Raw genomic sequence first — 68205 nt, forward strand, 5'->3', positions numbered from 1 at the left:
CGCCGGCACTTCCGGGAGCTCTAGGAAGCTCAGGGGACCCTCTCGGGGGTCCCCGCGGGGGGACTCGCCCAGGGGAGCCGCCGGGGGGAGGGCTCCAGGGGCGGAGTTCCGGGTTGAGGCTCGGGGGACCCGGAGAGCCTCAGGGCCGTGGACCTGCGCCCGGAGGCGTGCGCACGTCCCTGGAGCTGTCCGAGGTGCTGGGCTGCACCGCCGATGGGGCCTCGGAGAAGTCGGCGAGGCAGAGACCTTGGGAGGGAAAGAGCAAGGGGACCGGGCGTGTAGGGCCAGGAAGGCCGTAGGAAGGGCTCTGGGGAGGAATGACGCACTGGGGGTGTCAGAACTAAATCCGGATTCCCTGACTCCACCCCAGGCCTATTGGATCTGTCTTCCCTGGTGTGGGGCCTGGGAATCTGTGTTTTTCAGCAAACTCTGCCCCCAGGAGGAGCCTCTGATACTCTTTCCTCAGGGGTCTGGGTCTGGCATAACCCCTCCTTCAGCTCAGAGACCCCTGTCAGAGACCCCTGAAGAACAGTTTGTCTCACTTTCCCTAGTGGAGTTGGAAAAGTCCGGCCAGATCTGATTTAGCCTGCAGCCTTGGGTTTAAGAGATAAAGTCAGGGGATCTGACCATTGATACACTTGGATGACCCCAGTGACTGTTTAACCGTGCATCAGTGCACAGGCCGCCACCGCGCTGCGCACCGAGGACAGAGTTGGGTGTGACGTGCTGTGTGGAAAAGCAGCCTCCTAGATGGGGACATGCACAGCCCAGAGCAGGTGCTCAGAAAGGGTTTACTGAATGAATGGGATGGAAATAAATAAGCGTAATAAACTATCATGAGGGAGGATGTGTATTTTCCAGGTGGGAAGTGGACGTTAACTTCTGCTTCTGCCCTGTGCTCTGCTGGTTCTTCACATGATGGTCTAATTTAGCGCTCACAGAACCTCGTGATGTATCCCATAGAATCACTATCGCCAATCTACCGATGCAGCTTAGAGAGGATACGGACCTTGCCCAGGTGGCATAGAAATGAGCGGCAGAGCTGGGCTACGAAGTAGAGTGAGTGTCCTTAGAAGCTGGATGTGGGGAGAGCCTGCCTTCCTGCCCACCTGCTTGGGGCACACGGCACAGGGCAGATGAGTCCATAGACCACGTCTTGGCTTCCACCTCTGGGCCATCATTAATCTGGGGTCTCTCCAAGTCCAAAACCCTTGGGATACTGAGGTAGCCCGATATGGAATGTTGCATAGCAACTGAAAAAGACAAGCGCGTGGACAATACTGGTACTGAAAACGTGTGCAGAGGACCTTATGGTTCTGTTTGCTCATCCCAGCATCCTGCAGCCAGCCATGGGTGTGACCTTGAATCAGGCTGAATGACGATCTCTGGGCCACCTCCCTGATTACAGCCCTTGGCCCAGGGACGGACAGCAAGTGCACGAGAGCCCAGCAGGAACCAGCAGAGCCCTTCCCCGGGACGCTTCCCTTACCGTTCTAGTGGTGAAAATAGATACGAATGGGTCTGGGGCTGCTTTGAGCTCTGCTCTGCGTCACGGGGAGAGAGCACATCCGTATCAGGAGGAATGAGGCCAACCCTGTGGCATTAAGTACAGTATTATCCTTGCTTGAGACGGTTAATTCTATGCGTCAACTGGACGGGGCCACAGGGCGTCTAGATATTTGGTCAAACGTTATTCTGAGTGAGATCAACATCTGAGGCAGCAGACTGAGTAAAGCAGGTTGTTCTCCCTAACGTGGGTGGGCCCCAGCCAATCAGCTGAACGACTGAATAGGACAAAAAGACAAAGTAATACGGAACTCCTGTCTGACTGTTGAGCTGGGGCGTCAGTCTCACTCTACCTTTGGACTTGGACTGAAACACTGGCTTTCCTTGGGTCCTGGGCCTGCCGGTTTTCAGACTGGAACTATCCCATCGGCGCTCCTGGGTCTCCAGCATCCTGACTGCAGGTCTCAGAACTTCTCAGCCTCCATAATCTCGTGAGCCAATTCCTAAGAATACCTACCTACCTACCTACCTCTCCAATTGAGTCTGTTTCTCTGGAGAGCCCTAATACATCTTTTTCTTTTTCCTAATTAGAAAACAAATTTGGGGACTAATAGCTTGTCCAACCTTACACTTCAGTGTAGAGTTGGGCTTTAAGTTTCAAAGTCGATTCTCTTAACCATCATGCCACACTGCTTATATCATGTAAAAATAAAACCCCTTGTATCCAACTGAAAAGTGTCCACATTTAGGCCCAGCTTTGTCGTTATTTCCCGACTCACAGGCACACGCAGCCCGCTCTGCACCGCACAGAGCCCGAGATGGACTGTCAGCTCCTGGACCCTCTTCCCTGTGCGGGGCCCTGGGAGCTCCTCACAGGGCCACCTTTCTTTAGGGCTCAAGCTCCTATAGGGCTTTTATTTACTCTAGGGCCGAAAGGAGATACTGCCCCTACACAAGTGACCACTTCCTGGGCTCTGAAATGCACAGGGACCGCTTTCCTGGTGCCTCACTCTGTCTCCCTCAATGTTTACACTCGCCGTGGCCGGCCCTGGCCCCAGGTGGCTTTCTGCTGAGGCTGTCCATTAACAGTGTTCCTGACCTGTCCCTGGTTGTCGACAGAGCCTTTCCAGGAGCCCCTTTTATGGGTTTTTGCTGTGTGCCTGGTGGCGTGCAAAGGATTCTATGGCCATCCTCCCAATCACCCTGTGCGGTGCCAACAGACGGCTGCCCCTATTTCCAGAGGAGGAAACAGGCTCTGTGAGGGACAGTAAGTGCCTGGGCTGGCATCAGGGCAGCCTGGGCAACCCTAACCCTGGTCTCCCGGAGACCAGTGGGTCACTTCAGGGAACAGCATGAGGCTGGCTGGAGCCGAGGACACGGGCCCGGGTGGGAGGGAGTGCAGCCCATGGGGTTGGAGATAACAGGGTCAGCGGGAGGCGAGGGACAGTGGCCGCTGAGCTAGAGACACTCGCAACCAGGGCTGGATAGAGGCTCCAGAGCAGGCCGGGGCACAGAGCTGGAACCGGAGGATGACCATGGCGGGGGAGGAGGGGCGTGACGCCTGTGCCGGACACGAGGCAGGAGGACAGTGCAGAGACTCCGGGCTGTACCCACGTCCCAGGAGCGGTCAGGGGTCGAGAACCATAACGTCCTGTGCAACCAGATACTGATAAACCTGGGCAGCCACAACGGGCAGAGAAGATGCCCTGAGGAGTCCTTGTCTCGGTCCTGCCGGGCGTTCAGGGTTCCCGGGAAGTGCTGAATGCATCAGACGGAACCCTCGAGAGAGAACCGGTCCCAAGCCGGCAAATGCAAATGCCATTCAGCCCATCTCGGCGGGCCGCATGCGACAAGGGAGGACACAGAGCCTTTGCTGAGAGTTCACCTCCTGGCACCGAGGAGCTGCAGCTGGGGGCGGTTGATTCCACGCTCCCCTCCTCTGGGCAGCCTTCCTAGCTTGCACGCCTGCTGCTCAGTGGCCTGGGAGCTCCCGCCCTGTCCCTGTCCCGTCACCGAGGGTCTGCCGGGCCACCTCCAGGACAGTCTAGGACAGTGTGGAGGACCGCCAGGCTCTGCTCTGGGGCTGCCCGCTAAGTCCGGTTGTGGTGCAGGTATCCGAGTCCAGCCTTGGTGCTGAGGCTGCAGGATGACCCCTCTGGAGCACAGGCTGAGCCACCGCTCCCCGGAAAGCCCTGGGGGCTCTGCTTGCCCGCTCCGCGGCCTGGCTGCCCAAGGTGGAAGCTTCACGATACCCAATAGCCACGTGGTATTAGGGACAGGGGGCTGGGGAGAAGGCGGATGTCCCCCATCTTCCAGGGTGCCACAGTGCACCAGCAAAGACGACTCAAGGAGGTGTTCTGACCCTCGTGGGGGAGTCCAAAGCGCTTGATGGCCTCGGGGCCCTGGGAGTGTAGCCTGGAGAGGCGGGGCAGCCCAACCACAGGGCTCTCCATTGGGGTCACTGGGAAAGAGGATGTGGAGGCGAGGCGGAGTTATACCCTCGAGAGGGGCCGGGCAACTCCTCCGTGTGTGGTGCAGGCGGCAGGGGTGGGGGTCCAAAAGCTGTCCAGGAAGGAGCAGGCAGGAAGGCAGACAGAAGGCGCCCCACCCAGCTGGGCTCTCCCCTTTACCACAGGGGCTGGGGAGCTACAGGGCAGTCATGGCAGATCTGAAGCCGGCTACAGCCAATGCCCAGCTGCAGTCGCCTAGACCTGTCAAGCGGGGAACCCCCTGGGGCCCCGGCTTCCTGGGGCTGGAGGCAGCTATGAAGGCTGGGCAGGGCCACCTTCCACTGAAGCCCGCTGGCCTCAGGCAGCCACCAGTAGGTGCAGAGGCAGGGTGAGAAGGCAAACAGAGCAGATCCGAGGGCTTGCTGCAGAGAGAACATGCCACACACATTCTCCCAGATGCATGAGGAAACTAAACCGCCAGAGACTACAGCCCAGGGGGAGAGCGGGCAGCCCGGGCCCCCCCACCCCAATCTGGAAACCACCCGTCCTGGGGTGCCTGACCCCGCCCTGGCTATGGCTCTGGTAAGTCACGACGCCCGCAGGCCTCGGCCGCTAGGGCACGCGGTGGGCTCTGCCGACAGGAGCCCTCAGGGATGGGGGCAGCCACGTGGCCTTCCTCCCGCGTCCATCAAGTACACAGACTTTATTCGGGACACGCACGAGATGCCGGCTGCGCCAGCCAGGAGGCGCGAAGGCAGGAGCCCTCCGCGGGAACTCGCCTCGACCTCAGGCTGCTGACGCGCGGCCCCGCGCCCGCTACTCCCGGTAGTGCACCCTCTGGTGCTGGATGAGCTGGGAGCTCTGGCCGAAGGCTTTGCCGCAGGCGCCGCAGGCGAAGGGCTTCTCGCCCGTGTGGGTCCGCAGGTGCCGGAAGAAGTGCGAGCGGCCGCGGAAGGCCTTGCCGCAGTCGGGGCACTCGTAGGGCTTCTCGCCCGTGTGGATGCGCTGGTGCTCGATGAGCACCGAGCTCCAGATGAAGGCCTTGCCGCACTGGCTGCAGGCGTACGGCTTCTCGCCCGTGTGCAGCCGCTGGTGCCGCACCAGGTTGGAGCTCTGGCTGAAGGCCTGGCCGCACTCGCCGCACTCGTACGGCTTCTCGCCGTTGTGGATGCGCAGGTGCTGCGTGAAGTGCGAGCTGTGGCTGAAGGCGCGGCCGCACTGGCCGCACTCGTAGGGCTTCTCGCCCGTGTGGATGCGGTGGTGCTGGATGAAGCCCGACCAGCCGCGGAAGCGCTTGCCGCACTCGTGGCAGGCGTAGGGCTTCTCGCCCGTGTGGATGCGCTGGTGCTTCAGCAGCAGCGAGTTGTACTGGAAGCTCTTCCCGCAGGCCTCACACCTGTGCGGCTTCCCGCCCCGCGGGCCACTCTGCCGGGCCCCGAGGCCCGAGCCCCGGCCGAGGCTGCCCGCCAGCTCGTCGGCGCGCCCCGGGCCGCCCTCTGTCCCCGAGGCTCCCTGCAGCCCGAGGGGCCCACGCCAGGTGCCTCTCTTCTGGGGGCGGGGCCCGGCCCCCGGCGGCTGGCCTAACGGCCGCTCCAGGCTGCACTCCTGCCCCAAGCTGTCCCCACACCTGGGTCTATGGGGAAGGCTCCTCAGAAGGGTCCTGAGCACCCCCGTGTCCTGGTCCACCTCATCTTCAGGATTGTGCGGCTGGGGAGACGACGGGGCCCGCTCGCGCTCCAACTCGGGATCTGAGAAACGGGAGAGGCGGAGAGCACTCAGCCGCCCACCAGGCTGTCCGTCCGCGGGGACCCCCGCCCCGTTCCAGATGACAGCACCAGGGTGAGAACACACAGGGTGCGCACGCATGTGGAGGGGGGAAGCCTGACAGGAGATTCAGACTCAGAGCCAAGCAGAAAAGCCCCTGATCCTGAGGACGCTGCCCACACGGCCCCGGAGCTGCTCCACGGATCCCCAGAGGACACCCCAAGGGCTTCTCTAGGGGAGAGAGGCGGGGGGTGGGGTGGGGAGGGAGAGAAACGAGGAGCTGAGGGCCTGGATGAGCGAAGCCCCAGGGGAAGGGGGTGGGGACCAGAGCTCGATTTAGGGGACAAGTGGAGGTCAAGGGCAGTACACAGGGGTGCCAGGATGACTCCCCGATTGCTGGCCAGTGTTGCCAAGTCGGACACTCTAGCCGGACAGGCAGGTGGATATGGGGGTCTGCGCTGCTCTCACAGCCCAGAAAGTGTCAGCAACAAGACCGGGACTGAACGGGGGGAGGGGCTGTGGGGGACAGAAGTGAGCGCTGAGCCAGGGACAAGTGGGGCCCCGGGGCCTGGCAGCGGTGGTGGGCGCTGCACAGAGCCTGGAGTGCAGCAGCCGCAGGTAAACGCGCTTCTGGGCGGGGCCCCGCGTCAGGTTCCGCTTGCTCACCTGGCCAGCAGGTGTCTCTGCCAGCCTGGACCTCCTCCACGTCCCGGAGATCCTCCTCCTGTGGTGGCTGGGAGGGCACCTCAGGGCTGCAGCCGGGGAAGCCTGAGGGTCACAGCGGGGCTGGGGCTCATCTCTCCCTCCTCTAGAACGGGTTGTACCCCCCAACACACCTCGTTGCCCTCTGGAGGCTCGCTGAGTGGGACAGAACACATCTACCTGGGTCCTCGTCCTGGCTACCAAGAGCTGATTTGTGTCCTCGACTGTGAGAGGAGTGAGGCCAGGCCTCCTGTGGGACATGGGGCAGGGAAGGGACCCCGGACTCCCTGACGGCTGCGTGTGAGCAGGGTCCAGGGGCACCACACACCGCAGGGCTTGGACATCCTCCCCGACCAGTTGTCGGCTATTTCCACACCTGGACACCCCCAGACCCTGCCGGGGGGCGGAGCAAGGCTGATGGTTCCATCCCTGCAGGTCCCTGGGGGTCCCCACCCAAACCAGCTTGCCCAGAACTCTGGAGACCATTTTCCTGGCGTGGGATCAAAGGCTCGGAGAGGGAGATAAGGTGACTGACTCCTCTCACACAGGCCTGGCCATCGAGGCTTCTTTTTTTGCACCCCTCATCCCCTAAAGAAACATACTCCAAGGGACTGTCCTCTAGGGAGCCACTGCTCACACAGCTCGACCCCTAGCCTCAAGCACTGCTGCCCGAGTCCCGACCCAAGCACCAGGGTGCAGGAGCCCCAGCGCCCAGTGAGCTGCCTGCCCGCAGTGACGGTGCAGGGAGGCAAGTACCATGTTGATGGCCGTGGAGGTGAAGCTGGGCCTCGTGGCGGTGGCAGGCTCCAGGTGTCTCCGGTGACTCGAAAGTGACAGTGGACAGGACATGAGGGGGCTCCTGACTGTCCCCCAGGGCTGCCATCTTCCCCCAAGGCCTGCTGGAGGACTGCACACCTGGGAGCCGGGGAAACGAAAACCACGGCGACATGAGGGGGTCAGAGGGATGTGCGGGGTGGGGCCGATCAGCCACAGGTGAGCTGGAGGCTCCTCCCCCGGGGGAGGAACTAAGCGCCAGGAGGTAACCTGTGGGGCCCACCGTGCGAGGCCACCGGGGCCCCTGGTGTGTTCTACCATGTGCACAGCACCAGCGCACCCACACGAACTGAACCCAAGCTCTCCCCCCAGCAATGCCCGCAATGTCCTCCCAACCCAAGGCCTTGCCCGTGGAGAAAAGCAAAGCTGGTTCTCCCGGAAAAACTCCCCCGTCACAGCTGGGGGCCGCTGGCCCTGGGGAGCGCAAAGAACTGACTTTGCCTGCCGGAGCAGGAACGTCCTAGGTTAAATCTTAACGAGACATTTCCAGAGAGGAAAACCCCCCTCAGAGGCCGCAGGCTGGGACCCCTCACATCCCAGCCCCGCCTAGGGTGCTCCGAGCCTCCTCTGGGGTCAAAGATACTTTTCTTTAGTCTGGTTTGCCGGAATAGGTTGGTCTAAAATGAGGATTTTTCTTTCACACTTCCATGAAGTAGGAGGCCTTATCTGGGAGTGAAACGGGGCAGGGGAAGGATGAAAGGTAATGTACATCCAATAACGGCGCAGGCAGTACCTGCTTCAAGGAAGCAGGGAGGCAGACGCCACAGGGCTCCTCACCAGTGGGGGCCTCCTGGGTCAGCCCCCGACCTCAGCCCCTAAAGATGGGAAGGATCACCCACAGCCAGGTAAGTAGACACACGGTGGGTCTGCAGTGCTGACATCTGGGTATGCCACATTTTAAATATCTGGGAAAGGGCACGGTCACCCCTAGCCGGGCTCTGAGGGGAGGTGGCGGTCACGAAGGGACGCCAGTGCAAACGTCTACGCTGCTGCAACAGGCTGAAGGCAGAGGGGACACAAACGGCACCGGCCCAGGAGCAAACCCTCCTCCACCCCGCCTCCCAGCTTGGAGCCTGTGCGCCGCCGGAAAGAGCCCGAACTCGGGGCGCTTGGCAGCGGAGAGCAGGGTGCCCCGGCTGAGTCCGGCCACGGACCTCGGGCCAGGGGCAGCTCTGAGCCTCTTTTCCATCTGCAAAGTGGGCATCACCACAGCTCCCGTCCCTGGGGTTCCGGGCGCGTGGGGAGGCGCCCCGCAAACGGACACCCGCGATCGTCAGGGGCCAGTGTGCCCCCTGCACAGTGTGCCCCCTGCACACTGCGTCCCGCCATCCGCGCCCCCCACGCCCGGCCGAGGCCAAGGTCTCGGCGGCTGCGGGGACAACGCGCGAGCGCGGGCTGGGCCGAGGGTGTCCCGCAGCCGCCACCACCGCCGCCCGGCGCCCACTCACCTTCCGATCGGGAGGTGGCCGCCAGCCCGCCCACCGGCCGGAAGTGCTCCCGCGCCCCGCCCGCCCGGCCTCGCGCACTTCCGGGACGCTCTAGGTCCCCGGCGGACCGGTGCCTTGGTGACCTCGGGGGCTATGGGCGGGGCAAGAGGACACCTCGGGGTTCAGGCAGGAGGGAGACGGGGAGATGGCAGGGGAGAGGAGGGGGCTTGTGATGGAAATGCACACAACCTAATTCTCCTTGGATGTGTCCTCCCCGATGGTGGACAGCGGTGGCCGTGGGCCGGACTTTCACCCTTTCTCGTCTTCAGTCTGTCCCGCTGGTTCAGTTTCAGAGGGATGGGGGCAGCCTTCTGTTTCCCATGAGGGTGGACAGGCCTGAGGGGTTCTAATTACTCCCATGGAGACTTTTAGCCAATCACCATTTTTCTTCCCACCTCTGCCCCACTGTCAGGGTTACCCGCGACCCCATCCCCAGGCCCTGCCAGCCTTCTCAGCCTGGACGTGCACCTTGTCAAGTGTGTAGGCTTCTGCCGAAAGCTGCTTCTCCTCATTTTCCAGCTTCTGAAGCCTCCAGCCGACAGCGCTTACTCTTCTCTCTCCGGCCTCGTGAATCTTCTCTTTGGCCCTTCGCCTAAGTCACGGATCTAACTCGGGTCCCCACCCTCAGCATCCTGGGCTCTTTAGGACGCTGAACAGCTTCCCTGCCCCCCGCAACTGACAATAGTACCTCCCCTCAGTTGGGACAACCAAAAAAATGTCCCCAGGTGTTGCCAACGTCCGCTCCTGAGGGCAGAATCGCCCCTCGTGAGAACATCTGCTCTAACAGAGGCAAAGTGAGCAGGGGCACAGAGGGGAGGACTGACAGAGCGCGTCAGAGCTCAGGACCTGAACGGGGTGCTGACAGGGTCTGGGGGCAGGCAAGGTCACGTCACACTGTAGGCATGAAGCAACGACAGGGCCTAACTTTGTTTCCCAGGGAAAAATGTCCCCTGCTTTTTGAAAGTTCTCTTTACACCACTTTGCTTTTACAAGAGACCTACATTAGTACCTGTTTTCCAACAAAGCCAAACAGGATTTTAGCTTTTTTTGAATAAAGGCAAAAAGTGAAAACAGCGCTCAGCATTTGTTCTGCAGCAGCTGCAACCGAGGCAGCGAGAGCGGCCCCTGCCGAGCTCCTGTGGGACTGCACTCAGCACCAGGCTGCCGGGGCTGCGAGCCGCGTCTGGGGGCGTCTGCGCTTCGTCTCGATTTGCCCTGTGCGCCGTGAGCAACACGTGTCCTAACAAGGTAACTAAGTGCCTCTTCGCTTTATGCCATTTCGGCCTTGGAAGGTGTCACAGGAACGCTCTGCTTTTGGATAGCAGGGGAACCTGTATCCAGGCTCAGAGAGGGGTGTCTATTGAGGGACACGGTATTTTGCTGAAGCAAGGGGTCATGCCCATCCTAAGTTAGCACATTCCTTTTCTGATTTGTGTGTTGGTCTCTTACAAGTTTGGTTAAGATGAGGCGGCCCCCAAGAGACACATCCAGAGGCAGTGACCAGCTGGGCCTCTGGCTCTGCAGGCCTGGGCCAGACCTTGAGCTGGGAGATGGTCTCTCCCTTGAGGCAGTGGCACCTCCCTGGGGACTCTTGACTGTGGGGAGAGCAGCTGAATGCAGTGAACAGGTCAGAACAGATGTTAATTGTAGGAGAAAACAAGATCCAGAGGCAGCAGGACAAGGAAGCACTGACGGATGCCCAGGGCATCTGGGAAGAAACGTGGGGACCAGCGCAACAGCCGTCTGGGTTAAGAGAACACCGCGTGAAAAGCAAGCCCTGGGAAAGCGAGGAGAGAACAAAAGAGAACATCTACCCCAAAGGTAGACCACACTTGCTTTCCACGGACTGAAGGATGTGAAAATATAATCAAGTAAAAGTTCAACAAATTTGACTAGTTGGAAAGTTGCATTTCTAGGACTAAAAATAACAGTCAGAAACACTAGACTGGGGAAAGCGTCCGCCCCAGCACAGGCCCAAGGCCACCCGCTGTGCACAGGCGTTTGTAGCCCATGGCCACCTCGGTCCACCAGGGGGGCATGAGGAGAGCAGCACCCCCAGTGCTGAAGCTCTCCAGGAAACAAACACGCAGTAACACCAAGAGGCAGGACACTAAAGGCAAACGGGACCAGAATGCTGCGTGGGTGAGGCTGCAGGGACACAGGCCACGCGGGCCCACAGGGAGCTCACAGGTTGTGTCGGACGTACCTGACACCGGGGCGGCCCAGTGCCGAGATCGTGGGGCCGGGGCGCCGGGAGCTCACCCCAAGGGACGGCTGTCCTCAGGCCTTGGAAATCCCCGTCCGTGGAGTCCGCAGCGTCAGCCTCGCCCTGTGGCTGGGCCTGGATCCTGTAGGGGCTCTGGTCAAGGGGAGGACCTCCGGCTCCCGGCTTTGCTGACAGGTGGCTGGAGTTTGTGCGCAAGCAGCCAGGAGGCAGTGAACTTCGAGCTCGGGGCAGGGGTCCTTGAAGACACCGGCTGCCTCTCAGAGCACAGCCCTGACCCCAGGCAGTGGATCTCGGGTCACTCCCGCCCTGTCCCCCGCCATTTCCCTCTCTGGTCCCAACGCTGTTTCCGTGGGCCTCGAGACACCCCCTTTACCCCGCCATCTTTGCTCACTGAAAACCCCACCCTCACCGTGACCTCTGTCTGTGCTGCTCCAGAGCAAATGCCCAAGTGCCCCAGCACCAGGGGCTTCCACTGCAAGCAGGGCGACTCGGAGCCCTGGCCTTGCCCCCAGGGCCCAGGCCAGCCCAGTGTCACTCTGCAGCGCGTCTTGGTGTCTAGCTCACCGGCAGAAGAAAGGAATGATCACATCTCGGTGCCCAAAATGGGGACAGACATGAGCGGCCATTAGAAATAAAGCCCAGGTGACATGCTGGTGCCCAGAGCCTCCCCAGGGGTGCAGTGGACCTGGCGAGGGCGACCTGGGCTGAAGCCCGTCAGCCCCGCCTGCTCCGTGGCCCGCACCGCCAGCTTCCCTCAGGGCACAGGGTCTGGCACGAAGGACCACAGACGTCACGTCCCCGGGACATCCGCAGGTGTCCCCACGCCCGTTCAAGGTCCTCTGTGCCTTCGCTCTGACGCCAGGTCATGCCGTCCCAGCGCCCTCCGTGCTGGCCCCGGCAGCGGGGAGCCTGCGCGGTAACTCAGGTGCCCTGACGTGTTTCTGCGGTCGCTGCTTTAACCGTTCTCCCGTGTTCAGTGGGGAGGGGACACCCTGAAGGGCGTTTGCCGGGACAAGCTCCGAGGCCAAGGAGGTTCTGACTTGGCCTGAGCTGTTTCCTCCTGGAGCCTGTCCTACAGCACTCCTGGCTGAGGGGCAGGGGCTGAGCGCCTCAGAATCTCGAGACAGCTCCCTGCGGTTGCTTCCCCTTCTCATCTCACTGCCTTCACGCGGCCTATCAGACGGAACACTTCCCTCCACCTCCACCTGACCCGACGGCAGGCACTGCCCGAGGGTGGAGTGTCTGCTGCCCGGCCACCTGCCCTGCGGTGACAATGCCTGCCCTGTAGTGACAGCGCCCGCGCTGCAGTGACAGCCCTCCGCGCCGCGTCCCCGCACGCCCCTCCTGCAGCCTAGCATGTGCACCGCAGGGGTGTCCTTTCTTACCACGGCCTTTCTCTTCCCTTCCTTCTTGATCTCTGTTCCTCCCTGGAGCTCAGGAACGTGGAAGTTTTGCTAGTTGTGAGGTTCTTTTTCATGCATATTTCATCAGGAACTTCTTGCTTTGGGGCGGATCCGCTTTCACAGCCGAAAAAGGACAGAAATACCTTTTGAATAAATAAAGAAGCGCAATTATCACCTGGTTGATAATTGGGAAGTTATCAACAGTTGGGCAATGCCAACGGTGTGAATAAGGCCAGGCTCTGGGCACATGGACACGCGGAGGCTGGTACTTGGTGGGGATAACGGCCACAGGGGCTGGAGGAGAGCAAGGTAGGGAAGGGGGCGCGGGCTGTGGCTCAACCCATGTATCCCACCCTGGGTGGCAACAAGATTTCAAGGAAAGTGCTTCAAAACTTGGGACTTCCCTGGTGGCACAGTGGTTAAGAATCTGCCTGCCAATACAGGAAATACGGGTTCAAGCCCTGGTCCAGGAAGGTCCACGTGAATATTAATAGTGATGGCAGAAGCTCTGTACTGCTCTTTTTCAAAGAGAACGCGGTTTAACATTTAACCTTAAGGTTTAATTTGCTATAGACTGTTTTGTTCTTTGATTTTTATTTTATATTGGAGTATAGTTGATTTACAATGTTGTGTTCGTTTCAGGTGTACAGCAAAGTGATTCAGTTATACATACATATATGTGTGGGTATATATATATATTCTTTTTCAGTTTCTCTTCCCATATAGGTCATTACAGAGTATTGAGTAGAGTTCCCTGTGCTCTACAGTATGTCCTTGTCAGTTATCAATTTTCATATATAGTAGTGTGTATATGTTAATTCCAACCTCCTAATTTATCCCCCCCCCTTTCCCCTTTGGTAACCGTAAGTTTGTTTCCTAAGTCTGTGAGTCTATTTTTGTTTTGTACATAAGTTCATTTGTATCATTTTCTTTTAAGATTCCACAAATAAGTGATATTATATGATACTTGTCTTTCTCTTTCTGACTTACTTCACTTAGTATGATAATCTCTAGGTCCATCCACGTTGCTGCAAATGGCATTATTTCATTCTTTTTTATGGCTAATAGTCCATTGTATATATATATACCACATCTCCTTTACCTTTTCCTCTGTCAATGGACATTTAGGTTGCTTCCATGTCTTGGCTATTGTAAATAATGCTATAATGAATATTGGGGTGCATGTATCTTTTGAAATTATGGTTTTCTCTGGATATATGCCCCATAGTGGGATTGCTGGGTCGTATGGTAGTTCTATTTGTAGTTTTTTAAGGAGCCTCCATGCTGTTCTCCATAGTGGCTGCACCAATTTACGTTCCCACCAACAGTGCAGGAGGGTTCACTTTTCTCCACACCCTCTCCAGCATTTATTATTTGTAGACTTTTTGATCATGGCCATTCTGACCAGTGTGAGGTGAAACCTCATTGTAGTTTTCATTTGCATTTCTCTAATAATTGGTGATGTTAAGCATTTTTCATCTGCTTTTTGGCCATCTGTATGTCTTCTTTGGATAAATGGCTATTTAGGTCTTCTGTCCATTTTTTTTTTTTGTGGTATGCGGGCCTCTCACTGTTGTGGCCTCTCCCGTTGCGGAGCACAGGCTCCGGACATGCAGGCTCAGCGGCCATGGCTCACGGGCCCAGCCGCTCCACGGCATGTGGGATCTTCCCGGACTGGGGCACGAACCCGTGTCCCCTGCATTGGTAGGCGGACTCTCAACCACTGCGCCACCAGGGAAGCCCTGTCCATTTTTTTTTATTGGGTTTTTTGATATTGAGCCACATGAGCTGTTTCTATATTTTGGAGATTAATTCCTTGTCGGTTGCATCGTTTGCAAATATTTTCTCCCATTCCGTGGGTTGTCTTTTTGTTTTGTTTATGGTTTCCTTTGCTGTGCAAAAGCTTTTACGTTTGATTAGGTCCCATTTGTTTATTCTTGTTTTTATTTTCATTACTGTAGGTGGATTCAAAAACATCTTGCTGCAGTTTATGTCAAAAAGCGTTCTGCCTATGTTTTCTTCTGAGAGTTTTATAGTATCCGATCTTACATTTAGGTCTTTAATCTATTTTGAGTTTATTTTTGTATATTGTGTTAGAAAATGTTCTAATTACATTCTTTTACATGTAGCTGTCCAGTTTTCCCAGAACCACTTATTGAAGAGACTGTCTTTTCTCCATTGTATGTTCCTGCCTCCTTTGCATTGATTAATTGACCATAGGTGTGTAGGTTTATCTCTAGGCTTTCTATCTTGTTCCATTGATCTATAAGTCTGTCTTTGTGCCAGTACCATACTGTTTTGATGACTGTAGCTCTGTAGTATAGTCTGAAGTCAGGGAGCCTGATTCCTCCAGCTCTGTTTTTCTTTCTCAAGATTGCTTTGGCTATTCAGGGTCTTTTGTGTTTCCATACAAATTTTAAGGTTTTTTTGTTCTAGATCTGCAAAAAATGCCATTGGTAATTTGATAGGGATTGCCTTGAATTTGTAGATTGCCTTGGGGAGTATAGTCATTTTGACAATACTGATTCTTCCAGTCCAATAACATGGTATATCTTTCCATCTGTTTGTGTCAGTTTTGATTTCTTTCATCAGCATCTTGTAGTTTTTGGAGTACGGGTCTTTCACCTCCTTAGGTAGGTTTATTCCTAGGTATTTTATTCTTTTTGATATGTAGGCAATGGGACTGTTTCCTTAATTTCTCTTTCTGATCTTTTGTTGTTATAGAAATGCAACAGATTTCTATGTATTAATTTTTTATTGTGCAACTTTACCAAATTCATTGATGAGTTCTAGCAGTTTTCTGGTGGCATCTTTAGGATTTTCATGTATAGTATCATGTCATCTGCAGACAGTGACATTTTTACTTATTCTTTTACAATTTGGATCCCTTTTATTTCTTTTTCTTCTCTGATTGCCGTGGCTAGGACTTCCAAAACTATGTTGAATAAAAGTGGCCAGCGTGGACATCCTGTCTTGTTCCTGATCTTAGAGGCAATGCTTTCAGCTTTTCACCACTAAGTATGATGTTAGCTGTGGGTTTGTCATATATGGCCTTTATTAAGTTGAGGTATGTTCCCTCTGTGCCCACTTTCTGGAGAGTTTTCTTTTTTTTAAATCATAAATGGGTGCTGAATATTATCAAAAGCTTTTTGTGAATCTATTGAGATGACCATATGGTTTTTATTCTTCAGTTTGTTAATGTCGTGTATCACACTGATTGATTTGCGAATATTGAAAAAGCCTTGCATCCCTGGGATAAATCCTACTTGATCATGGTGTATGACCCTTTTAATGTATTGTTGGATTTGGTTTGCTAGTTATTTTGTTGAGGATTTTTGCATAGTATCAGTGATACTGCCTGTAATTTTCTTTTTTAGTGGTATCTTTGTCTTGTTTTGGTATCAGGGTAATGGTGGCCTCGTAGAACAAATTTGGGAGTGTTCTTTCCTCTGCAATTTATGTCGTCTATGCATCTCTGAATTTATGTCATCTATGAAAGCAATCTGTCTGGTTAGAGGATTCTTCAGGCTATTTCCTCGAGTTGGCTTCAGTAACTCATCTTTCTTCTATAACCCACTTCATTTGAGTTCTCACATCTCTTGGTTCGACAGTTTATCCTTCTAATCTCTGATGTATCTGCCATTATCCTCCCCTTCTCACTCCTAATGGAGCTCTCCTTCTCACTCCTAAAGGAGCTCCTTTGCTCCTTCCTTCTCTCTTTCTGGATTCCACTGCCAGGGAATGTCAATTTTCATAGTCCTGTCAGAGCACCAACTTTTATTAAAAATGCTCTCCATTCCCATTAGTCGTATTAATTTCTATAATTTATTGCCTCCATTCTACTTTGAGTTTATTCTGTTGGCCTTTTTTCACTTTTAAAGTTGGATGCTTAGCTTGTTGATTTCCAGCTCTTCTGCTGGTCACATAAGGCTACAAATTTCCGTTTGGCTTTAGTTACACCAGAATTTCTGGCAAGTTGTATTTTCATTATCATCCAGGTTTAAGTATTTTATAACTTTCATTATATTTTTTTCTTCTCTCTTTTAAAAAATTTATTTATTCTTGGCTGTGTTGGGTCTTCGTTGCTGTGTGCAGGCTTTCTCTAGCTGCAGTGAGCGGGGGCTACTCTTTGTTGTGGTGTGCGGGCTTCTCATTGTGGTGGCTTCTCTTGTTGCAGAGCACAGGGGGCTTCAGTAGTTGTGGTGCGTGGGCTCAGTAGTTGTGGCTCATGGGCTCTAGACAGAGGTTCAGCAGTTGTGGTGCACGGACTTACTGCTCCGTGGCATGTGGGATCTTCCCAGACCAGGGCTCGAACCCATGTCCCCTGCATTGGCAGGTGGATTCTTAACCACTGCGCCACCAGGGAAGCCTATGTTTTTCTTCTTTGACTCAGGCTACTTAGAAGGTTTTCTTTTTCTGGAATTTGGGTTTCATTTGAAGAGCAATAGAAAAAAAACCCAAAAAACAAGAAACCCATCAAAACAGATTTATCTGAAAGATTTGGGTTCAGTGCTTGGTGGTGATGTGATGTCATAATGGTTAACTCAGAAGAAATGGGAAATGAGCCTGTCTGTCTGAACCAAAATGACAGGAGGCAAAAAAGACGGTGGACTGATTTTAGTTTGATTGTGTGATTTATTTTCTCATGTCTCTCTTGTTTTCCTGGCTGATTTCATTCTCTTGAGAGAGGGACTGACGGCTGTCTGCTTGCACAGCCGCCTCTCATGCCTGTGGAAAAATGTCCCCTCACTAAGGACACTAACACGTGACCGGAGCTGACAGCGGCTGAACTGGGGGTCAGCACGGCACTGAGGTCACACACAGTCACTGACCAGGCTGAGCACTGTCAATGCCTCCAAGTCATCTCTGAGGAACCATAGGCACAAGGAGGTGAAGGACGGGCCCAAGGTCCCACATCTCCAAGGCACGAGGGTCGAGTCAGTAACCCCTGGCTCCAGAGACTATGCTCTTTGCCACCTGCTTCCTCTCTAGAACTCGAAGACACCAGATTAGAATGCTTCTTCTCTCCCATCAAATTGGCGAGATTAAAACCCACCTGCTACCTGTGCACTGCTGGGGCACTTATGCAGCACAACCTGGGGGAAGGTAATTTGCCAGAATGATCTCCCTGTCAGCTCATTTCTGGCAACCCGTCCTGTTGGCCCTAAATGTGGAGATGTTTACTGCCTTGTTTTTATTGACCTAAACTGGAAACAGCCTACATGCCTTTGTTAGGAGAAGGTTAAGTCAACGTTTTATTTAATGGATCATTACGCAGCCACAAAAAATGCTTCCCATTGGTATTAACGTGGAAACATAATAACATAGAAAATGAGAATTTTTCTATAGTACATGTGATGTGTTGTAATTTACGGTACATTTATACAATATTTTATATATAACAATATATCCATCATGGTATATTATAAACCATCATAAATAAAAACCAAACCAAACCGAAGCAGATGCAGACACCCCTGGAACGTGTCACATACCCTTCATCTGAAACTGGCCAAATCCGGCCCACCGCCTGCTTCTGTAAATAAAGGCTTATTGGCCGTTTCTGTGCTGTAATTGCTATGGCATGTCATGGCTGAGCTGAGTTGTGGCAGAGACCTTATGGCTACAAAGCCAAGAACAGTTATTATCTGTCCCTTAACAGAAAGTGTTTGTCAACCTGCCAATCTGCATTGTTGTTATTGCTTCTTTGCTCAGCCTTTGAGAGCAAACTGCAGATGTCATGACCCTGTGGCCCTTAAGACCTCAGCATGCATCTTTCACGACAAGGACGTTGTCTGGGATGGCTGCAGGCCATCAAACCAGGGAGCTTTGACACTGATGTGCCCCCCCACCTCCCCTGTGGACAGTCTAGACCCAACGTTTGCCAAATGTCCCAGTGACCTCCTTTATAGCAACCTTTCCCCACCCAGGATCACAGGTGTGTTTTCCCTGAGCCAGACCCTGGCACCTGTTTGAACAACTTTGCCTCATCACATCTCCAGTTCTGGGACTGTGAGAGCAGGATCACAGGTCACACCTGGGGCCTGCCTGTCGGGGTAGGAGGAGGGCCTGCCGAGCTGTGAAGCAGAGGTGCGAGCTCAGGTAGAGCTGTTATAACGTCATAGCTTTTAGAAAGAACAAGAGTACAAATCTTAACCTGGAGGGATGTTTCCACTGGGAGCACTCTCTCCTGTCTCCTGATGGAGGGGCCCCCAAGATCAAGGCCATTATTAGTTTTCTGGGTCTAAAGAGCTGAAAATGTAGGTGTCAACATTTTCCTGATAAAAAGCCCTATTACTTCCTGGATAACAGTCACCTCACCCCTCTTATACTGTGCTGGAATTCTGGGACAAACCACACCCTCGCCCAGGAGAACATGGAGCCCATCCAGACCACTCTTGGAGGGAAACCAAGGGCAGGCACAGCATGTGGATGTGAAGGGGGTAGGATGGAAGCTGGGGGCCAAGCACAGAGAAGTGGAACTAACCTGCACGGAGAGCTGGCCCTGGGGGGCAGGCCCACCGTCTCGTGTCTGAAAGGCCGCATGGCAGGCAAAGGCTGCATCCAAGCTGCCGTCAACATCCCGGGGCCTCACACGGCCAGGGCAGGAAGCGCCCACAGTGGCAGCATTTAGTGTCCTGAGTGGTCCACCTGGTAAGTCAAGGCTGCTCAGCTGGGATGATGGCTGATGTGGGAGGACACACAGAGAGCCCAGTTCCTGGGAGCAGGGGCCAAGTTCAAGGAATGGTTCTCCAGAGAGGAGGGAAGGCAGAGGACAAAGCACAGCACCGCCACCAGAGCCAGCCAGGGGGACACTGGGGTCCCCAGTGCTCGCTGCGGAAGCACTGCCATCCAGCTCAGGGCCACAGGCCTCCTGCCGGGCTGCATGGAGATGGACTTGGGACCCAGTGGGCCAAAGGTCTGCAGCACAGTCTTCAAAGGAGCCAGTGGGAGGGCCGAAGCCAGCATGGGAGTCACAGGCGGAGGTGGCAGTGGGAGGTGCTGACTGTGCTCGGGTCTGAAGCCTGTCCCCTGGACAGCAGTTTGTACACTCGCCTCCCTGGTGCCACAGCTGTGAGGAGCTGCCTTGTTATCATGATGTCTTGCCCTGGAGATTCTCTAGACCAGAAAGGTCTCTGGCCACACCGGTGTTTGCTGACCTGGCTGGGGCGGTTTTCCTGGTGACGGCAGGACCCCCAGCCCGATCAGACGCCAGGGAGGAGGAGCCCCAGGCAGGCCTGCCAGGACAGTTTTCGCGGGCACAAAGCTCTGAGTCTGGATGGCTTGCCCACACTCAGTGCTTCTTCCGTGGGTGACGTTTCCGATGGCGAATAAGACATGAGCTGTAGGCAAAGGTTTTCCCACATTCCTTACATTCGTACGGCTTCTCTCCAGTGTGGGTTTTCTGATGTTTTAGGAGATTTGAGCCACAGTTAAAGGCTTTGCCGCACTCACTGCACTTAAAGGGCTTTTCTCCGGTGTGAATCCTCCGGTGCTTGGTCACGTCGGAGCTGTGCCTGAATGTCTTCCCGCACTGGGCGCACTGGAAGGGCTTCTCTCCAGTGTGGACTCTCTGGTGGCGAACGTGATCCGTCTTGTGCTTGAAGACGCGCCCACATTCGCTGCATTCGTAGGGCTTCTTCCTCTGGAAGGGAGTGAACACAGGAACCCCCTCAAAGTCATCTTTAAATGTAGCACTGAAGGCCTCAAACATGTGTTCCTCGTCCTCACGACTCAGGCTGGGTTCCTTACTGTGCTTTTTGGCCAAAGTGGATCTCTGGTTTGGCTTCTTTTTCCTAGATGCTTTATCTTCCTTGGGAGTGTCCTTCTGAACACGTACTTCTTCCTCTGGGGTCTGTGCCTTCTTTTTTTTGCCTGTGGGCTTTTCCATCCTTCTTGTCCCCAGGAGAGAGGAAGGACCACTGGAAGCCGGCAAGGGCCAAGGAGAATGACCAGCAGCAAAATTCTCCAGCCTTACGAATTTCCTTGTAACTCCACTTCTTCAGAAAGGTCTTGCTTTAGACACAACACTGTATTTTCCCAAGCTGGTAACTGCAGTTCTGGAACAGAAACTCTGCAACAAAGAGAAGAGCACCAACAACCCTTCTGAGGCTGGAGAGAAACAAGACCACAAACATTAGATTAAACGAGTGTTTGGGAGGAACACAGCCATGAGGTCTTTGAGTGCTGAGTTATGAAGGGGCAGATGGGCAGGGAAGGGGTGGGGGAGGCATGGGAACATGGCCCCATTCCCTTCCCTGCTCACGTATCCCACCTGGACATCTAACGAGTCTCAGGCTGGACATGACCAAACAGAGCACTTATTTCCCAGAAACCCACCCCCCACAACCTCACTGTTCCCAGTTTTCCTCATCTCAGTAGATGGCATCATCGTTTACTCAGTTGCTAACTGAGGAATTCTTTTTTTCTTTAATAAATAAATTAATTAATTTTTGGCTGCGTTGGGTCTTTGTTGCTGCGTGCGGGCTTTCTCTAGTTGTGGCGAGCGGGGACTACTCTTCGTTGCGGTGCACGGGCTTCTCACTGAAGCGGCTTCTCTTGTGGTGGAGCACAGGCTCTAAGCGCGCGGGCTTCAGTAGTTTTGGAATGTAGGCTCAGTAGTTGTGGTGCATGGGCTTCATTGCTCTGCGGTATGTGGGATCTTCCCGGACCAGGGCTCGAACCCGTGTCCCCTGCATTGGCAGGCAGATTCTTAATCACTGCGCCACCAGGGAAGTCCCAACCAAGGAATTCTTATTCCTCTGCCAGGGGCCAGCATCTCCACACCTGCGTCCAGTAGGACTCATGTGTACCATGGACCAACGACTGCCGCGTGGTCCCCAAACTGGAGTTTTCCCAGCCCTTTACTTGCTCCTTCTCCACTTCTTGTATTTGGGGCCAGACAACGTGCTTTTGGAGTTACAGGCTGTGGGAGCCACATGTGACCCTCATGGAAGGTACCTCCCATCACTTGGAGCCTGGATTCTGAGCTGGATGAAACTCGCTCCCACCCTCATCCCAGCCCTCCCCTGGGTCCATCCTCCACAGAGCAGCCAGTGAACCCCCGTCACATCTCTGCCCAAATCCCCACTGGCTCCCCTCACACTGCTGCCCCTGTGTTTCCCCCCCGCCCCAGCCATCCTTAGGTTTGCCACACATTCCTTCCTGCCTCAGCACCTGGGTGCTCCTAGAAACAGGTCCTGAGAGGAGGTGTTGGTGGTGCTGGCCCCTCACTCCTTCAGAGCTCTGCTCTGAGGGCCCTTCTCAGGCAGTCCTCCCTGACCCCACTCCCTGGTTCCCTTACCTGGCTCCCATTCTCCTTGTGGCACTTAACTGGAGCCAACTCATCCACTGAAGGCCAAAACCCCAGGGAACAATCAACTACGATCTTGCTTGCATTGTCTAAAAAATCTGACATTCTCTGTCTCTAATCCCATCTAAAAGAATTCCAACTTCACCACGAGTTCAAACAGGAATCAGTCGGTTCCAGTGGTAGGTGCTTGTAGAAGCGTCACCAGCATGGCTCACGTCTCATTGGTTAAGAACCTTCATCTATTGCTTTTCTGTATTATTTCTGAGTTTTGTTGACCTGCCTCTTCCCTCAGCGCTAACTAATGCAATTCCAGGATAAAGCCTTGACAAGCTTCAGGCTCTTTAACTGCTAGCAAAAGAAATCCTCCACAAGATTAGGAGAAAACACTTTCCAAAGAAAGCAGATCGTGTTCTGAGTCCTCAAGTCATCCCTGAGAAGACCTCCCATGACCTGTGCTGGTCGCCCGATCTACTGGGAGGTCCATCTCCTGACAGGCTGTCTCACCCTAAAACGTGGTGCTCTGGGTGATAATGTCCCAAGTGACATACGTTTTGAGGTACAAATGCTTTGAATTCCCTTTAAGTTAAAGGGGGTACTTGGGCTTTCACCCACTCTCCCATGCACAGAGGCAACGCATAAAATGACTGGACAGGTTTCCCAACTTGACAAGAGTTTGAGAGTCTGGTTTCTTCTAAACGAAAATGCTTAGATACACCTGACTTGGATTCAGGTAAACGTCATTCTCTGAAGGCTCTATTGGAGGTAGCTTCTGGGAGGTAGCATCAGGTGAGAGCCAGAATTGAGGGTGATGGAAGGCCATCTAGGCTGAGGGAAGCATGCACAAATATGGGAGCATCTCTGCCGGGGAGGTAGGCGGAACCAGGGCAGAGGATCACCGCCCCAGTCAGCCAGGCTGGAGTTTGAGCTCAGGTGTAGGAAACAGATGAGAACCAAGAACCAACAGGAAAGTGCTATCAGCCCTCTGGCCCACGGCTCCCCAGGGAAGGCGCAAACTCAGCTTGGCTCTGTACTGACCCATTTGATGGAGAGGGGTGGTCCTTGAACCCACTGAGCCCGACAACTGCCGGCTGTGCTCCAAGAACTGTGCCCCCACCAGGACTCCCGTCACTCCACGTGTGGCTTGTCACTGACGTGGCAGTCTCCCGACGAGCCGAGGGCTCTTCAGGGCAAGGATCGTGTCTTTTTCATCCTTGAATCCCTAGTTACTTGGCTGTAGCCTGCACATACTGCTGCTCAGGAAACATTCTAGATAATCGTCTTGTCTGCCTAACTCAAGCTGGCAGGTGCTTAATGGCAGAGACTGGACGTACTCACTTCTCTAAGTCCCGTGCACACCAAGGAATAAAATATTTAATTATTAAAAGCGGCGTAGACCTGAGGTCATTGTCTTGGTCTTTTCGTTTCACAGGCCTGTAGGCCTGATGACTGCTACAGCCACGCAGAAAACTCAATCCACCTTGTCAGAGCAGACGAGAACCCTGGCCTAAAGGCCGGGGTGCTGGTACCTGCTGTGCGACTCCAGTGTAGCTCCTTCACTCTCTGTGCCAGGCCTCTTGTAACATGAAGCTTTGGGTATCCCCCTGCAGCAGGATACTCCGTGGTAACCTCACTTGTCCTCAGAAGCCGGGGTCTAAGGGAGAGGCTGGATTACTAGTGGTGGGAGATCCAAGGGCAAACATGCACCCAAGCAGTGTGTGGGCCCGCATTGGTGTCGAAGCCAAGGAGAGGGCGCCGCCTGACAGAGCCTCGCCAGCCTTGGGCCCGAGGACTCCACCTCGATCCGCACGGAGCTGGTCTTCGAGCCTCGCCCTCCTCCCCGCGGCGCCCAGGAGCCTAGAAAGGAGTGCCGTTGCTCTGGGCAGGGGGCCCACGCGACGCCAGAGGGACCCAGTGAATTCCTGCATGGAGGCTGGGGCGGGCGCGCCCCACGCAGGGTCCCCGGGCCAGGAGGGACGCTTCGTCCCCGAGCCCCGCCGCACCCCAGCTGCCCAGCGCCGGGAAGCTGCACAGCCGAGCAACCCCGCCCATGCGCCGGCCGGAAGGGCCCGCCCCTGGCCCGGTCCCTTCCGGCGTCGCTCTAGGAGGCGAGGGCCCGGGCCTCTCTGTGGTGCTCCCGGGAGGGCTCCGCCCCTCAGCTGGTTTCCCATTTCAGGCGATCCCCGCTGGTCCACCCGCCCGCTCGCCTTCGGTGCCCGCAGGAAGAGCCCGCTCCCAGCCGGCCGTTTCCGGTGCCGCTCTAGGTGGCGAGGCCCCAGCATCTCGGTGGTGCACCACGGTAGACTCCGCCCCCGAGCCACCTCCTTCCACTCCGCTGGGGTCCCACACGCCCCCTCACGCAGCCACCCCACCGTTAGCTGCACCTCAGTCACCTCTGCGCCCGTTCCCTTACTCTTGTGCCCCCTTCCTCCTGTACTCCATCACTCACTTCAGCCCCCCTCGCTCCCCCCGCGCCCCCTTCCTTCTTCTTGTGGCTCCCCCCACTCACCCCAGCCCCCTCCCTCACTCGTGCCCTCCCTGCCAGCCACCTGTTTGAGTTCCTTAGAGGCAGCAGGCACGCTGTGGCATGCGTTCAGTTGCACTGGCCACTCCCTCTGACTGGGACATTTGTCCCCAGCTGTCTGGTTGGCTAACTCCCACTTCCATCTACTGAGAGCTCACCTCCTAGAGGGGACCCCTGACCACTGACTACCCTGTGTGTATTAGTTTCCTGGTTATCACAAGGTTAGCAGCTTAAAACAATACGTGTTTGTTATATCACAGTTCCTGTGGGACAGGAGTCCAACGAGTCTTAGGTGGTCCTCTGCTCAGTCTGGCAAGGCTGCGGTCATGGTGTCCGCGGGCTGTGTTTTCGGCTGGAGGCGAGACTGTGGAAGGATCTGCTTCCACACTCATGTGGTTGTTAGCAGGCTTCCTTTCCTGGTGGCTGTGTGACTGAAGGCCAGCTTTTTCTGGGCTGTTGGGAGGCTGCCCACAGTTCCCTGCCATGTGGCCCTCTTCATGCTCCTTCAGGGTCAGTGGAGAGCCTCTGGCCCGGGTCTGCTGGGGTGGAGTCTCATATGACCTCACGGTAGGAGCAGCCTTCTGTCAGCTCTGCTGTAGTCTGCTGGCTAGGAGCACGTCCTGGGTGCTGCTTGCACTGTTGGGGGTCACCTTCTGTAATACCACAGCATTCTGCCTCTTTCTCCACCTTCTGGCCCTCACCCTTCTCCGCATTTTTATTCATAGCAGTTTCCACTTTCTAACATACTATGTAATTTCCTTATTATTGTGTTTATTATGTTCATCTTCCCTTCCCACGCCAGAAAATCAAGCCTTTGGGGGCGCACGGTTTTGCTTTTCCTGGTGGGGTCTCATTATGTGTGGTGCAGCGAATGGGCACTTGACCCTCATGCCACCTAGATACAGCCTTCTCCCACGTGCCTCTATTTCTAGCCCCTGTTGTCCAGCTCTCTCCGGGACTTCACCCTTGCAGGAGCTTTAGATACCATGATTTCAAAATATTCAAGACCAAACTCAACTCTGCTTCCTTCTTTGTTGCTACTGTCAACTTCAGTAATATAATAATAGCCAGGTATTTTACCAGCAAAAGCAAGTTTATGTGGGAGTAGCCAGAGGAATTGCAATTCAGGAAATGCAAGCTATGGTGGACCATAGGCAAATCTAGAAGGAAGGAGGAGGGGGGAGTTGGGAGGGGCTGGTCCCACAGCACAAGGGATGGGATGCTGGTCCCACACACGCTGGGCGTGAGAGCTCCCCCTACAGGCTTGAGAAGTCCCCTTCCCTTGGCCCTCCAGCGACCTGCTGGCCACCCTCTTGCCACCACTTGCCCTTCCATGAGACGCTAGCAAGTAGTGCACGTTTCTGCAAGGCCTGGGCTTCAGGCCCTGAGCTCCCCTGCACCTGACATACCCTCCCGCCTTCCTGCACCTGACTGACCTGTCCTCCAAGACTCTGCTCAGTTCAGCCCTCAGTGTGTGCTTCTGTCCTACCTTTGCAACTTTATGTGGAGTTGTTCTGCTTGTGCGTCTGTCTCTACACATTACATCCTACCTATGACTCGGATCAGCACCTGCCTTATTCACCTGTGTATCCCCAGGACCCCAAGCACGGCCCAGCCCAGAACTGGTGCAGAATCAATATTATTGAGGGACTGATGGCTGGACAGAGAGAATGCAACTGAGAAGAAGCAGCACAGCAGAAAGAAAGGTGTTCTCCTCTCTCTGAGGAGAGACACAAAGCTTGGCCTCCTGGTGGCCCTGGTGGCTCCCTCCAGCCCCCCTTTGGTGGCCGAGTTGGTCCACCAGGAGCTCCAGGTGATGCCAACAGCATTGGTGTGTAAGGTCTGGTCAGAGGCCATTTCCCCGGCCAGGAAGCCCTGCTGTCACCGAGACCCGTCCCCCGCGCCCCACCGGCTGCTCTATAAATATGTACAGCAACACTGGGGGACGAGTGAGGACGGGGGATCCCCTTTCCATGAGGGCAGCCTCTGTGAGGAGAGCTGGGGGACTTGGAGGCTCTTCTGGAACATCCTTTGCTCCAGGCCCCTGCCAGGTGCTCACAATGCTCACCTTCCAGAATACCGGCTTCCTTCTCGGTGGGGCGCTGTAGCCCGGGCGCCTACATGTGTTCTGATGTGGGGATCATGGGTGGGGGGCCAACAGGGAGAAGAGAATTCTAGGACACGAAATGGCACATGGGAGGCAAGCTTGGCTCAGCAGGAAAGAGCTGTGCTCACCTAGATTGAATGTTACCCTAACTTGTACTGTCGCTGATACACAATCAGGGAGATTTCCCGCCTCCTTCTCTCCCACCTCCTCACATTTTAGAAGTTACATTATTTCTACTTGGTCAGAAAATACACATAAAGTACATTCTTCCACTCACTTTTTTTTTGGCCACGCCACGCGGCTTGCGGGATCTTAGTTCCCCAATTGGGGATTGAACCCAGGCCACAGCAGTGGAAGCGTGGAGTCTTAACCAGTGGATGGCCAGGGAAGTCCCACCACTCACTTTTTTTTATGTTAGATCCAAGGTCAGGGCATTAAGTGATCACACCGTCCATCTTTTTTGCTGAAGTTCCTGTCATCTCTTGGTTGGATGAAGCTTCTGGCACATCCCTCACGTTGGGCTCAAGGTACAGGATCCCTTTGAGGTACGATCACAGTGTGAGTGGCTACACAACCCTTGGTTCACAGTTTCCTTTCTTGTCTTTTTTGAAACTTCTGCTCCATTGTCGCTTTGCTTACTGTTGTGGATTTTGAGAAATTTGATGCTGGTCTCATTCTTCTGCTCCTGGAAAGTATTTGACCTTTTTGCCTGGGAACCTTGACCTTTTCTTTATCGTCAAAATCTCATAGTTTTTCTAGGCGGTCTCAGACTTGGTCATCGTGGCTTATGTTTTTCCTGGTACCTCGTGATCCCTTTCAAGATGTAGATTTAGGTCTTCTTTTATTTCCAGAAACTTTTCTTGGATTATAGTTTTAAGTCTTAGTTCTGTTCCATTGTTTTATTTTCTTCAGGAATTCCAGTTTTCCATACATTATCTCTTCCATTTTGATCACTTTCTCTCTAACACTTCTTACTTCTTCATTTTTAAATTCTCTTTGTCTTTTCCTGCCCGCCTTATGAATTTCATTCGAATCTGTTCTTCCTTGTGCATCTTGTCATTCAGTCTTCATTTCTGATTGGTTATTGATTTTTCTTCTATGGTTTCCTGAGTTCCCTTATTTCTTCCTGCTTTTTGTTCATTTCTGTTCTGATTCAAGTTTTTTTTTCCCTTTGTTTCCATATCTCCAAATACTTGCAGATATTTGATTCAGTTTGGAGTTACAGTTTCCTTCTATTTTGCTATTGGTTATTTTGGGAATTTTCATGAGCCGAATTGTTTGATCCCCATTTGCTCTCCCTTTGTGTAGTGGTTTTAGAGAGATGGTGAGCTCACCCCTGCATTTCTGTGTACAGAGGTATGGGTTGTTTTTCAAGATTCCTAGCCCAAGAGGGACCTCTTGTGTCAATGTAAAGAAAAGCATAGTTTCGTTACCTGGTGGCTTTTGTTTGTGGAAGAGGGGCGTCAGTGGGGAAAGGATGTGTGATGTTTGATTTTTGAAAACTTTCTTTTGTCTCACAGGATCTTAAATTCCCCTTCTTGCTTCTTGTTTTACAGGTAACTCAAGGTTCGGATGTTTTCTGTCATAGTTATGCCTAGGGCATGAGTTTTCTGTCGTTTTATTTGTTCTTTATTGATATTTTGAAGGAAATGTTAGAAGATTCAGATTTATGCTGCTGCTATTACTTCAACTATGCGGAATTTCCTCAATACATATTTTTGAATGAACAATAATAGCTGATGTTTACTAAGAGTTTTTGAATGTTCTAAGCATTTTACATGTGTTATCTCATCTAATCCTCACAGCAACCCAATGATCTAGGTACTATAACATCTCCATGACACGGCTGAATAAATTGGGGAACAGAGAAGTCAGACGGTTTTCCAGAGGTCGTAGAGCTAGTGCGTGCAGAGCCAAGCTTCTGACTCCAGAGCTTGTATTCTTAATCATCATACCACACACACACACACACACACGCACACGCACACACACACACACATGCACAATGACTGTCCTCAAGATGTTGTTAAGTAAAAAGAAAGCAAGTTTTATTATAAAAGCAAACAATGGCTAGAACAAAACCTATATTCATGTATTTGTTTCTATATGTCCATATGAGAACGGAGAAATGTATGGAAGCCCACACACCAGACTAGGGGCCAGCAAACTTTTTCTGTGGAGGGCCATCTAGTAAATATTTGAGGCTTTTCAGGCCAGATGGCTTCTGTCGTAGCTGTTCAGTTTTGCCCTGGAAGTGTGAAATTAGCCATAGACAAAATGTAAACAGATAAGGTGGCTGTGTTTCACTGCATCTTCATTTACAAAAACAGGGAGCTGGCCGGACTTGGCCTGCAGGATGTAGTTTGCGTCTCTATTAACTTTGGCTACCAGATGGGGTATATGGAGATGAGGCAAAATGAGAGGGACGGTGAATGGAGAAATAAAGTTGTGCCGAAGTGGAAAAAAGACACACGATAATATTAAAATAGAGATGCAGAATTAACTGTGACTATTCAAAACTTAAGTAAGCATATGCATGCATGAAAACGTAATTTGATTAAGCAATGGGGTTGTGGACATATTTTGTGTTAGATTTCTGTTGTTATTTTAATACTGCTGTGAAATTTAATGAACAGAAACATCATTTAAAATGGAGTCAGGAGGCCAGAAGGGGGAGCTCTCACATCCTGTCACTCCACGTCAGCTGCAGACCCAGCAGGAGAAGGTTACCGCTTACTACCCAGCAGGAGGAAGGAAGATTTTCTCCCCACCGGGCAACAGCTCAGCCAATGAAAAACCACTAACCTTCAAACTCCCAGTTTCCTCCAATGGACTCTGTTTAGAACAGCCCCTTCCAACTCCCCTTCTCCTCTATAAAAGAGTTTCCTCTCTTTGTTCTCCAGACTTGCCTGTGGTTCCCCATGGATTGCAGGTCCCAAATCGCAATTCGTCGCTGTTCCCAAGTCAACTCATTTTGCTTGTAAAATAACTGGCTATTTTATTGTTTTAAGTCAACACTGCTTGTTCAGTGAGTAAATAAAAATAACTATTTGGCAACTTAAAATTTGGGATCGTTCATATAAAAATCTGGATTTCTGGGTAAATCTGTATGTTCTGATCTGAAAAAATGAATTATAAATAGTTAATATTCATAATTAATTGAAAATTTCCACAACACATTTACTATTAATTGAAAAAAACCCAAGCCACAAGGTAATATGTTTAGTAAAATTCTATTTGTGTGAAAGAAACACACACATGTATCTGTTCATATGCACATGTACACACACATATACATAGAAAATCCTTGGAAGGGTGAATGTTAAATCTGAGAGTGGTCACCTCCGGTGAGGATAGGGGCAGGACAAGGGCTTTTTACTTTTTGCTCTTATGTATTTCTCTACTGTTTGTATTTCAGTGAATGTATGTTGATTTTATACGTCAGACCCAAAACTGGAAACCTCTGTGTTGCTTTTGTAAGTAAGGTAACCCCCTCCTTTCTTCTGTTTGCTCCTATTTCAAACTGACAATATTTGGCGTGTTTCTTCTAAGCATACTTCTATATATTTTTAGCTCAGATAGTCCTTCTGAAGTCTGTAAACATGTCCAAAATGAGAGAGGGGAATGGGAATCGATTCTTTTACAGAAGAACAAAGTGGCTGCATAGTGGGGGAAACAATCGCCCCTGGGCTTTGTACCCAGGCCTTTGCATTCCTGGGTCCTCCGGGCTGGCTGTGGCCTGGGAGGGCCAGGGCAGACAGCTGTCAGGCTCAGAGGAACATAGGGACTCCCGGGTAATGAGGACAGAGCATGCTGCCTGCCCCCGTGTAGCCCCCGCATTGGCACCGGGTTTCTGTCTCTCCCTGCTTGCTCTGGGCCTGCCCTGCCCGGCCCCCTTCGCTGAGTGTTTATCCAACAAGGTGTGGACGGCCCGCTGTGGGCAGTCTCGGGCCGGCACAATCAGCCTGGCTGTAGCTAGCCCTCCTCTCGGGGAGGCGAGCACTGCTCTGTTCCTTACCTAAAACCCACCCCACCCCCTCTCCAGCCCAAGCCGTCCAGCACCAGGCCAGAGCCACAGCAGCTTCTGAGCCTCGGAGGAGTCATGGCTGGTACACACTGAGGTGGGCTGTGAGGGCAAACTCACACTCCAGATTTGGGAGAATTAATATGAAACAAAGAAAAAGCAATGTAAGATATTTCAGTACTTTAAAAATATTGATCACACGTTGAAATGATAGTATGTTGGATATATTGCGTTAAATAAAAGTAATTGTTTCTTTTTTAATGTGGCCACTGGAAAATTAAAAGTGACGTGTGGTTCACAGTTCTCGTGGAAAGTTGCTGCCCCCGCCGCGGCCTCTGCTTGACCTCTTCAGACCAGTGACCACGGTCTGAAAACCATGATATTTATTTACTTATTTCTTTATAAAAATACTTATTTATTTATTTTGGGCTGCATCGGGTCTTAGTTGCGGTACGCGGGCTTCTCTCTAGTTGTGGCACACGGTCTCCAGAACACGTGGGCTCTGTAGTTGTGGCGCACGGGCTTAGTTGCCCCATAGCATGTGGGATCTTAGTTCCCCAACCAGGGATTGAGCCCATGTCCCTTGCACTGGAAGGCGGATTCTTAACCACTGGACCACCAGGGAGGTTCTGACTGTGATATTTATTTCTTTGCTTCTTTACTCTCCCCCAGAATGAATGAACATCCCGGGGTCAGAGACAGGGGTCGGGGCGCTTTTGACCCCAGCAGGCTGACTGCCTTGGAATGGGCCCTGCTGACCGGAGTCCTGGGCAGTGGGTGCCGTCTTGGGTAAAGACAGCACAGTCTAGTAAAAGCCTTTCTCTCAAACCCCCAAATAAGCTCAGGTCTTACCTCGATCATCTCCGAAGCCCCCAGGTCTCAGGCCCAGGCCTCCTCCCTTCACTGTTGAGTCAAGGCTATAGACACAAACCTTCCACGGTCAGCTTGGCCACGGCAGCTACACGGGGCCATGCTCTTGGCTGTGAAATGTCTTCCTTTCCATCACCTCCTCTGGCCTCACTGTGCTGCTGGTGCCGAACCTGCTCTCCAGAGGAAACAACTAAGGCTCGCAGAGCTTAAGACTTGCCCAGCGTCACACCACTGGACCCAGACGCCTGCTGCACCGCCAGTCGTGGGCTGGGGATGGTCACTGGTTTCCTGCCACTCGGGGGTGAGGGCTGCGCCGCCCCTGCAGGCAGGTCGTGTGCAGGCTGCACGGGAGAATGAAGCCCTCAGCACAGCCCTGCTGGGAAAGGGAACTTGCAAGTGAAGAGCTGGGATGGGCGGGATGTGCTGGCTGGTCTGTCCCGCACCCTGGTGGTCCCGGCTCTGGGAGAGGCCACAGAAGTGATCCTTATGTGGCCTGTCCACACCGCTGCCTCACATCATGCTCTCTATCCAGTCCAAACCTTCTAGAAGCTTGAAGAATCTTTTCACTGGACGGACCCAACACCTAGTATTTAGAAGGTCAGGCTGGGGCAGAAAGTCTTCGGATCACGCTACTGGATGGGTCAGGATTCAGTCTGAGAAGCCGAGACTTGGGAGTTACATACACCCACACGTACACACACCAGTACACATACCCACCATGCACACACATACGTACACATACATACACAGGTGTGTGATTTGATTCGTTCCAGGGATGTGACCCCCATGAGACTGTGGGGCTCGCTGAGCGGCTTTTGCTTCCCGCCTGATGCTGGAGCTGAAGGACTGAGCTGATCACCTCAGCGGGGAGGGAGGGTCTGGCCGCCAACCCCACCCTGCCTGAGCCCTACAGCCTCAATTTTCTCACCTACATGGTGCAGACAGGAACTTGACCTCAGGGGTTCTCCGTGAGACCAGATGAGACCCCTGTGGGAGATGCCCGGCCGTTGGGGGGCAAGGCAGGTGCTGGTGAACACTGGTCTCTTTGTTCCTCGGTTGGCAGGACTGTTGCGTCCTTATTCGTTTTTGTCCCTCTGTGTCATTGGTTCCCAAACCTGCTCTTCCTCAGAACCCCCTCGGAATCTTTTAAAATACCTTTTTTTCCAGGTGCCCTCCAAGAGCTGGTGAAACAGTGCCATGGGGGTTAGGGTTAGCGACTCTGGTGGTCAGTCAGGCTCGAGCGGCACCAGAGGGCGAGATCCCCTCGGCGCAGCAGTGGTCACCGTGAGCTGTTCGTTGGGAACACCTGTGAGCGCAAAGAAAGCGTTCCCCCGCCCCCCCGCAGGGGTGCTAATTTGACAGTGGGGTGGGGAAGTGGGCATCTATCATTGGGATTTTTTAAAGCACCCCTGGATGATTCTAGCGGGCAGCCAGTGTCCAGAACTGCTGTTCCCGACACACAGGAGTCGAGTGGTCAGTACGATGGTTCTTCCAAACAACACTGACTTCTGACCTTTTGGCGTGTTCCTCAACTGTGTGTCACAATTTATTTAGAAAAACTAAGGTCCGCCCCCTCAGGCTTACACGTGATGGTGAGGGGTGGGTGGTAAGTACATCCATTCACAAATTACATAACCTTTCCCACCTTCATCTGCTTACAGACTTACTGGGAGATAAATCGCTAGGCATTACCTGAGCCAGGATGGGGACGGGAATGGGCAAGGGAAACCAGACCACAGCTGACATTCCCCTGTCCTTCAGCATAAATTCACCCTGGGCTGAGTCTGTGTTCCGTCTGCACAGCTTCTCTTTCATTGCAGCTGGTGGATCACAAGCCGTCTGGAGCTGAGGGCTTTCCTGCAGCCACCGCACTCGGGGGCTTCCTGCCCGAGGACGTGCTGAGGCTGGGGCTTCATGGGGCCACTCCTCTCCAGGACGCCTGCTCTGCAGGGCTGACAGCCCACGTGCCACCGCCTCTGCCACGTACCCTGGGTATTTTCTGGGAGGATTATGAGGCTGAGCAAGGGGACACCCTGAGGGGAGGTTTTTCCATGTTACTCCAGCATAGCCCCCGCCCCAATTCTCCACCTCTGGGTGCCCAGAGCCACCCTGGTCCCATGGGTGAGAGCGGCTCTGCTCTGGTCAGCATTCTTGACACTGAAACACATTTCTGCACCCCCAAGTGGGCCTCCCCGCGACCCGCTCTCAGGCAGGAGCCCTTGATGTGTGCAGGCCTGACGTCTTCGAGTGACATCGCTGTGACTCCCTTCCCTTCCGGTCAGACTGTGCGCCTAGGAGTCGGCAGTCTCGCTCAGCTCCCGCTGCTGGCCAGTCCCCGAGTCCATCGACTTCTGCAAACCCCGGTGGTCATTGGAGGGCGCCACTGGGTCTGTCCAAGGCCGAAGGCCGGGAGTCTCTGTCCTCAGGAATGTCCTGCTCTGGGGTCACTGCTTCGTCCTCACCCGGTTCTCATGGTTGCGAACAAGGACGGGAAATGCGACCACGGCCATCTGCTTCCTGTGCTAAGAGAAAGGAAGTCCCAAAGAAAACAGCACGTTAAAGGAGCTGGGGCGGGATGCCCAGGACTGCCCACTGGGACAGGACTCCCGCAGCCCCTCGTCCAGCTGGCAGCCCGGCTGAGCCCAGAGGAGAAGGGAACACAGCATTCTGCCTGAGCTGTCTGCCAGCGCCAGGGCTGGGTGGGGACACAGAAGGGGTCCCTCTGCCCACTGGGTTCATTTGTTCCCTTCTCACGGGGGCCAGGGGGTGGGACACGGGCAGGGCACCTGGAAGGGAGCAGGGCGAGTGGGTCCACCCAATGCTGGGAGGAGAGACAGAAAGCCTGCCTCCAAAGGCCAAAGGGCAGGGCCCAGAGGAGCCCTCCCAACCCAAGGGACAGCAGCTCGGAGCTCAGAGCAGCCCCCCAGGGACAGCTCCGGGGTCAGAGCAGACTCCCCAGGGACAGCTCCGGGGTCAGAGCAGTGACCATGGCGTTCACCCCTGGCGTCGGTGGTGCACCAGCGCCTGGCAGCCGGCACCCAGCCAGCCTCCACGGGGATACTAGGAGATGGGCTCCGTGCTTCTGCAGTTTCTTCTCTTCGGAAGAGAGAACTGAGCACAGAGAGGCCGAGCCTCTTGCCAAGGTCCCTCAGCCGGGAAGAGGCCAGTTCAGCCTGGAGGCCCGGCAGGCATCTCACTCCTGTGAGGCAGACTCAGGGTCACCACGGGTGCATGGCCTCTGCAGGGCGGGGCCCCATCCACGTCACACTGGAAAAGCCGGGAAGCCGCAACAGCGTCTGAGCTGCAGGGCAGAGCCCTCACCTAGGGCCACCAGGCTCCGGAAGTTTCCAGCATCAGGCTCTCCAGGAGGGCCCTCTGGGGGGCCGAGCGCCTGCACGAGCCCAGGGTGAAGGGCCTGCTCTGGGGGGTCCCGAGGCCTGAGCGCCGAGGCCCGGAGGCTGGCCCACCGCCCGGGCCCCTCACGCGCCTGCTCTTGTCCAGAAGGAGGCACCTCACAGGGCCGCTGCCGTCGCGGCCGGGTGTCTGAGGAGCTGCCGGCTCCGCGGGCGTCCTCTCCTGCCTGACCAGTGCGGCTAGAGGCCCTTCACCAGCGCTGGGCCTGTTGGAAGCCCACTTCCTGACTCCTGAGAGCGGGGAGGCGGGGCAGGAGAGGGAGTGGGGAGGGCTGGGGTGAGGGGCTCCGGCGAGGCCCCCAGACCTCCATATGGGAGGCCCTCAGCGGGGTGGGCAGGTGGGAGCCGCAGGCCGCGACAGCACAACCTCTGGAGGTGTGAGGCAGGCTCAGGGTCACCACAGGTGCATGCCCTCTGCAGGGCGGGGCCAGCCTGGGGGCGGGGTTTGCAGGGGGGCCGAGGACTGCCTCCGCCGACAGAGAAGGTCTGCACACAGGACCTGGTGCTCGGAGCTTGGCTGCCGCTGCCATGGGGCTCGTGGGGGACACAGGCACCCGAGGAGCAGACGGGCCGAGTGCTGAGGAAGCCAGCAGGAGCGGGCGACCCTGCCTGGCCACCAGCTGTGCTCACGAGGGCCGCAGGCGGGGCCCAGGGCTGGGGAGCGGAGTCTTGGAGTTGTGAGCCGTGCTCCAGCCCTCCCCTGCCCACCGCGACCCACCCTGCACCCCGTCTGCCTGCAGGTCCCCCGGCCCTCCTCCCCCACCTCCACCACCCTGGCAAACACCTCCTTTAAATTCAGTTCAGGGCTGTTGCCCCCGTCTGGGCCCCCCACAGAGCCCTGTCTCAGCCCCTTGCGATGGGCTGAATTGGTGTCCCCCAAATCCACATGCTGAAGTCCTAACCCCATGACCTCAGAACGGGACTGTGTTTGGAGATGGGGTTTTTAGAGGCGATTAAGGTACATGAGGTCACAAGAGTGGCCCCAAGCCAATCTGACTGGTGCCCTTATATGAAGAGGAGGTCAGGACACAGACACGCACAGAGGACTGATTATAGGAATTGGGTCACGTGGTCCTGGAGGCCGAGGAGCCCCGCAACCTGCTCTCTGGAAGCGCGAGAACAGGAAAGTGGTGCGGTAAATTCCCTCTGAGTCCAAAGACCTGGGAACCAGGAGCCCGATGTCTGAGGGCGGGAGAGGATGGACAGCCCAGCTCCAGAAGGGAGAGAGAGCTTGTCCTTGCTGACTTTTTGTTCCATCTGGGCCTTGGATGGACTGGGTGGTGGCCACTCACCTGTGGGGTGGTGACCTTCCTTTCTCAGGCCCGCCATTCAAATGTCAAGCTCTTCTGGAAACACTCTCAGAGAAACACCAGATCATGTTTTGCCAGCTACGTGGGCACCCCTTTTAGCCCCGTCAAACTGACCCATAAAACTGACCGTCACAGCCTCCAACAGGGACGCAGCCCCGTGACACCTTCTGACCTCCAGAACCGTGAGATAATTCACGGGTGTGGTTTTAAGCCCCTGAGCTTGTGGTCATTTGTTTCGGCAGCCGTGGGGAACAGGGGCAGTGATCCAGATGGGTATGCCCTCCGCCAGCCTCCTGGGAAGGCGTAGACGCGCTGTGACAAGGCCTGGCTGTGACCGTCTGCTGACACCTCATGCTGGGCTTGGCCTGGGGACCCAGCTGGGTCTTGGCCGCCATCTAGCCAGTTCCAACCTCTGACTCAGGTGCCCTGGCGCCACTGCCCGCCTGGCCCGTGGCCCCCCGGGAAGGCGGCCGCTGTCGGCGGGAAGCCCCCAGCTGGGTCCTGGACCTGCCACCACCAGCTGCGTGACCTTGCGCAGAAGTGTCACTTCCATCGGATGGACTGTTGGGTGCCAGGACAGGGAGCTGGCTGGGCAGCGGGGAGGGGTGGTGTTTTGGGACCGGGTGCCCGGCAGGCACATCAGGTCCCCGCCCACAGCTGGACCTGCCCGCTCAAGGTACCACTTGCTTCCTCCTGTGCCCTCGGGCAGGGGCATGTTAAAGCCCCAGTGAGGGGTCAGGGCTGTGCTTTCTGCTCTCCAGGGCGGGAATCAGGGGCCCAGCTGCACGCAGTGCGCCCGGAGCCCAGAGAAGAGGCTGTCGCCAAAGCAGGAGCCCAGGGCAGGCCCTTCAGCCAGTGGCTTCAGACTGAGCCCGACCTGGCTCCCTCCTGCTGCCAAGGGCCGTGAAGGAGGTCAGCTCCAGAGGTGCACGGTGGGGCGTCTGTGCTCTCAGAGCTCTGGGGGCTTCAGGGCGGAGGGTGGAAGGGAATCCTGTGAATGCGGGTGATGGCGCCCAGTGTTTCTGCAGCGGGTGGGTGTGGCTAACGAGGCTTCTTGTGATGGTGAAGGACTCGGGTGGGGCGTCTCCCATGAGCTTGCACTCGCAGGTGGCACACAGGGGCAGGGCGTGAGGGTTGCCCTGACAACAGTAGCTTGCTGAGCGTTTATTCTCTGCCAGGCATGGGTACAAGCAGCCCCCTCGGCGGTTCAGTCAGTTCTCACTGCAGGGAGGGGAGAGGGTCTCCTACTTTCCCACTTGGCAGGTGAAGAAGCCCAGCTGCAGGCGAAGGGGCTCACCCGGGGCTGGAGCTGGAGGGTGTGGGCCTAACATTTGAACCCAGGCAGTGTGACCCCCGAGCTCGGCTCTTATCTGCTATGCTTTCTTAGGGACTGTGTGTGCAAACGTGTGTCCACAAGTGTGTGTGCGAGTGGGAGTACGTGTGAATACGTGCATATGCATGAGAGCGTGTGAGAATGCAAGAAACAGAGAAACCCAAAATAACTAGCTTCAAGATGGCAGAGATTTATTTCCCTCCCAGGTAAAGGGGTCCTGAGCTAGGCAGTGCAAGGCTGGTGTAATGGGTCCAGGCCCCTTCCTCCATGCTGCCCTGCCATTCTCAGTATGTTGCCTCATGGTACAAGGTGGCTGCTGTGCTCCAGCCATCATTCCAGCCACAGGAAGGAGGAAGGAGAAGAGAAAGATATGCCATCTCTACCTAAGGGATTTTCCCCCCATCCCCAGCTAGGCCTTGATGTTTCCATTAGTAAGGAAAGGGGAGAATGGAAAGTGGGAGACTATTCTGCCTGCTGGGATACTTGACAGGCAGGATAGAGTTCTGGGCTTCCCAGCCCAGGGGATGTTGAGCTGGTGGGGATCAGGGGTCCTCTAAGCCTTGTTCTGTACTGCTCTGATGGGGAAACTGAGGCCCAGGCCCAGGCCTCCTCCTTCCCACTCCAGGGCTCTGTCCTGTCACCAGTCAAGAAGGCCAAGTGCCCAGCAGCCAATGACACCAGCCTAGCCAGAGCAGACACTGGGGAAGCCGAGGTTCTCCTACCCGGCCCCCTCCCACTGCTCCCCTCCTCTTCTCCTCAGGAGCCCAGAGGCCATGTCACCCCTCCCTGATACTGGTGGCCTGACCGCCCCATTCACTGCCCCTATGCCCCCAGCACCCACCAGGCTGAGCGATCGGCTGCAAAGTCCCATCTCAACCACCCCTCCAGCCTCCCTCTCTTTTCTCTTCTTCTTCCAGCCCCTCATCCACTCCACCCTCAAATCCCAGCATCCTCCCGGGGTGGAGGGCCCTTCCTCCTATAGGCCAAGGAAGCCTTCCTCCCAAAGTCTCCTCCCCCAGATGGGCTGCCCATCACCTGGATGGAGGTGTTTTGTTGGTGGGAAGTTGGGGAGCAAGTTGGGGTGGTCTCCCCCCAGGCACATGGTGAGTGTTTTCTCTGCCAGGGGCGGGAGCTGGGTGGACCCACCCTGTGAGCAGCTGAGGCCTGGACCTAAGGCCCACATGCTGGCCAGCGTGCCACACACAGGCAGGGAGAGGAGGCCAGGGCGCTAGATGGGGACACTGAGGAGAGGCAGACGTGGCTGTGAGGAACCAGTGCTGGCCGGATCATTACAGACGCTTCCAGTTTATTCTCCAAAGCTGGGGTGGGGGCAGGGGAGGGGAAGGGAGGGGAAGACAGTGGGCAGAGTGCTGACCAGCCAGGGTATAAGCCGGGCTGGGGGTGGGGGTGGGCCCCCCCCCCACTCAGAACACCATTGCCTGAAGGCCGGCGAGGAGGCTGAACAGGAGGGCGGTGGCCACAGTTGAGGGTCTACCCCGGGGGCCAGCTGCCCCGCTTCCCTGGGGGTCCTGCCAGGGCGGGATGTTGCACAGGCTGGCCTGGCAGCAGGATATGGTCGTCAGGGATCCATCCACCGTCCTGCTGATGGGCTGACATGTGTCTGCACACCACCCCGAGTAGGTGGTCCGGGGACCTGACTCTGGGTGGGAAGGGGGTGGTGGAGAAAGTGCGTCACACTGTAGGGACGAGGCCCCGCACAGACGTGGGAGACGGGCTCCTCCCGTCCGGCTGCCCCGGGGTGGCCTGCTCACCAGTATTCCAGTGGGAGACGATGGTTTTGCAGGTCTTGGGGAGGATGCAGCTCTGCATCTGTCTGCAGCTCTCGTCCCGGTGCAGGGACTGGCAGGAGTAGCACCGCAGCTGCACTGGGAGGCCGGGCGGGCTCAGTCCCCAGCGCGCCCCCGCTCACCCAGCCCCCCACCTCCGGCCTCTCCACCTCGGAGGCCTTTTCCCAGCTCCTGTCCCACTCACGCATCCTCAGCTGACCCCCACGAACCCTGCGCCCCTGCCTCAGGACTGGCCCCTTTCCCTCCCCTAGCCCGGCCCCACCAGTGCCAGGCTGCTCATGTCTTTCTGAACAGGACTCCACACCAGGGCCTGTGACTCTCCGGTCTCCCCATCCCGGGCTCCGCTGTGCTGCTGTCCTGCCTGGTGAACTCTCTCTAACCTCTCTGCCGCGACACCACTGTCCCTCCCAGGAATGGCTCCTTCTCTAGGCCTCCCTACTCTGGATGGCAGTTGAGGGTCACGGTCAGGGTGAGAAGTGAGGGTGTGCTGAGTGTCAGGGGCCCCTCCTCCCCCCTCCCCCCACGAGGGGAGGGATGCTCACAGGTGGAGGCCCTTGCCTGTTGTGTCCTCACCGTCAGCCTCGCGGACCCTGGCCCTCGGCAGTGCCCACGCATGTGTTGGAAAAGGGGGACAAGTGGCCCACCGTGGGGTCGGGGTGGGCAGGTACCTGTGCCTCTGCTGCCTGCAGTCACGCTGGCCTCGTCGTCCTCCTCGTCGTCATCCTCGTCATAGCCTTCAGGTCCAGCGTCCACGTCATCATCCTCGACCTCCTGCGTCCGCCCTCTGCCTGGCCGCGCAGGGACGCCTGTAAACCTCCACTACCCGGGCACAGAGGACACATGCTCGGGGTCCAGTGCCACGCCCCCACCCCTCGATCCATCAGCCCCCTTGCCAGTCCCTCTGTCCTCCCCGCCGCCTCCCAAGCTGGTGAGGTCACTGCCTGGGTCTCCGAGCCCCGGCCCTGCTTCCTTACCTGTGTGTTCCTTACCGGCAGCACTAGGGGGTGCGTGCTGGCCCTTTGCAGCAGCTGGCCCGTAGCCGTCAGGATGGCCTGTCCATTTCACAGAAGAGGAAACTGAGGCTGGGAGAGGAGAGGGCACCCCACAGCCTGCCTCTCTGAGCGGCTGAGGCTGGGGGTGGGTGGGGAGGGAGCCCGTGCCCCCAGGGCCTGGCTGGGCCGGGGCTGCAGGTTCAGGGACCCGTGGGAACCCACGACAGTCCCATCCACCTCCCTGTGGCCTCGGCCTCCAGCTGCATTCCCTCTTTCTTCCCAAGCCATGTCTTGCCCCCAGGCTGGGTGATCCTGGGGGTCCTGTGCGCCTGGACTATGCTGTCCCCCGCGCTGCAGCGTCTCTCCTCGCCCCGAGTACCTGGCTGCCCGCACAGCAGCAGAGCCAGCAGGACAGCCACCAGCACCTTCATCCTGCCGGAGCTGCCGCGTCTGCTCACCCGGCTCCTCGCTGGACCTCTGGATTTGTGGGAAGTGGGACAAAGGACATTGCCGGGGGCTTCCCGGAGGCCCTGGACCCCCCAGCTCCAGCCTCAAACAATGGGCCTCACACTGGCCCCCAGGCCAGGCACTGGGCCAGGGATGGTCATTTCCCTCCCTGACTCCAGGGGCTGGGTGGGGGAGAGGAAGTCGTTGTGGTTGGCCTTGGGGCGTCCCGTCACCTGTGTGGCTCTGTCCTGGCCTTGAGGCCTCAGCCCGGTAGTGTGGGCCGGCCAGCCCACTGCCCCCTGTCTGGACCCCAAGGACCCGGGCCCAGGCCACACAGCCCCAGGAGCCTGGCCTCACGGGCCCTCCAGCTGCAGACCACTGCCCAGGCACCTTCAGCCGTGAGTCGTCATCCGCATTCCGGGGGCCTTGTTGAGAGGATTTCAAAGAAAAGCACAGCTGCAGTCCTCCCGCCGGGCCTGCCTGTCCCGCCAGCCCTGCGCTCGCCCACTGGCTGCCGGCTGCCCTCCCTCCCACCTCGGGGCTTCGTCCTGGCTGTTCCCTCTGCCTGGGATGCTGTTCCTGCCAACGTCCACGAGGCTGTCCCACCCACACAGGCGCTACCTCCTCAGAGAAGCCTTCCCACCATCACCTCACACCCTATCCTCTGGAGGCCCCTGCCCTCCAGAGCTCCACGCCGACCATCCAGGACAGGGTGGAGGCCTCCTGGGGAGCCGCTGGGAGCCTGCCCGTGCTGCGCTGTGTGGGCCTGGGCTGCCCCACTCTCCCGTTCCTCCCCTGCGGGACGCAGACTGTGCTCGGGGACTGCTGAGAAGCCCCTTCCTGGAGGCCACGGAAAGGAGGGGGCGGGGGCAGGAAGCTAGATTGGGGCCTGGAGCCAGGGACGCGAGCCCGCCCACTGTCTACGTGAGCCCGCCCACTGTCTGCGTGGCCCACCCCCTGAATTTGCCCAGCCTGAGTTTCCCCAGTGGGTGGAATATTCTCAGGGACCACCTGCAGCAGAGGTTGAGAGCTGGCTCTGGGGTAAGGCCGCCTGAGCCTGAGCCCAGTCCCCTTTTCCCTGGTTCTGTGGACTTCAGTGCTCTCACAGTGGTCGTGGCCATCAAGAGCCAGTGCCCGCTGGCGTGTAGGACGGCTCCCGTCACAGTCCCCACAGGCCAGCTGGATGACATTTCTCTGAAGTGTCAGCCACCAGGTGTCATCATCCCTCCCCCATTCCTCTGGACCAGTGCACTCTCGCCTTCCAGTGGGCACTGGGCCGGCCTGGCCATCCTTAGCTTCTGCAGGAAGCTGCCCGGCCTCCGTTATCAGCTGCCCCCAGCCCTTCCCCCTCTGGAGGCTAAAATCACTCTCCAGCCAGGGTCTCCCTCAGTCTGGTGCTCACGGCCCTGGACCCGCCCTCTTCATTGCTCAGGCCTGTGTCCACGGCCACCCCACCCAGCTGCCCCCGCAGACCTGGCTTCCTCCTGCAGGTGCTTTGATCTGGGGCCACGGGAGCTGCTCCCAGGAAGGGCTCCACAGGGGTTCCCAGAACTGTTAGGGAGCAGGGAGGCTTCACCCACCACCTGTCCCCCCAGACGGGCCCAGCTCCGCCTCGGCCGAGGTGCAAATAATACTAGCACATTTAATTCACTAAGTAAAATTAAATGTCATTTTACTTGTCCTCAACAACTCTAGGGCTGGGTAATGTTACCATCACTGCTTTACCGACAAGGAATTTCTGCAGAGGTTCAGCCCTACGCTGACTGCCCCTCCCCCCTCCCCACCCACCCCTGCCCCAGGCTGCACCTCACCCCTCCTCCCCCACAGTGGGCGCTGCTTCCTCTGCCGCATCCCAGCAAGGGGGCTGGGGGCTGGTCCCACTCACAAGGACGCAGTCACATGGCCAGGCCTGGCCAAGGCTGGTGGCCCACAGGAGTGCACGAGGCCCCCAGCCCTCAGGTCAGAGTGATTGTGGGGTCCCCCTTCAACCCCCCCAGACATTCTGGCCTCAGACATGCCTGCTGGTGGAGCTCTCTGACCCCAGGCTTCCGTGACAAGGGCCACCCCTGAAGCCCCCCCGGGTGGGGACATGGCTCCCTCAGACCCCAAGGGCCAGGGTTGAGGGCAGGTGGCCCTGTGGGCACCCGAGGCCCACTTTAGAGCCTCTGCCCTTCTACGTCAGGGCTTTCTCCCTCAGCCTTGCCCACGCGCACCAGCGCTCTTCTTGGGCAGCCTGGGGGCCCAGCTTCCTGCCTGCAGACCCTTGCCTGGTGTGGGTCCGGCCTTGCCTGCTCTGCCCTGCTCGGTCGGGCTGGCTCCCGTGAATGGTCCGTGGGCGCAGCGGGTGTGGGTCCCCCCCTGCCAGGCCTGGCCCCCTCTGGCCAAGTGAGTTGAGTGAGTCACCTTGTTCCTCCTGGCTGGCGGAGCACAGCTTTATCCTCAGACCTTGGTGCCGGCCGTGGACGGGGCACACTGGCCGTCCACACCCCGTCCGGCCCTGGCAGAGGGGGAGGTGGTAGGGGAAGGATATGAGCCCTGATCTCTCTCTGGGGAGCGGTGTGGCCCCAGTCTGCGCTGTGAACCCACACTCTGGGCCTCTGGGGTCACCACAGTGAACCGGACCCAGACCTGGGGAGGGATGGACAACGCTTCTGACTGAGGGGTGGAGGTTGGTGCTGTGGGTGCGGGAAGGGCATCTGCCCGGCCTGGCAGCGCACAGCCACGGGCCAGCGGGGCCTCTGAAGGCAGATGTGGGCTGCAGATGCGCCGGCCCTCCTGCCCCCCTCCCTGTTCCGGGCTCCTTCCCACCCTCTGTGCAGCCAACTGTCTCCGCCTCTGGGAGCAGAGGGAGGGCCTTCCTTCTTAGATCAGAGTCCAGACCGTCCTCCCCGGTGGTCAGAGGGCCATGAGGGGTCTCTCGTGGGCTCTCTCTCTGCTTCTGATGGCCCCCCAGTGACTGGCCAGGCAGGCAGCTCCCAGGGACGGTGATACGGCACAGCCTCTTTCTTTCCTGAAATCCATAACTGAGAAACAGGCACGTGCGGGTGGGCTGGCCAGAGGGAGCCGGCTCCAGGTGGTCTCGGGGGGCGACTCCCCTGCGCCCCGGGACCCCGTGAGGAGACACATCAGGGTGTAAGGAGCCATCTGTTGATTCCAGGCCCCCATCCTCCATTTGTTCAAGCTGCCCCCGTCCCACCTCCACACGTCCACACCCCAGGTTGATTTCCTCTAACCCTTGGACACTCTCGGCCCATCCACATTAACCTCGGAGAGACTCACCTCCCCTTGCCCCCCAAGCCCCACCACGGATCCCTGGTGTCCGGCGCCAGCTGCGGGGCTGCCTGTGGTACCCCCCCCGCAGCCCACGGTGCCTGTCAGCACGCCCTGCTCCTGCACCCTCAGCTTACCCGCCCCCCCCCACTTCTATGAGAAGCCAGGCCTCTGGGGGCAAGGGCCCCGAGGTTGCCGCCCTGCCCACCCTGTGCCCAGCGTCACCCACCTCTGGATGGCCCCTCCTCCGGCCTCCCCATCCCCGGCCTCCTTCTCCTCCCCTGTATCTTCAGCTCCCCTCCCTTCTGTCTCCTGGTTCTTCCTTCCCCCCCCCCCAATTTTTTTTAATTGGTAAAATACACATAATATAAAATTTGCCACGTTAACCATTTTTAAGTGTAGAGTTCAGCGGCATGAAGGACATTCAGATTGTTGTCCATCTGCAAAACTGAAACTCTGTCCCCATTAAACACTCATTCCCCATCCCCCTCCCCTGCGTAGAGTCCTCGAGGGTCATCCACGTTGCAGCTCCTGTCAGAATTTCCCCCCTTTCAAAGGCCGAATAATATTCTGTTGTATGTGGAGACCACATCGTGTTTATCCTCCATCTGCCGCGGACTGCCGGGCCGCCACCGTGTGTTAGCCACTGCGAATAATGCCGCTGCGGACACGGGTGTGCAGACAGCTTTTCCAGTCCTTGCTTCCGATTCCTCGGGGTCTGTGCCCAGAAGTGGGATTGCTGGATTGCATGGTGATTCTGTGTTTAATTTTTGGACTGGTTTCTCTCCTTCTGCATGTAAACACACTCAAGTGTCTCTCACTGAGAAAATAAAAACAAGTCCCTGAAAAGCCACCCTTTTCCTTAATTCTCCACCCGAACTTCCTCCCATCTCCTTCCTTGTGCAGCTCTCGGACGGCGATGTGGGGACATCTCCACGTGCCAGGAGCTGCGCTCTCGTCCACGAGTGAGCCCTGTAACACCACCACGGACCCCCGGCCTCCGCGCCGGCACGAGGGCCGGAGCACCCAGGCTTGGGCTGAGGCTGCTCTGGCCCCGCCCACCGTCGGCCTCGCCCACCCCTGCCTAGGGCTGCAGGCCTTGGTGTTGGCGCCCCCTGGGGAAAATGCGCCGGCGAGGGGCACATCCTGCACGGCATTTATTTCCCGGCAGTAGGGACCCACCTCCCCTGCGCTGAGCTGTTACTGCTGAAAGTAATTTTGTAGGGATTCTCTGCAGCCGGAGAAAGGGATGAAGAAGCTCTTTGTGTCCTGCATCGGGGAGCGGTTACGCGGGCTAGGCGGGGCTGCGTGGCAAGAGGGGGTATGGGGGGGCTTGGCACTCTGTGCCAAGACCTCACGTCTGCACTGCGCCCGCCCCGCGCTGCCCACCCCGCAAGCTCGGACCTAAGACGCCGGGAAGAAAGGAAAGCCACTGATGGCTGAGCTCGGGACGGGGGTCTGCACTTGGCGGGGGGGCGTCACTTAAGTCAAACTTGGCGGCAGGGACGCGCCCCCGCGAGAAGCCAGGGCTGCGGCCCAGGACGAGCAGGCGCCCCTCCCCGGGCCGTGGGCTGGGCCCTCAGGGCCCTCCCGGCCGCAGCGCTTCTCCCGCACAGGGAGGGCAGTGGGACCCGCATCCCGGGACGTCCCACCTGGACTCCCGGCAGGTGTGGTGGCAGAACTTCAGGTATAAGGCTTTTGCCAGCAGTCCTGCTGGGGAAGGGGGTGGTGGGAGAGGGGCGAGGTGAGACCCCTGGGGGGAGTGGGGAGGAGGGGATGGGGGAGCCCATGGGGGGCCGTGTGGATGAGGAATCTGAGACTCAGGGATGGGCGGACTGGCCGAGGCCCTGAGCTTGGGGGGGTCGAGGCAGGGAGTGCAGCTGGGGTGCAGGGCCCTGCCCACTGCCTGAGGAGCTCGCTGAGTGGGAGGCTGTGGCTCCAGGATCCGGTGGGGCGGGGATGGGGCAGGGGATTCTGGGTGATGGGGGCCGGGACACAGAGAGCCCTGGAGAAGGTGGAACTCAGGCAGCGAGCTGCTTGCTCCCAGGGAGCTGCGGGTCTTGTTATGGAGCTGGGCCCCCTGAGCCGCAGGTGAGAGACTCCAGGGCCCAGACTTTGAAGCAGGACTGGGACGGGAGGGGTCAGTCCCCTTGATCTGCAGCCCAGGCGAGGTCCCGCCTCTGCTCTTATTTATTTATTTATTTATTTATTTATTTATTTTTGCTGTACGCGGGCCTCTCAGTGTTGTGGCCTCTCCGTTGTGGAGCACAGGCTCCGGACGCACAGGCTCAGTGGCCATGGCTCACGGGCCCAGCCGCTCCGCGGCATGTGGGATCTTCCCGGACCGGGGCGCGAACCCGCGTCCCCTGCATCGACAGGCAGCCGCCCAGCCTCGGCGCCACCAGGGAAGCCCCGCCTCTGCTCTTGCTGGAGCTGCCTCCCTCCTGGACTGCCCTCCTCATTCCCCCAGCCTGGTGCCTCTTCTCATTCTGGGCTCACCAGGACCCCCAGGGAATTGGGGCTCTGGGATCCAAACCCAGGCTTGGCTCAAGACTCACATCTCAGTTTAGAGCAGGCACCGGGAGGGTGAGATGAGGAACCTCAGGGGAAGGCTAGCAGGTGCTGGTCCGGCCGCCCCACGGGTTTCCGTCTGGGCACGTTTGGGGAGGGGCGGTTGAGAAACCTGCCCCCCCACCACTCTCTCCAGGCGCCTCCTGACCCTCCCTACGGTCCTGGCTCGTGAAACAAGAAGGAGGTTCAGAGGGGCTCCCAGCTCGAGCTGGGCAGGCCTCTCCACCCCTCTGCCTTGTTTCTGCACATGGGTGACGAGGTGGCCACAGCGTCTTTCCATCTGCCATTCAGGTCGGATTAATGCACGCAAAACAGTTGACCCTGCGCAGGAAGGTGCTGGCCTGCCACGGAGCAGGCCCGGCCTGGGCACAGGCGCTGGTGAGCCCCTCAGACACTGGCTGGCCAGGAACGGACTCCTACCTGTCCCTCGTCTCCCTCCCTCAGAGCAGGGCAGCGGGGTCCACCTCCTTGTAAAGGCAGGAGTGGGCGGGCCTGGGGGAGGCACCTTGTCACGCCGCTCGGAACCTGTGCTCCCACCCTCTGCTTCTAGAGCCTTCTCCAGAGCCCTGCCAAGGCCGACTGGGCAAACACGTTGCAGGTTCCACTCTCAGAGCTGGAACCAGAGCTTGACCAGGCCCACTGGGGACCGAGGAGACCCCACTCCAATCAAGCAGTGAGGTGGTGGGCACCATGCACCTCTCAGGGCAAGGGGTGACCTCAAGGCACAAAAGGGGCTCGTGCTGAGGACGGCAGTGACCGCCCCTCCTCTGGGCTGGGGAACCAGTGTCCAACCCTTGGCACTTCTCCACCCATCTGGGTGCAAGGGCAGCACCCACCACTGAAACTCCAAACCTCTACCCTGTTGTGCTCCATGGTTCCCCCAGGGTCTTCAAGGGGGCAGCGGACGCTGGGGGGGGCTGCTTTGGCCAGAAGGCAGGCTCAGGGCGGGTATTCAGGATGCCCCTGGAACCCTTCGGGTCCTGATCCACGTTCTAACTTCACTTTGAGACTTGGTGGGTGTTGGCTGTTGTAAAGCAGAACCTGCGTGAGCAGCTGCCCCCCGCCGTTGGCGCGCTCAGCCCCCAGAAGCAGGAAACCAGCTCCTTTCACCGAAACCCTGGCTCTCAGTCTGCATCATGAGTCAGAGATTTGGGACTTGCCATTCTCCTTCTTCAAGCGTCCAGTGCGTGGAGAGCAGCCACCACATCCGTGGTCCTTGGTTCCACGCGCCCCTCGTGGTGGTGCTGCCTCCGCGGCCCCAGCCTCGCCTTCAGTGGGCTCTTCATGCCAGGTGACCGCTCGGGATCACTGCTGTTCTTCTTTGACCCTCGTGGACCCGTAGGCCGCTACAAGAACCTAGGCCCCGCTTTAAGTCCGCTAGCCCTTTCGGTCTAGTGCTAGGATTCAGCGCTCTCACTGTCATGGCCCTGGATTTGATCCCCAGTCAGGAAACTAAGATCCTACTTCAAGCCACTGTACCCTGCAGCCCCTCAAGATCAATAAGAGAAGCCATTTTAGGCCTAAGCTATTTTGTGATCTAAGCCTGGCCACAGTGCTTGCCCTTGACCAGGCCAGGGAAATAACTTAACCATAACAGAGATGACAGATAAGTCACCAAGACTCCCAGTTCTGCTTCAAAGGTAAAGAATAGCCTGATGCACATTCTTGAGCTATGTTACAGGGCTCGAAGCCCCTCGAACAATCAGCCACCAGACTAACTGGGCCAGAAAACTGATGGTGCTGACCTCTGCTGGCTGTCGTGACTTCAGTCAGCTAAGACCTGGCGTCTGCCGACCCAGGATGACTCTTGAATTCAGTGACTCAACAGCACAAGAGTTTTTGCATCTCTTCACTCTGTAATCATCAGTTTTTGGAATAACGCCCCTCAAGCTCACAAGGTGGCTGCTGCAGTTCCAGACATCACATACAAGCATGACAACCCAGAGAAGAAGGGGACCCATTTCTCATGCCATGATTTTGTTTGTTTTTAGTTATAACCAACATAGAGAAAAATGCTCCAATCACAAATTCATGCTGATGAATTTTTACAAAGTGAAAATATCCATGTAATCAGCCTCTAGATCAGAAAACAGTTCACGAAGAGCACCTCAGGAGGCCCTGTCATGTCCCCTTCAGTCACCCCCACGGGTGAGCAGCATACTGACGTCTGATGTGGTGGATTAGTAGCGCCTGTTTGTATAATTGGAATCATACTCTTCCCGGTCTGGCTTCTTTTCCTCAAGGCCTCTGAGATTCATCTGTATTGCTGTGGCTGGATATCATTTGCCTCTTTCAACTGCTACACAGTATTGTGTCACGTGAATACACCACAAGTTATTCATCTACCCTACAGTGGACGAGCTTTGGATGATTTTCCATTTGTGGCTGTTTCAAATAGTACTGCTTTGAACAGGCTTGTAGATGTCTCTTTGTTTCCTTCATGAAAAGAATTGTGATATAATTTACATACGGCTAAGTATATAAACTTTAAGTGTACAGATTGATGAAATTAGATCTAGATATACCATATATGTAGCATATATGTAGCATATATATAGATAGATATGCATATATGTAGCATATATATACATAGATATGCAATGTAGCCACCACTCACATCAGGATACAGAGCATTCCAGAAACCCGGAAGGCTCCCCGTGCCCCTCCTGCCCGAATCTATCCCCTGAAGTTCCTCACAAATTGTTCCTTTTTAAACCCTGTGTAAACGGCATCAGCTACTTTGTGTCCCACGTCTCCTGTCCAGTCTTGCTCTGTGAATCACCCACACAGCTGTACGTACTGGCAGTCCATCCACTCCCATGTTTGTTGCTGTGCTGTGTTCCATCGTCCAGAACTACCAGGGCCGTTGCCTGGTCTAATGCTGGTGGCATTTGGCCAGTTGTGGCTTTTATGCAGGACACTGCTCTGGACATACTTTACACATGTTTTGGTGTAAATAAGCCCTCATTTCCATTGGGCAGGTACCAGAGGTGGAATATACGTACGATTAGCTTCAGTCGGTATCGCCAAATGTCTTCCCAAAGTGTTTCCTCCAGTATTGCAAGACGGTTCCGGTTGCTCCACAACCTTGCCAACACTTGGTATTGTCAGTTTTTAAAAATTTTAGCCCTTCTGGTGCGTGTGTAGTGGTGCTTCATTGTGTTTTTAACTTTCTGGGTGTGGAAATTGATGAACGGATTCTAAAATTTGTGTGAGACCAACCATACATTAGAGGCCTCTCGACTCTCCGGTCTTGTCCTTCCTGCCCTGCGTCATTGCCAGAAGCTCTGCTTGTTTCCTCTCCCCCTAGGAGTGGCCTCTCCCTTGGCCAGAGCCAGATCCACAGGCTCCCGGCAGCCCCAAGACAGCGGGGGAGGTGGTGATGAATTTTCCGGTCGAGTCTACAGATTTCCCACCTCGGGAATTTTAGTCCCTCTTGTCCTTATTGCTTCTCCAGGTTTCTAGTGTCTTAAAAGATGGTTTCTGTGATTTATCTGCCTTTTCTTGTCTTCAGTGGGAGCATGAACCTGCCACAAACGACTCTGTCCTCCTGAGAGCAGGGTCGGCCGAGTTTCTCCTTTACGGTGAGGGACCTTTTCCATAACCCTCCCTTCAGACATCCTCTTTGGCCAGAATTGCTTTCTAAGCCTTTGACTCAACTAATTACCAACCGATGTTTCACCCCACCTGGCTGACACTAGGAAGGATTTACCCCGGGCAGAGGTCGCCTTCACAGAAAGGTGCGCACCTGGACAAAACTTGGATTCTGTCCAGGAAAAGGGTGGATGGACATTAGGGAAGCAATGGGGCCTAGTGGTGTTCACGGTCATTGTCCAATCAGAATGACGCTTGCCATGCACAGCCTCCGCAGCTGGGTTAGAGGTGCAGATATGGACAAAGTGTCGGGGAGGAATCATCTGAGCATTTGTGAAGCCTGACGTTTTACTAAGATTTCTACCTGCATCCTCTCACTTAGCCCACGTGCTGACCGCATGCATCAGGGATCCCATCTTTACATGGGAAAACCAAGGGGAGCAGAGAATTGCCCAAGGTCACACAGCTGGTGAGCAGCACAGCTGGGACCCCGGTCCTTCTATGTCTGTTTCATAAGATGCAAAATTTCTTTTGATAGCGGGACCCAGCAGGATGACACCGGGAGAAAGAAAGGCAGAACTCTGTAACTTAGAGTGTGGCCACACGGGGTTGCACCCAGGCGCGGGGTACTGCAGGCTGGGGCAGCGTGTGTGGCCTGCGGCTGGGGGTCAGCTGGACCACTGGGCTGTTCCTCACTGCCTGGTACCCGGCATGGGGCGGTTAGGGTGGGTGCACAGTGGCCTGGAGTGTGAGGCTTTAAGGAAAGAGGTTGGGTGTGCACTTAAATGGCTGCTCAAGAAGGGGAAATGACCATCTCTAGCCAAGGCCTCAAGACCTGGTCAAGATAGTGCAGTCAAGACTATAAATGCTGACAACAATGATTGCTTTTGTAATAAGAAAAAAAACCCTCTAAAAGTAAAAAGATATACAAGCAAAACAAAACAAACCTGTATTACAGCAGAGCTGGGACCTGAACCCAGGTCCTTCTATCCCCAAACTCCCATTTCCCCCTGTGACCGGTCCCAGTATCCCCTTTTGGGACTCCTAGATCCGGACTAACTTAAAGGAAGACAAATCTAGTTAGTGGCACAAATTTGGGGAATTTAAAAAATCATTCTCATGCAGTCACTGAGCCATATAGGGACAGGGTCCAGCCCCTCGCCACGTGCACATTATGGAAAATGCAAACATCTTACTATAAAAATGTCCAAATGTTCACAACAGTAGAGCCTTGTGATATTGTGATTGATAACAGGAAACATATTGGTCTTCACCTGGTCCTGGCACAAATCTCCCCAAACTCTTGGAATTTCCTAAGTGACCAGAGTCTTAAAGGTGTTTCTTGTCATATTAATGAGGTGACTTTTGGAAAGCCCCTCGGTTACCTAAGGAGGGGGCTGGTTGCCAGGAGAATCAACTTTGTGGTTAGAGGGTTCCAACTTTCAGTCCCACCCCCAGATGTCCGGGGAGGGGAGAGGGGCTGGAGGTTGAATCGATTGTCAATGGCCAATGATTTAATCAATCAGGGTCACGGCAATCAGGAGTGTTGTTTCTGTTTTTGTTAGTCCTTTAGGGTCAGTCCTGTCAGTCCTGTAGGGTCTGCCCCATCTATTGGGGGTTGTAGCGCTCATCAGGTGTTATACACCTCTATTTGTGGTTCATCTGAGTCTGACGTTTGGTCATATTGGCCACAGGGCCTGGGGTCTGGGGTCCCTGGGGCTGGCCACGGATGAAACCTCCTGAGTGCATGTATGAGAACAGACCCCCAAAGAGCGCCCAGGGCAGGGACACCCAGGAGTGTCCACATGGGGTCAACTCCCTGTGACTTGGGGTGTTTTTGTGTGAGGATGAGGCCAAGCGGCTCACCATTCCTTGCACTGGTCTGGTTGGATCCCGGGGTGGGGGGCAGCTGCCTGTCCCTCCCGGACGATCTGAGTGTGAGTGGGAGAGGAGCGCCCTGCTGTCTGCCCAGCCCAGGAGGCGTCCCCGGGGACTCGGAGCTCAGGATGGCCAGCCGGGTCTGGGGGAGGGGCACCTTCTTCTCTCACAGCGCCTATCGCACTCTGTACTGCTTTCCTGCAGCTGCTGCAACAAATCACTCTCTTGTGGCTTAAAACAACCAAGAGGTTCCATGGGAGGATCCTTCCTGCCCCTTCCAGCTTCTGCGGGCTTCAGGTGTCCCTGGCTGTGGCCTCATCCCTGCGGTCTCTGCCTCCATCCTGTGGCCTCTCTCTGTGTCTGTCCCTCTCCTCTATCTTATAAGGACGCCAGACATTGGAGATGGGCCCTGCCTTCCAAATCCAGGACGGCCTCATCTTGAGATCCCTAACTTAGTCCCACCCTCAAAGACCCCTTCTCCAAACAGGGTCACCTTCACAGATTCTAGGGGTTAGGAGGTGGACACCTTTTCTGGGGCCACCATTTAGCTCCCAGCGCTCAGCCTGTTGGCTTCTCCCCACTATTCTGGGGGTCCTCGGGGCCCAGAGGCTTTCTCTCTCCCCGAGTTCAGCAGCACTGCAGGAAGTGTTCGCTGTGTGAATGTCCCTGTCAACCCTAGGCTGGTCCTCTCCGTGAGGGAGGGTGGTCGGGTCACAGCCACACCTACAATCTTGGACGGCTTGGAGGGATTCTGATGGCGTCGGCCAAAATACAAGGCAGAAAACCCTGCAGCACAGCTCAGGTGTTACCTGAACCTTGCCCCTCTCCTGCCAGGGCCTGACCCAGAGGCCAGTCCCCTGCTTCTGTGCGCTTCAGAACTCCAGATGCGCAGCAGCGGCCGGTGGGTGGAGAACGCAAGCCTCTGACGCTGTCCGTGGTCCTGACCACCTGAAGCGGCTCTGCTGTGGGGACAGCTGGCCAGCAATCATCCGGACCCTGAGGAGAGCATGAGATGGGCCACAGCCACATAGTCACCCCAGGCTGTGGGTACTTGTCAGAGGGTCTCTGGGCAGGGTGAGACCCTGGCGCCCCTTGCCAGCATCTGGGCATCTGGGCCAGGTCAGTCTGGGAGGAGGGAGGTCAAGGCCAGCAGTCACCAGCTCCATGGGGGGGCTGTCCAGACTGAAAGGGCCAGGGCCACACGTGGGCACATTCTGCTCTTTCTTCTGCTAATCAAGACTGATTGTTATTCTTGTTTGCAAAAATCCTGGTAGGGTGACACCATCCCACGTGCACTGGGAGGAAGGCAGAGTAGCTCAGAAGCCCGGTTAGGGATCTCTGTCCCCCTGGCAACCAAGCCCAGCATGGGGAGAGCAGAGTCTTTGCTCTCTGAGGAGCAGGCCCAGAGCTGCATTCCCCAGCGTTGGCCCCAGACTCCTCGGGCATGACTCTTTGGACATCTGGCTTCTGCCCCTGTCATGCCCAATCCAGTCCCTACTCACCTGCTGTCTTTTGTTGCATAACAAATTACCCCCAAACTTAGGGGCTTAAAACAACACCGTTCATGCTCTCGAAGTGTCTGTGGGTCAGGAACCCAGGTGCTGGGACCTCGGGCTCACATTCTCTCACGAGGTTGCTGTCAAGCTGTCGGCTGGGGCTGTGATCTCATCTGAGGGCTCAGCTGGGTGTGTGGGGGGGGTCCACTTCCAAGCTCCCTTGGGTGGTTGTTCGCAGGCCTCGGCCCCTCTTTACAGGGTTGCCTTCGAACACGGCAGCCGGCTTCCCCCAGGGTGAGCAATCTGAGAGAGCGAGAGGCAGCGCCCGCATCAGAGCCACGGTCTTAACAATCCAACCTCAGAAGTGACATCCTGTCACCTGTGCCACACTGTTTTCACCACAAGTGAGTCCAGCCATGCTCAAGGGGAGGGGATGATTCCCTGGCAGTCCGGTGGTTAAAACTCTGCGTTCTCACTGCCGAAGGCCCAGGTTTGATCCCTGGTTGCAGAACTAAGATCCCACAAGCTGTGCGGAGTGGCAAAAAAATAAAATAAAATAAAAAAGGGATGCACGAGGACAAGAATACCAGGGGGTCGCTGGGGGCTCTGAGAGCCTGCCCCACACACCACCTGTCCCAGATGTGGGCTGCCCTGCCTTAGGTCTGGCAGGGATCTTCCAAGTATCTGGACAGAACTTTGGACAGAACTAGAGATTCCTAGTCCAGGAGTAAGTTGGCTGTGATCAGCAGGGACCCCCTCCCCACCGCCCAAGTGCCACCCACATCCACCCTATACCTGCACAAGGAGTCAGAATCCAGCTGACCAAAAGGGATACAGGCTGGCCTCGTGGCAGGGCATCCAGGATGTCTGCCCTGCCCCCAGTCCCATGGGGAGGCTGTGTGTTAACTCTGAAATGCATGTGTCAGTTCTGACAAGGATGACTGGCTGTGGACTCTGCCCAGCCTCAGGCCTTGCCTGGCTCCAGAGCTTTTCGGACAAAATCCAGCCCTTTTCTCTGCTGTGGCCTGAGCCATCCCCACCGCCCCCCTCCCCTTCCCGCTGCCCCAAAACTCCTGCTCGCTCTTACCTTGAAGCTTGCCAGCTCTCCTCCTCCACTCTCACCGGCTCCATCAGAGAGGCCTTGTCCACACCCCCAGGGCTCTCCCTTTACTGCTCACCCCATTCTGTAGCCCCTGTCAAGCTGCCCAGCTGTCCCCTGCTTGCCTTCCGTCTCGCTGGCACGCGCCTTGGGCCAGGTGCACGGTGAGCTCTCTCCCTGTGGGTCTCGTGTAACCCTCACACACTTCCACGTGGTTACTAGCAACACCCTCATTTTACAGACGCAGGAACTGAGGCTCACGGTGGGGGGGGGCACACAGCATACCTGAAGCCACACACCAGTGGGTGGTCCCGGGCTGTCTGCATAGATATTTGTTGGACGAATGAGGGCAGGACTGAAGGAACGACCCCAGCACTTGCAGGGTAGCTTTCGTTTACTCAGCACCCAGCAGAGACCGATTCCAGGCACAGGGGACAGCAGATGCAAAAGCACAGCACGACTAACGCCTGGTGGGACCGGAAGACGAGAGACAAAGCTGAGAAACTGGCCAGAGCAGGCAGCGGAGGACCTTGAACGCCCAGACCAGGATTTGGGACTCGCCCGCTTGAGTGTGGGCGTGGCTGAAGGCAGCAGTCCCTGGGGCTGCCGCTGCTGGTGGGGTCGTCACGGGTGCTCCGGGGAGGAGAATAGCCTCGAACAATCGAGACCGTGATGGGGCTGGGGAGCGGAGGGCCCAAGGGCTGTGAACAGGGCCCTGCGCTAGCACCTGCCACCCGTTACTCCCTCCCTCCCTCTCTGCGTCTTTGTGCCGTGTCCTTTCCTTTCGCAGTAAACGTTCTTCTTCCGAGAAATTCCAAGGGGATCTCAGCCAAGCAGAGGGGGGAGGGATCCTGCCCACGCCTGGCGGGGGGAGGTAGAGGTGGAGGGAGCGCCCAGGAACGGGTGGAGGGAGCCCGAGCCGGAGAGGGCTGGCGCGCGCTGGCGAGCGGGGCGCCGGCTGGCCAGAGGGGCCCAGGACGGCCCGGGACGGTGACCCGGCGCTGGCCCTGAGCCCCAGACGCCTGAGTCCTTGAGTCTCCAGCCTCCCCCGCTCCCCCGCGCGGCCCCCGCCCCGGCTCCGCCCCGCCCCTCGCGCGGGGTCCGTGTCTGCGGCTGCGTTCCCCGAAAGACAAGGCTGCACCCGGCTTCCCTTCCACAGGGAGACCGAAGGGCACCTCTCCCCGCGCCGCCCGCGCTTCCCGGAGCCCCGGAGTCGCGACACCCCAGGGATGTGAGTGCGCCCCCGACCTGAGGCCCGCGCTCCACGCTTAGATCCGCGGTGAGAGCTGAGGCTCGCACGGGGAGACGAGGGGAGGAGGCTCCGCGCCGGGTTCCCGGTCCCCCCGCCCCCCGCCCGGGGTGGGGTGGGGGCGAGGCGCCCGCCCTTCCCCCCATTGGCAGGTACTGTCCACTCGCATCTTGTCCTGCCCTTTCCTCTCCGGACGCACCTATCGCTCCCCAGGGATAAGACGCGCCTCCCGACCCACCCTCCTACCCACAGGTGCGGAGCGTGGGGTGCGGGCCTTTCGAGCTGTCACCCTGCCGGAGAGGGCAGACCTATTTTCCCCGGGGGGGGGGGGGGATGCAGTGATGGTGGATGCTCTGGGGGATGGGCTGGGGGTGGGGCTTTGAGAGCTCCCGGACGACCCCTGGCCCTGGATTCCCGGGAGGAGGTTGCGTTAGGATGCCAGAAAAGGGGAGGGTCCTTCGAGCTGGGCCGGGACTTGGTCTCCTGATCGAGGCTTCTCCCTGCCAGGCCTGTGCCCCAGACGACCCCAGCCTGCAGCCCCCGCGCCTTCCTGAGGCCCGCCTGGAGCATGTTGCCTGCGGCCATGAAGGGCCTCGGCCTGGTGCTGCTGGCCGCTCTGCTGTGCTCTGGCCCCGGTGAGTCTGGGGGCGGCTGGCGGGGGTAGGCCAGGTCGCCTGAGAGCCTGTATGAGGCAGCTCCGGAGAGAACCAGGTGTGGGGCGGCCATTCTCTGACGGTGCCCATCAGACACACACCGCCTCCGGAACCCAGCGACCCCAGCCCAGCGCTCGCCTGTGTGGCCCCTGCTGGCGCTGCCCCAGCTCCAGCGGCGCGGGTCTCTCCTGGCTCCTGAGGGCATGGGTCCTTTTCCTCCTGGGCCCTGGTCCAGCGGCTGCTCCCGCCTTAGTGCCGGCTTGCTTGGGTTCCATCTCTTCTCAGAGCCCCACCTGGCCTCCCATCAAGTCCTGTTTGGTTCTTCCTCCACAGAACCAACTAGATTGTGGGGGTGTGTGTGAGGGGGTAGGAGTGTGCAGGAGGGCACCATAGGTGTGATCCTCGTGGCTGTGTGCGCACGCACCGTGCGTGTGTGTGGGGCCGGGGGGGTGCATAGGGGTTTCCGGAGTCCCAGTGGTGGCACCCTCACCCCACCCTGCCCAAAGGCACACAGGTCGTCCCAGCCTGTCCTCCGGGTGCTAGTTTGGCCTGGTCACTCCTGGTCAAGGAGTGCCGGCCTCCTACAGCTGCATGGCTCTCCTAGGACATGCAGCGAGGCAGGTGGGGAGGACGCAAGGGGCTGGCTGGCTTGGACCCCTGTCCCTCTGGTCATCCTCCTCTCTGTGCCCTGCCCAGCTCATGGCCTGTGGTGCCAGGACTGCACGCTGACCACCAACTCCAGTCATTGCACCCCGAAGCAGTGCCCGCCGGCAGACACGGTGTGCGCCAGTGTCCGGATCACAGATCCCAGTAGCAGTAAGTCAGGCTCCAGCCTGGGGTGGGGAGGGGTCGGCGCTGTCATCAGAGTCCCTCTGGCCTCGGACGAGAGCATGGGTCTGGGGGCAGGGCACTGCCCTGCTGTGTGACAGTCAGCAGGTGCCTGACCCTCTCTGGCCCTTCTGTGGCCCTTTTCATGTAGCTGGGGACAGTGTGGGTGGATTGAAGCCTCAGTTCTGTTGTTCTGGGGTCCTGAACTGACCTGGAGGGTCCCTGGCTTGGGTCCTGGGCACCAGGCAGAAAGGGCCCTGTGGGGCTCGAATCCCAGGCTCCCCTCCCTCCTCCCCAGGCAGGAAGGATCATTCTGTGAACAAGATGTGTGCCTCGTCCTGCGACTTCGTGAAGCGGCACTTTTTCTCAGACTATCTGATGGGCTTCATTAACTCTGGGATCTTGAAAGTAGATGTGGACTGCTGTGAAAAGGATTTGTGCAACGGGGTGGCGCTGGCGGGGCGCAGCTCCTGGGCCCTGGCGGGGGGACTCCTGCTCGGCCTGGGGCCCACCCTCCTCTGGGCTGGGCCCTGAGGTCCCCTCCCTCCCGCAGAGCTTCTGAACTCGTCCCGCCAGACCTGAGCCTGTGGCTGCCCCCTCCGCAGCCTGGCCTGGCTGAAGCTGGGGGCAGCCTTGGCCTGTCCACAGTCTGTGGCCCCCGCCCCTCCCTGTCTCTCCACCAGCTCCAAGTCCCAGCCAGCAGGACATCTCCAGGAATCAGGCGTCCAGCAGGAGGCTGGGACCCCGGGCCTCGGAGGGGAAGCCAGGCTGAGCCAGGCCCCGCCCGACAGCCTGGCTGTGAGGGCATCCTCTACGGAGAAGTAAAGTCACTTCTGAGTCCAGAGACCAGGGCCTGAGCCTGGGTGGGGATTTTTTTTGGGGGGGGGGGGTTCCTGGCAGAGAAAGGGCAGGGGGCGGGAGCAGGGAGGGCAGCGTTCGTCCCCTGGGGGCTGTGGTATGGAGGTGCCAGGGGACCGTGGGCCTGGTAAAGTTTGGGAACAGCCTGAGGGGCGGTGAGAGTTGAGATGAGCAAAGTCACAGGGTGGGCCTGAGGGCGAGGCCTTGCAACGGTGTGTGCACACACCGGGGACGGGGCCGTGCCCAGACTCACACCTACGCCCGCAGAGGGCACACTCCTCACCCACACCACGCTCTCACGTCGTCACGTACTTGTGCCCACAGGTGCCCCACACGCCCCCACTGACACGTTCGCGTCACAGCAGACCCTGAAGCGGTGTGCCCCAGCGCAGGCAGCTCCGCACAGGTCCACGTGTGCGTGCGCACGGGAACATACAGACACGCCCGTGTGTAGGTCTCCAGAGCTCTCTCCCCGCTGGGTGGTGATCAGCTGCCCTGAGAGCTGTCGGGGCCCCTTCAGGCTCACTCGCGGACCTCGAGGGCCCAGACCCAGAAGCAGGCGCGCCCCCGCCTCCACCCTGAGCTGGGCGCCGCCGTGGGTAGGATCTCGAGGGCCAGTCCCCTGACCAGGCGATGGTATGGCACAGATGGCCTGGGTGCTTCCCGTGGGAGGAGGCTGACCGTGGAGGTCAACCTGAGGCTGCTGCTGCTTTCCTGGCCCTTCCTGCTCCAGCAGTGAGCCCTCAGTTAGCCCCTGCACCCCTGAGTCCAGCCCAGCCTCCACACCCACTGGCCACGAGGCTCATCTTGTGGCCTAGGCTCACCACGGGCGCTCGGCAGCCACTCCAGGCTTTCTCGGCCAGTTCTTCTTCATCCCTCTGTGGCTGACCCAGTCCGAGGTCACTCCTGGGTCCTGGACTCCCTGGAATGAACGATACTTCCTCTCAGAGCCGGCCTTGGCATTCCTCCCTGGGCTCCTCTTCCGGAGTGATGGAGAGGGATCTGGAGGTCCTGGGCGAGTGAACCAGTGGGGAGAGTGGGGTCATTGAAGACTGGTATCAACTTCCTGCTGGTGGAAATGGCCGAGGGACTTGTCAGAGGGTGGTCTCCCACTCCGTTTTAAGTTTGCTCTGCTGCTCTGCGATGTACCCCCCCGCCCCCCACCCAAACCTCAGTAAAGCGTGCTATCCACAGTGTGCGTCTGCTGCTTTTGGACCGTGGGACCGGGTGCTGCTGGCGGATGACCTGGAAGACCTGTGCAGAGAACCTTGGGGATTCGGAGGAGGCTGGGAGCCAGGAGATCGGGAGCAATGGGAGGCCTGGAGGTGTTGGGAGGATGTGGACGGGCCACCCCAGGGGCATGGGGTTCAAACCAACTTTTACGTCAGTCTTTGCTAAATTTGTTATTTGAGGGAAGTGTTTAAAACACAAAAAGACGTGAAGTTCTCCCAGGTCTTTTTTTTTTTTTGCTGTACGCGGGCCTCTCAGTGTTGTGGCCTCTCCCGCTGCGGAACACAGGCTCCGGACGCACAGACTCAGCGGCCATGGCTCACGGGCCCAGCCGCTCCGCGGCATGTGGGATCTTCCCGGACTGAGGCACGAACCCATGTCCCCTGCACTGGCAGGCGGACTCTCAACCACTGCGCCACCAGGGAAGCCCTCTCCCAGGTCTTTTAAGATACACGATTAGGATTGGACGGAGGGGCTTACGGCAGCATGGCCCAGATAACCCGGCCTCGACACCTCAGCTCCCGTTTCCAAGCAGCCAGAGCTGAATGGGTGCCCTGGCCTTCGCGAGCTGCTGCAGAAGGATCGAAGCCCACGGTCCGTATGACGTGCTCGGCTCCTAGGCACACGCGTAGCTCTGATAGGCCAGGGTGCCATGGCCTCCTTTTCTGAACCATTCATCAAGGACACTTTCCTGGGTCAGGGCGTCTAGACGGACCTTTCAGTGTCAGCTGCTGAGTGTCTTTTTGACCAGGACTCATTCAGCTTCCCCTTGTCCGTGGGCGCGGAGGTGCCTTCAGTGGTTTTCATCAGCAGTCCTGCCGTGACCGTCCTGGTCCTCATATGGTTATGGGGTCAGGCAATTATCTGTCACATCGATTCTGAGACAGGGGCAGCTGAGCCAGAGAGGACATAGACTTAACAAGGAAATAGGTGCTCAGAAAAGGCCGTGTTGGGCTTCCCTGGTGGCTCAGTGGTTAAGAATCCGCCTGCCAATGCAAAGGACACGGGTTCGAGCCCTGGTCCGGGAAGATCCCACATGCCGCGGAGCAACTAAGCCCGTGCACCACAGCTACCGAGCCCGCGCGCCTAGAGCCCGTGAGCCACAACTACTGAGCCCATGTGCCACAACTACTGAAGCCCGTGCGCCTAGAACCCGTGCTCCGCAACAAGAGAAGCCACCGCAATAAAAAACCTGCGCCCCGCAGCGAAGAGTAGCCCCCGCTCGCCTCAGCTAGAGAAAGCCCGCGCAGCAACGAAGACCCAACGCGGCCAAAAATAAATTAAAAAAAAAGGCCGTGTCAAGTTGCAGTCACACCAGCTCCGTCCACATCACTCCCAGAGGGTGTTATTCAGCCTTAGGACTTTTTGCCAGTCTGGCCAGTAGAATCTTACTCTGAGGGCTACTTAAGAAGTGATTAATGAGGTTAGATGTCCCAGGTGTTTGTCAGCCACTTGCGTTTCTTCTGTGATTGTCCAATGGCATCCTTAGCCCATCCTTCTATTGTGGCGTTTGTCTTTCCTTATGATTTGCAAGACCCCTTTGTGTGTTAAGGAAACATTCTTTCCCATGGTGTATGTTTTGCAAATATTTCCTTGCGTCTTTGTTTTTGGTGTGTCACCGTACATATGCATGTTCTCGAGTTTCATGTGGTCAAATCTAATTGTTCTTTTATGGTTTCTGGGTTTCAGGTCTTAGGAGAACGTCCTCCACCCTTATCTGAGGAAAACAGTTTCTGTATTTTCTTCTAACATTGTCACAGATTTGGCCACCACATTCAGCTATCCAGTCCACCTGGAGTTCATTATGTGGCAGAAGGCAGGGACCTCTTCCAAACACGTGGCCAGTTTTACCAATGCCATTTGTTAAACAACCCGTCTTTCCCTGGTGACTTAAGCACCACCTTGATAACAGGAGGCATTTCTACATGTGTGTGTGTTTCAGGCCTGCTACCCTTGGGGACACCCTCCCTGCTTTGGGTCTCACCCAGCTGCTTGACTCCAGCCAAGTTTCAGCAGTTGATGAGGTGAGAGCCCGTCTTGCTCTTCTTTCAATTTTTTTAAAAAATTATTTATTTATTTATTTTTGGCTGCGTCGGGTCTTTGTTGCTGCGTGCGGGCTTTCTCTAGCTGCGGTGAGCGGGGGCTACTCTTTGCTGCGGTGCGCAGGCTTCTCATTGCAGTGGCGTCTCTTCTTGTCAAGCACGGGCTCTAGGCACACGGGCTTAAGTAGTTGCAGCACACAGGCTCAGTAGTTGTGGCGCACGGGCTTAGTTGCTCTGCGGTATGTGGGATCCTCCGGGACCAGGGATCGAACCCATGTCCCCTGCAATGGCAGGTGGATTCTCAACCACTGCACCACCAGGGAAGCCCTGCTTTTCTTTTTAAAAGACTCTTGCCACTTCTCACAGCTTTTTGTTACCTATGAATTTTAGAACCCACTTGTCTAGTTCCAGAACAACACTCTCAGGGTTTTGACTGGACTTTCACTCATTTGGGGACGAAGTTGGGGAAGGAAGAGGTCTTCCCTGTTGGAAGTTCCCACTCAGAACCTCCATGGATCTCACCATTTGCTTGGTCCCTCCATCCAAGTTCATCATTTTCTTCGTGTGGCTCTTGTATCTTCCTTGCTATATTTATTGCTAAGTAATCTATAGTTTCTGTGGTGTCGTAAGTGGGATTTGATCCCCTCCCCTTTTCATTCACGGTCACTTTTGGTGTGGTGAGCTGACATTTTCTTTGTGACGTTCGTTCCAGAAGTACCTGTCCCCACTAGGCCCCCATTTCAGTAGGATGACGAGGGAAGGGGTTGAGGGGTCCATAGGGGCTGTCAGATGGTTGGCCTCCATGTTTCCAAAATCCTCAACCCCTTGTGCCACGGGCTTCTCTGAGACAGATGTCAAGATGGAGCGAGTCTAAGGAGAAGCTCTTCAAAACACTTCCAGATGCGGTGTTGGAGGAAACTCCTGAAGGTGAAGAAGTGGTGCCCCTGGGCGGAGGGGCTCAGAAGGAGCAGAGGGTGGGGTGGGTCCCAGAGAGAAGCTCCTGAAGGGTGATGCCTCAGAGCGGGATGGGCGAGAGCGGCTGCAGGTGGGCCACAGACAGCCCTACGCCTGCCAGTTGGGCGAGTGCTGGGACTGAAGCCTGGAGACAAGGTGGGGGGGATTTGTGCAGCCGTGTGCCTTGGTGGCTACGTGAGGACCAGATGGGCTGAGGGGTATTGTAGCAGATGCATCCGCCACTCCTGACTGGACACAGCCCTGGGAAAGAAGACGTGGCCAAGACAGTTGGGTCTCCACCACCTGGTAGAATGGATCTCAAGAGAGAAATTGTTACAGAAAGATTAAAGTTATGCCCCTTGTTTGCCTGAGATTGGGGCTGTGTTCACACACTTGAGTGTATCAGCAAGAGCCCACCTGAGTCCGAAGGGCCTCAGAAGGGACTCTGTTGGGAGGATGCGGGGAGCTGCTCCTGGCGGCAGAGCTGGTGGGCTGGGCATTGCCCCTCGCCCCCATGGCGCTCTCTGGGGCTGTCGCCAGGATGCATCTCCCTGGCAGAACCAAAGTCATACAGCGACACCCTAGAGGCCTGGAGGCTGTAGAGTGAGGTTTCTGAATCCCAGAAAAGTGGGGTTCACAACGCAGGGACAATCCACTTGGTGCAGAGGGTGCTGGGATGATTTGGGGTAGCCACGTACAGCACTGCAGCTAGAGCAGGGAAGGCTCCTCATTTTCCAATGCGTATGTCCCTAAATTCTATTACCATCAGAATCCCTTAAATTTTCAAGGCGTACTATCAGATAATCTGCAATGAAGATCATTTTGACTGTGCTTTCCCCATATTTTTATTGCTTATTTCATTTTGGTTTCTATTGCTTTAGCTGGGACCTGCAAAGCACGGTTGAATAATGGCAGTGATCCAGGGCCTCTGTGTTAATGGAAGGTCTTTCCTGTTGTACCTTGAATTGATGTTTGCTTTTGAATTTGAAAATCAGTCTTTATTCAGCTCAGATTCTTTTATTTATTTGTATTTCAATTCGATTTTTTTTATTAGGAATGGCTGATGAATTTAAAAGAAATACCCTTCACCACCTGTTGACGGAGCCACGTTCCCTCATTTAATTAGTAGTTAATGCAGTGGGTTCTCTCGTTCCATGCCCTGATGGTGCTTGTGACGCGAACAAACCCCAGTCGGTCACGGCGTAGTGTTCTTTCAAACCATTGCCAGATTGCAATCGCCAACATTTGCATCGTGTGACAGTTGCGTCAGATTCAGGGTTGACATTTGTCACTGGTTTGCCTTTGAACCTCTTTGTCGGAGGTAAGCTCAGGATTTCGGCAGCCTCACAGAACACACAGGCCATTTCCCACCACCCACGCTCTGCAACAGTCTGCTACTGGGGGTCTGTGGGGTTCATCTTCTCCAGCGCCCCCTCGCTGGAGCTGGGGGGCCTCTGGCGCTGGCCCAGGGGAGTTGCAGGATGGCCGGTGCTCTGAGCCCCTCCCTCACTCCCTGCCTGCTGGGCCTGTCCCTCTCAGAGCATCTGTCCATCTCCTCCCCACTTGCACCTGATAGCGGTCTTATTATGCCCGCTCGACACCTAGGAAGCAGACTTGGAAGAGGTAAGATGCTGACGTACCAAAACCTTCACTGGATCCACAGGAAATGCCTGGATTCAGGTGTCTCTTCTGGCACCTACTTGCCGTGTGATTTTGGCCAAGTTCTGCTTCCCCTCTGAGCCTGTCTCTGTGTCTGTGAGGTGGGGACACACCCAGCTCACAGGGGGTTTGCACACGGAGGAGGGGCTGAGCCTAGAAGCCAGGCCTCTGGCCCCTTTTGTTCCAGCTGGCAGAATGCTAGTGGTGGAAGTGTGGGGACGGGGAGGATGAGCAGGCCCCTCGGTTCCCTCCTTAGGGCTTGAGACTTCCCCGACCCCTCCCCTGTTCCGTCCAAGCCCCTTGCAGACTTCAGGGCTCCTAGGCAAGGCCCTCCTGGTACACCTTCCCTGACGGCATCTGCCCCACCCTCCCTCCTGGCCTGTTCTCCCAGTCCCCTGAGGATGCCCCTGATCCGGTTTCAACCTCATCTCTCTCCCACCCCTCCTGCCCCCTGCCTGTGTCTCCTCCTCCTTCCTCGGGTCCCAGGGCACAGCTGGCAGTGCAGCCCTGCACACGGCACGTGTTGGTAACTGTTGGTGAATAGCGATGAGCTGGACAGAATCCCCGGCTCCCCCTGCTTCTTCATGCTCTACAGCAGACACTTTTATGTGTGATGTTTCCAGGTACCTCTTACCTTCACCCCACAGTGCAAAGGTCCAAAGGTCCTTGCGTTTTAGGTAGCTGGTGGGAGGAGAGTGGTAACTCCCCTCCCCACCTCCCTCCAGGCAGGTAAGGAAGCGAAGTAGGTGCAGGAAACCCCTCTCCAACCTGTGAGCTTCCCAGGCCGTGGCTCTGGGCACCAGTTCTGAAACCCCAGCAGAATTCCTTCAGGTGAGGGTTCCAATGCGGACGCCCAGGCCCTGTGCACAGAAATCCCTATTCCAAGTGCCCCAGGCATGTGCCCCACCCGCACCGCCACGATCAGCTAAGACAGGAGCTGAGCGCTTCATGTGCTTGTCTATTCCTTGCACTCCTTTTGGGAGCCAGGTGCTAGGCTCTAGGCCTTGGGGATAGAGCCGGAAGCAAGATAAGTGAGATGGCCCGGGCCTGCCTCTGCGGAGGGTGTCAGGGGCGTCGGAGAGCGAGGCCCCAGCGCTTCCTTACCCTTCCTGGAGGGGCAGCATGGGGCCCCAGTCCCGGGATTAGGTGAGGGGCTCCTCCATAGCTAATACATTCACGTCAGTAACACAGGTGAGAAATGTGCCCCTCCCCCGCCTGTCTGCCCAGCGCTCCTCTGGGTCCATTCAAGGTGTCTTTATGCAAATACAGGGTCCTCTTCTCCTTGTGTTTTCACGCCTCTGATATGTCACCCCGAGGAGCCGTGCAGGTGTCTCCGGGGGAGAGGGAGCCCCACGTTCCTTCTCACAATGCACTGCGTCCCGGACAGACCCCAGCTCCATGCTGTGCCCTCGGCCTCCACTCACGCCCATGGAGGCTGCCCTTCGTGTGCTCCTGTCCCAATGCCATGATGTGTCACCAGCAAGTATCTCTGGGGAACCAACCCCAGGGTTGGCCTTGCTGGGCCTTTGTCACTGACGGGTGTGGCCATCCTTCCTGCCTGAGGGATGGTACCAGCCCCACTCCCACCAGCTGGATCTGTAGTCGAGGGCAGAGTTCATACTTCCAGAGGGTCCTTCACTCATCCATTCTCTCTGCTGGTGGTTTGCGCATTTGTCCCCAAGACATAAAAAGAGAACGAGTCACAGTGAAGGGATCCGAGCGAGGAGAGGGAACCCCAGAGCTGGAGCCAGATCTTTCTCGATTCACCACCAGCCGAGGCCACCTTTGAGAGCTGGTAATTCTGCTGAGTGAATGAGTAAAATAAAAAATGAGTGAATGAGGGATGAAGAGTGACCGTCGGATAAGTCAAGAATTGTGAACTGATGAGAAGAGGGCGTCTTGAATGTGGAGCGGCCGTGTGTGGCAGAGCGAGTCTCCCCTGGGGCTGCAGCCCCCAGGGTCAGCCTCCCTACCAGTCCCGCTGCCCTGATGTCCCTGGGCTGAGAGGAAAACATGGGGGTCCCTGCTCCATCCCTCCAGAGCACAGGGGTCTCATCCCCTAACTTGGGAACCTGGGCTAGCATATGGCTCCAGCTAGGCAACAAGACAGACAGACTTCAAGATGGACAGAAAGGCAGGCATTTGCCTTCCTGAGTTGATCCAGGGGAGGCCTCAAAGGGCAGGGCTGGTCCATCCGAGGGAACACAGCTGGGAAGAAGACTTCAAGACTAGCTAATCAGAAATCAAGTGGTTCTTTGTGACTGTCCCCCAGTGTTCCCTGCAGTGATCACCATGGTTACCATGCCTCCAAATCCCCCGAGTCCTTTTGCAGAGCCCTCCTGCTGAAGCCAAGCGTTCCATTTCTACTTTGCGGAGGTTTGCCAGGGCCAAGGAGAGCCCTCAGACCTGCAGAGACGCGCAGGAACCTCAGGGAGCCTGCACACAGGGGAGAGGTCCAGCTTCCGCAGTTACCAGAGAGATGCGGATCTCAGACGCAGCGTTGTAGCCCTCAGATTAGCAGACGTTCAGTCCCTGAGGAAGCCCACGTGCACCGCCCAGTCTCCTGCTCCTCGAAGGTTGGAAACTCTCTAGAACAGCTGCCAGGAAAAACAGCCTGATGTATTCTTGGAGTTGAACATTCTGCTTCCCATAACCAAGCCATCTCCTCCTGGCACGTCACCCAGCGAAGCATCTCGATCGTGTGCACCAGGAGAATGTGTGTGGTCGCACTGCTCACAGGAGCAGGAATCCTGAAGCACCCCGAATGCCCACCAACAGGAGAGTGGGTTGATGGGTGTGATGGGGTATTACACAGCGGCTGCTACAAATGAGCGAGTGTCACAGAACGACATGGGCCCACGTTAGCAACGTGAGCTTGAGTAGATAAGTCCCAGTAGATCACAGAAAGCTGATATGCATACATACGCTACTTTATACTGTTGTTTTATATAGATGTGATAGAAAATATTGCTTTATAGATAATAAGACTCTATATCATCTATCATTTATCCATCTTTATCATCATCATTATTTTCTATCTATCTATCTATCCATCATCATTATCTATCTACTGTCATCTACCTATCTATCTATCTATCTATCTATCTATCTATCTATCTATCTAACATCCATCTGGAGAGCATAAGAAGAGTCAACTGAAGATTCCAGAATCTGACGCTGCTGCCCTAGGATGGGGAAGTGGGGGCACATAGGGGGCCTTAGGGGATTGAGAAGGGTCCCACGGGGAGCAGTAAGGTATCATCAAAGTGTTAGTCTTCCTGTTGGTTGGTGAGTTCATGGAAGGTTGTTATATTATTAAGAAGAAAGGAAAGAGGGCCGTGTAAGGGACCAACGATGAGTGGGTACCACAGACCAAAGACCATGAGTAAAATTCGATTTTATGCACCTGAAGTATCAGAAATACCCCCAAATGGGAGAACACAGAGCACCGCCCTCAACACTTGTGTTTGTGCCCTGCACCTCACTTTGAACGTGTGAACCCGAGAACAGCCACAGGAAGGCTCTTCTGGACGTGCCTGCTCTGGGCAGGAGGACGGCAGGGTCTGAGGGGCCCTGGGCCTGCAGAGGTTCAGGGGTAGAGGCGGGGATGGGAGACGGGGCCCTGAACTGAGGCAGCAGGGACCACCGATATGAGGGCAGCTGGCCTCGGAGATGGGCTCTGGGGACATATGTGCCCGAGTTCCCCCTGAGGTGATGCTTGCTGTAGGAGTTTCCAGGGGCTGCCATAACAAAGCACCACAAATGAGGTGGCTTGAAGCAACAGAAATCCCCCCACAGTCCTGGAGGCCAGAATCTGAAATCAAGGTGTGCCAGGGCCGTGTTCCCTTTGAGGCTTTCAGGGAGGATCCTTCCTGCCTCTTCTAGCTTCTGGGGGGATCCTGGTTGTCATTGGCTTGTGGCCACATCACTCCCATCTCTGCTACATCTTCACATGGCCCTCCCTGTGTCTGTGTGCCCTTCCTCTGTCTCTTATAAAGACACTCTCATTAGATTTAGGATCTGCCCTAATCCAGTATGGGCCCGCCTCAATCTTTACCTTAACTGCACCTGCAAAGACCCTGTTTCCAAATTAGGTCACATTCTGAGGTTCCTCTGGGGGACCGTATGTGCCGGTTCTGAGCTGTGTCCTGTGCGCTCTGAGGCAACCCTCGACTTCACACCTGGAATCAGGCTGCGTCTGCTCCTGCTAATCCAGGGGGCTGTGCACCTGCCTGTGGGGACCAGGAGGATGGGCAGCGAGGAGAGGGCGGAGTAGCCGAGGGCTCTGGGGAACTGCAGAAAGTTCAGATTTC

The 68205-nt window shown here is 56.5% G+C and overlaps 4 protein-coding genes across 8 annotated transcripts; 1 reads left to right on the top strand and 3 right to left on the bottom strand.

Moving 5' to 3' along the window:
• Positions 1 to 4656: 4656 nt before the first annotated feature.
• On the bottom strand, positions 4657 to 11351 carry GLI4 (GLI family zinc finger 4; the record flags this gene model as incomplete). The annotated part of the gene is made up of 6 exons (XM_079901795.1): positions 4657 to 5704; positions 6387 to 6488; positions 7179 to 7337; positions 8705 to 8834; positions 10950 to 11148; positions 11344 to 11351. The coding sequence occupies 6 exons, from the start codon at positions 11349 to 11351 to the stop codon at positions 4773 to 4775; spliced, it is 1530 nt and encodes a 509-aa protein (XP_079757921.1). The 3' UTR covers positions 4657 to 4772.
• Positions 10325 to 23773, bottom strand: ZFP41 (ZFP41 zinc finger protein). Of its 2 annotated transcripts, XR_013824653.1 has the most exons (4): positions 23213 to 23773; positions 18861 to 20447; positions 12356 to 12516; positions 10325 to 11206 (listed from the first exon to the last, which is right to left on the bottom strand). XR_013824653.1 is itself a non-coding variant. In XM_079902181.1 (2 exons), exon 2 carries the CDS (start codon positions 20262 to 20264, stop codon positions 19668 to 19670), a length of 597 nt encoding a protein of 198 aa, XP_079758307.1. In that variant the 5' UTR covers positions 20265 to 20447; positions 23213 to 23773; the 3' UTR covers positions 18280 to 19667. The 2 variants fall into 2 exon arrangements, 1 of the variants encoding a protein (XP_079758307.1); XM_079902181.1 differs by lacking the exons at positions 10325 to 11206; positions 12356 to 12516 and having other exon boundaries at positions 18280 to 20447.
• A 14824-nt stretch (positions 23774 to 38597) lies between these two features.
• On the bottom strand, positions 38598 to 41303 carry GPIHBP1 (glycosylphosphatidylinositol anchored high density lipoprotein binding protein 1). 4 transcript variants are annotated; one of them, XM_079901568.1, is made up of 7 exons: positions 41161 to 41303; positions 40745 to 40936; positions 40444 to 40541; positions 40047 to 40124; positions 39741 to 39860; positions 39037 to 39150; positions 38598 to 38924 (listed from the first exon to the last, which is right to left on the bottom strand). In XM_079901568.1, the coding sequence occupies exons 3-7, from the start codon at positions 40493 to 40495 to the stop codon at positions 38689 to 38691; spliced, it is 600 nt and encodes a 199-aa protein (XP_079757694.1). In that variant the 5' UTR covers positions 40496 to 40541; positions 40745 to 40936; positions 41161 to 41303; the 3' UTR covers positions 38598 to 38688. The 4 variants fall into 4 exon arrangements, with proteins under 4 accessions (XP_079757694.1, XP_079757695.1, XP_079757693.1 ...); XM_079901569.1 differs by lacking the exon at positions 40745 to 40936; XM_079901567.1 differs by having other exon boundaries at positions 40444 to 40936.
• A 14879-nt stretch (positions 41304 to 56182) lies between these two features.
• LY6H (lymphocyte antigen 6 family member H) lies at positions 56183 to 57987 on the top strand. The gene is made up of 3 exons (XM_079902079.1): positions 56183 to 56303; positions 57018 to 57137; positions 57448 to 57987. Exons 1-3 carry the CDS (start codon positions 56237 to 56239, stop codon positions 57681 to 57683), a joined length of 423 nt encoding a protein of 140 aa, XP_079758205.1. The 5' UTR covers positions 56183 to 56236; the 3' UTR covers positions 57684 to 57987.
• Positions 57988 to 68205: the final 10218 nt, after the last annotated feature.

The sequence above is a fragment of the Stenella coeruleoalba genome (assembly GCF_951394435.1).
Source record: "Stenella coeruleoalba genome assembly, chromosome: 17".
Lineage (NCBI taxonomy): Eukaryota > Metazoa > Chordata > Mammalia > Artiodactyla > Delphinidae > Stenella > Stenella coeruleoalba.

Bases quoted from the DNA above. Each gene is read 5' to 3' on its own strand.
- ZFP41 (XM_079902181.1), bottom strand. From the start codon at position 20,264: ATGGAAAAGCCCACAGGCAAAAAAAAGAAGGCACAGACCCCAGAGGAA.
- LY6H (XM_079902079.1), top strand. From the start codon at position 56,237: ATGTTGCCTGCGGCCATGAAGGGCCTCGGCCTGGTGCTGCTGGCCGCT. The intron at 56,304-57,017 runs GTGAGTCTGGGG...TGCCCTGCCCAG, and splicing joins TCTGCTGTGCTCTGGCCCCG to CTCATGGCCTGTGGTGCCAG. The intron at 57,138-57,447 runs GTAAGTCAGGCT...CCTCCTCCCCAG, and splicing joins GATCACAGATCCCAGTAGCA to GCAGGAAGGATCATTCTGTG.
- GPIHBP1 (XM_079901569.1), bottom strand. From the start codon at position 40,495: ATGAAGGTGCTGGTGGCTGTCCTGCTGGCTCTGCTGCTGTGCGGGCAG. The intron at 39,861-40,046 runs GTAAGGAAGCAG...CTGCGCGGCCAG, and splicing joins TGCCGGTAAGGAACACACAG to GCAGAGGGCGGACGCAGGAG. The intron at 39,151-39,740 runs GTACCTGCCCAC...CCGGCCTCCCAG, and splicing joins TGCAGGCAGCAGAGGCACAG to TGCAGCTGCGGTGCTACTCC.